Source organism: Nyctereutes procyonoides, unplaced genomic scaffold, assembly GCF_905146905.1.
Source record: "Nyctereutes procyonoides isolate TBG_1078 unplaced genomic scaffold, NYPRO_anot_genome, whole genome shotgun sequence".
Classification (NCBI taxonomy): Eukaryota; Metazoa; Chordata; class Mammalia; order Carnivora; family Canidae; genus Nyctereutes; species Nyctereutes procyonoides.
The window spans coordinates 6,380,606-6,452,694 of record NW_026575036.1 but is presented as its reverse complement, the minus strand read 5'-3'; the positions used below and the strand labels follow the sequence as shown (position 1 = coordinate 6,452,694).

Sequence of the window (72,089 nt, the reverse complement as noted above, 5' to 3'; positions counted from 1 at the left end):
TAGAGCCCTTGAAGGAAAGGACTGTCTGCATAGTTCATCCGTCTTTTTGTAGTGCATAGCATGGTGGTTGGCATAACAATCAATAAACAGTTATTGAATAAGTAAACAATGAATAAATAAGAAACACTCTTGCATCAGGGAGTGGAGAATGGGAGAATACACCAAAACCCAAAGTGACAGGGATGTCAAAATCAGGTGTTTACTGGAAGTGATAGGAACCAGGACTAGAAATCAGTTAATAACGTAGATGAATGAAAATGGACCAGCAGTTTAGCTGAAGAAGAAATCAATAGGCAACCAGGGACGAGGGAATAAGGAGATGAGATTAAAATGAATATTTTGCAAGAAGATATACGGAATAGATTTTGGTGAGAAAGAAAGGAGCAAAAGCAGATGGGGCCAAGTCCCTCCTAATTTAAGAGGGATTCGAAAGTAGCTTTGAAAAAAAAAAAAAAGAAAGAAAATAGCTTTGAAACTGAGGAACTGGGATCCTGGGCCGCTCACTCCGCAGGCCTTGGGAGCTGTCGTCCTGCCCCAGCTGCGGCCCCGCGACCGCAAGTACAGGTGCCCCGCCGCGACCCTGCGGAGCCCCGACGACCGGGAAGTGCCTGACCACGCCTACCCACTGCGCCTGCGAGAGGCGCCCCTCTATTACCCCAAGGATAAAGTCTCAAAATGGTGCTAGTTTGTATTTATTGCTCCCGCAGTGATTGCTACTCTCTTCTTCTCTCTCTCTGTCTCCTTATTTCACTTACGGGCAGCTAAGAACATAAACCCAGACTTTGTTGGCAGTGTATACGTTTTCTACAACTTACTTAAGACAATTAGTTCTGGTTTCTGATTTGCAATAGTTACATAGTTCCATCATAAATGAAATTTTAGATAAAAGCCTTAAATTTACTTAAGGAAAATATTAGTTAGATAAGAGTACAGGTGGGCAGCCCGGGTGGCTCAGCGGTTTAGCGCCAGCTTCGGCCCAGGTTGTGGTCCTGGAGACCCGGGATCAAGTCCCTCATCCGGCTCCCTGCATGGAGCCTGCTTCTCCCTCTGCCTGTGCCTCTGCCTCTCTCTCTCTCTCTCTCTGTCTATCATCAATCAATCAATCAATCAATGAATCAACCAACCTTTAAAATTCAAACAGGGATTTTGTGATTTCTCCAGAGAGGCGACTTTCACATATCCTCCGTACAATCAGTCTGGAATGTCCTTCTCATTTGCCACTCTCTTCTTTAGCTGGCTAAGAGTTAACATGTAATACAATGCTTGCCCTAATCTTTTTATAGCCACTGACTGCGGCTCCCTGGAAACTTCCACATTTTGTTTCTGATAAACAGCATATTAGATATCTGCCCAAACAAAACATAAAGTGTTTGAACTCAGCCTGTGCTGTTTTTGCATACTTTTACTTTATAGACAAGTGCTACAATAAAGACAATGTGTAAGTTTAGGGAGATAGAGCATGCAAGACCCCTAGACTTATTGGCCTGCGTACAGAACAAAATGTTTAATGCTTCAGAATATCTATCTGGAGGAAGAATCATTCCTGAAATGTTATAGTTTCAGTTGTGTGTGCTGAGTGTGAAGCAGGCCCCCACTGGCTGTAGCCATTTGGCTTTTGGAGAATCAACTGGACCTGAGAAACCACAGAACTCTTCTCTTTAACTTGGTTTTTAGTGGTAAAAACCTGAGGCTGGATTGTTCAAATCTCCTTAGATTCTCAACATACCAGAGTACCCTTATTGCAAATTCCCTCTTGGGGCTTAAGCAAGCATAAGTGGGTATCTGTTACATATATACTAAAGAATCCAACTTTAAAACAAATTTTAAAACTTTTAAGGGGCAGCCCCTGTGGAGCAGCAGTTTAGCGCCACCTGCAGCCCGGGGTGTGATCCTGGAGACCCGGGATCGAGTCCCACATCGGGCTTCCTGCATGGAGCCTGCTTCTCCTTCTGCCTGTGTCTCTGCCTCTCTCTCGCTCTCTCTGAATGAATAAATAAATAAATCTTTAAAAAAATTTAAGGATATTAAACTGGTCATCAATATATTAGGCTGCTGTATGTCTTAGTACATTTTTTTTTCACTATAAAAAACTCATCTACTTGTTTCAAGAGCCAACAGGTAGGGTTAACTGCCTCTAAAAAAATATCAGTAAAGAAAAACACTCTTATTCAGTGAATTTCTCAATGTAATGGGGCATGCACATACATAGCATTTCAGATTTCATTTTACCTTCACCAAAATTATGTTCTCATTAAAATGACCTAAATCTTTTGAATTAAAAGAACAGGAGTTTCTTATAATATTCAATATCTTGTGATATTAGTTATATATATGTGATATTAGTTATATATATGTGATATTAGTTATATATATATATATATATATATATATATATATATATACTCTAGGATTTTAAGCAGTGACATGCTTTTGCAAATGTGTATCATTTATTTGAGCCAGATTTTCAGGAATTTGTACTGGGAAGTCACAATAGCTGTTTTACTTCTTTTTGTAATGTATATCTTGAGAAATTTAGTCTCCCTATACTTCCTGAAGTTCTTCTTTAACTATTACATATATCCTTCCAACATACCACACACTTTCCTATCGCTGCATCTTTTTTGATGCTATCTCTCCCCTCAAGTAAGTTTGCAAGGAAAACTTCTATTTATCTTGCAGAACCTGATTTAAATATCACCACCTCTGGCAAGTATTCCCTACGTGCTTTCTATCTCTACCTCTTTGAGCAGAAGCAATTTTTTACTTTCCATTTATATTTCATCATATCACTTTGTAAAACCATCTAGTATTTTTATGATCTGCTCTATTAGTAATTTCAGGTCTGTCATCCAAAGTTATTGATAAGTCCCTTTATGGCAAAAAACAGGTCTTCTTCATAATTGTGTCTTTGTAGCACACTAGACAATTTCTCATTGATAACTGACGTTTAGTACATGTTTGTTGTTGTAAACAAAGAAATTTCAGCTCAGAAAAATGTGAAGAAAATTTCAGGTGATCCTAGAGTAATGGTTTTGAGAATTAGTAAAAGGTTCTTAAGTACAGTATTAGGGCTTTTTGTGGTTTAGATGTATTTTTTCTATTTATGATTCTATTAAAGTTTTAAAAGTGTTTCAAAGTAGTTTTATCAATTTCTATTCCAAGCAACAGTGTATGAGAGTTCCAGTTGTTCCATATCTTACCAACACTTAGAGTTTTCACATTATATTTATATATTTATACACACACACACATATTGCTGGGCTTGGCTTGACATCTTATTCAGTATTTTTGTTTCTAGTGTTTGTAAGTGAAGTTAGACTATATTAATTAATCTCTCCTTAATCTGATAATTTATTTCCTCCATTCCACTTTGTGTATATTCTTCCTTTTTTCTAGTTTCTTATATTGAAAGCTTAGATTCACACAGATTCAATCTCTGTATTTGAGTATTTATGTGTGTATATACATATGTATCTGTATACATATACTTATGTATACAGATACATCTTAATATATTAATGTTTATATTATATATCAATCATATATCCTATCTATTCTTATTAATATTTACTTCTTACTCTACTATGTATATTAATATATAATATGATTAATATATCAATATTGGCTCTATTAATATCAGGCAAATAGATCTTAAGATAGAATTATTTTCTGAAGTTTAAGTTCTAATAATATATATTTAATATAGGTACTATATATGTAATACATAATACATATATAAGCTAATATAAAGAGATAATATATATTAATGGCATAAGTATATCATATATCTATATCCTGTTACTTATATAGCATGCATTTAATATATGTACATTAATTATATATTAGATTATATAAGTCTATAATATATGTTTAAGATCTAAAGATATGTATCTAATATATATACAAATAAATATTAGAATTTTATGTGAAAGATATTTGACTATATATTCCACTATAATTTTACATTTATACATAATTTAATATATAATAATCATGTTATTATATGATATATACTTGATATATATTATGTGTCTATGCACTATACATGAATATATTATATAATTTATACTTTCTGCATAATCTGCCCAGATAGGTGAGATTCTTTCTCACCACATTAACTTTCTGTGCTTATGCTACTGTGTTTTGTCTAGATTATTTAAAAAAACAAAACCCAGAAGTTCTTACTTCTGAGACAGCTAAGATTGCTTATAGTTACCCTAACTTCTTTTGTTTATTTATAAATATTGTGTTGTCATTTCAATTAGCAAGAAACCAAGCTACAACCATTCATTGTTCTCAGGTATTTATGTTAAAAGTCAAGTGACTAATCTCTTTTGCTAATGATTTTGAGTTTGTCTTCTCAAAGCCAGCCACAAAATTTAGAAAAATCAAGGGTAAATGAATGAATAAATCCAAGATATCTTTTTAAACTATTTTTCTTTTTTTTCTTACCTTACAAACAGTAACAGTAGGAAATATTACTAGAAATAATCTTTTTTTGTGTGTGTATTCTATTTCATTATTAACTCAGTACTATCACAAAAGCTACAAGAGAAGAATTATGAAATCAGACGTTTCAACTTTATTGGTTGTTACATTCTGGTAAAAATGTTATTAATCTAAATATATTTCTGAAATTATATACTTTATAGAAAAGTACTCATATATCACACACATGTTACTACCCTAAAGGAAAACTGATATAATCCTTATATAACATTTGTATATCATACCCAAAAATAGAGTTTTGCTTTCCTCCATTCTGATGTTGTTGGTTACTGATTTAATTAACCATAGTAGTTCATCCTTATCCTCAACAGGTAATACTGATTTCCTTTCCTGCTTGCCCAAAAGCTCTGACAGGAGGCAGAGGCCAAACACTGTTTTTTATAAGTTAGGGCAGTTTCAGAGCCTCATGAAAATTAGAGCTACTATACCAGGAGCTCTAATAATGGCTCAAGAAATGGACTCAAAATGTAGCACAAAAGCAGGAGCTTTTTTGTTTGTTTTTTAAAGATTTTACTTATTTATTCATGAGAGACACACACAGAGAGGCAGAGACATAGGCAGAAGGAAAAGCAGGCTCCCTGCAGGGAACCCCATGTGGGGCCCAGTCTGGGACTCTGGGATCACTCCCTGAGTCAAACGCAGATGATCAACCACTGAACCACTCAGGCATCCCATGGAGCAGCAGTTTGAAACACACCAAGCAGATTGGTTTCCTGATATCACATTCAGGAGACTTCTCCAAGAACAAAAGAGCTGATGGGTGCAACTGCACTCCCCTACCCCTCAGCCTATATATCTGGACAACTGCAGGATTCAGCATGAATACTCTCCATTTAGCTTGCTAACACTTCATGCCTCACCCCAGTATTCTCCTGCGGACCTGTCCACTTCAACACACCCTCGGCAGGAGTCCATCCAAAGCTATGTCACAAGACTGGCAGTGTGCAACCAGCTCTAACAGGGACCAGGACCACTTCACAATGACTCCTGCCCTGGGGAGAGGGAAAGAAACCACCCATACCAGTTTGACTGCAACCCCAGCAGTGGGCTGGGGCCAGACAACTGTTCTGACTATAGGCTCCACCCACCAACAAAAGCTTCCCAGGGGACAACATAGGGAGTCTGCCCTGCAGTTCAGTGAGACTGAAGCTCTGGGAAACTGCTGGTCTGAGTAAACTCAAGCCCAAGGTGGGCCCCAGACTGACCTTTTAACACAGAGACCAAGCCCTAGCCACAACAGACAAAGAGAACCATTGCAGACTACTGGACTAAAGACAAACACAAGTGAGCCACAATACTAGGGTACAGACAACCCACATAGGAGACACTTGTGAAGCATCAAGTTCTGGGGAACAGGGTACATTGCATTGCAAGGCACAACAGGACCTCTTTTTCAAAAGGTCACTATCGTTAAGAGCAGGATATATAGCTGACATTCCAAACACACAGAATCAGACACAGAGAATTAGACAAAATAAGGAGATAGAGGAATATGTCCCAAATAAAAGAACAGTACAGTATCAAAACAAGAGAGCTAAATGAAATGCAGGTAATATGCCTGATAGAGAATTTAAAGAAATAGTCATAGAGATACTCACTAAATTTGAGAAAAGAGTAGAGAACCTCAATGGGACACTCAACAAAGAGATAGAGAACATAAAAAAGAATCAGTCAGAGATGAAGAACTCAATAACTGAAATTTAAAACACACTGGATAGGGATCCCTGGGTGGCGCAGCGGTTTGGCGCCTGCCTTTGGCCCAGGGCGCGATCCTGGAGACCCAGGATCGAATCCCACATCGGGCTCCCGGTGCATGGAGCCTGCTTCTCCCTCTGCCTATGTCTCTGCGCCTCTCTCTCTCTCCCTCTGTGACTATCATAAATAAATAAATAAAATTTAAAAAAAAAAAATAAAACACACTGGATAGAAGAGAGGAAGCAGAACTCAAGGAGGCAGAAGAATGAAGTCAGTGACCTGGAAGGCAGAGTAACAGAAAGCAATCAAGCTGAAAAAGAGGGAGAAAAAAATAATAATAAATGAAAATAGATTTAGAGAACTCAAAAACACCATCAAGCATAACAACATTTGCATACTAGGAATCCCAGAAGAAAGAGAAGAGGGGGTAGAAAATGTATTTGAAGATATAATAGCTGAAAGCTTCCCAAATCTGAAGAAGGAAACAGAAATCCAGATTTAAGAGGTACAGAGAGCCCCCAACAAAATCAACCCAAGGAGGTCCACACCAGACACACAGCAATTAAAAATGGCAAAAAAGTAGTGGGAAAAAGAATTTTAAAAGCAGCAAGAGAAAAGAAAATAGTCACAAACAAGGGAAACCCCATAACGCTATAAGCTGATTTTAGCAAAAATTTTGTGGGCCAGAAGGGAGTGACATGATATATATATAAAGTGCTGAAAAAAAATCTGCAACCACAAATATTCTAACCAACAAGGCTATCATTCAGAATAAAAAGAGAGAAATAGTTTCCCAAACAAAAGTTAAGGGAATTCATCACAGCTAAACCCACTTTACAATGAATGTTAAAGGGGAGGCTTTGAGTGAAAAAGAAAGACCATAAGCAGGAGTAAGAAAAGTAAGAAGCAAAAAGCAGTGAGTCTACAAAAACCAGTGAAGGGATTCATGAAATAAAAAGATGCAAAGTATGTCACCATACACATAAAATGTTTTGGAGAGAGTAAAAATTAAGTGCTTTTAGAATGGATTGCAAACTTAAGGGGACCATCAAGTTAAGATAGACTGCTTTATGCATAAGATGTTATTCGTAAACCTGATGGTAACCACAAATCAAAAACTGGCAACACATATGCAAAAAATAAAGAGAAAGGAATCCAAGTAATCCACTAAAGAAATCAGCAAACTCTGAGAAAAGACAAGTATGTTCTCTCTGTACCTACTTTGTTGAGGTTTTTTATCATGAGTGTATGTTATACTCTGTCAAACATTTGGTCTGCATCTACTGAAATTATTATTATTTTTTAAAAGATTTTTATTTATTTATTCATGAGAGACACATAGAAAAGAGAGAGGCCAAGAGACAGCCAGAGGGAGAAGCAGGTTCCATGCAGGGAGCCTGACATGGGACTTGATCCCGGGTCTTGAGGACCACGCCCTAGGCTGAAGGCCGCTGCTAAACAGCTGAGCCACCCAGGCTGCCCTATTTTTTTTTTAAGATTTTTTATTTATTTACTTATGAGAGACACAGAGAGAAGAGAAGAAGAGGCACAGGCAGAGGGAGAAGCAGGCTCCATGCAAGGAGCCTGACATGGGACTCGATCCCAGGTCTTCAGGATCATGCCCTGGGCTGAAGGCAGCGCTAAACTGCTGAGCACCTCAGGCTTCCCTCTACTGTAATTATTACATGGGTTTCATCCTTTCTTTTATTGATGTGATGTATGGTATTGATTGATATGTGAATATTAAACCACCACTGCATCCCAGGAATAATATCCTACTTGATTATGGTGAATGATTTTTTTAATGTACTGTTGGATTCTGCTTGCTAATATTTTGTTAAGGATTTTTGCATCTATATTCATCAGAAACAATGGCCTGTAGTTCTCTTTCTTTTTCTTTCTTTTTTTTTTTTTTTGTAGTGTCTTTATCTGGTTTTGGTAGTAGGGTAATACTGGCCTCATAAAATGAACTTGGAAGCTTTTCTTCCTCTCTTTTTTGGAACAGTTTGAGAAGAACACGTATTAACTCTTTAAATGTTTGATAGAATTTGCCTGTGAAGCCATCTGGCCCTGGGCTTTTATTCAAACCCAGACCTTTTTCCAAAGTCCTTGCTCTTAACCTGTAACATATACATAGACAAGAATATGCTGTGGATAGCAAGACATAAATGTTGTGAGACAGAATATTCAAGCTTCACCCTTCGCATTCATATCTTCATCCAAGTCCATTATACTTCAATGAAAAGGCCCCATTTCGATTGTGAGGATCTTCTGGGGCTTCTTTTACCTATCAGTAAAATTTTCCTACAATGTTGGTTTGTTTTGTTTTAATCAAAAGAAGAAGAGAAGTTAGAAATGGAAATGATAGAGAATAGTTTTCCCTCTCTGTCTAGACAAATGCATTTCTCTTAACAGCTCTCTTGAACCTTGGTGAAGATAGAGACTCTAGAGCGAGTAAAACTGGTACTCTTCCCAACACCTGCTCTCACTGTATGAGCACTAGGGATAATCAGAGAAGTAGATCTTAATGTGCATCACATGCTTCACTAGACTGGCATTGTTCCAGACAAATAAATTACTTGACTACAGAGGGGCAGTTATATTGGAATTTCAACTAAACAATAACAATGATAATGGCAAAAAATAACAATATTAATAACTATGGATTTGTGGGCTTTCTAAATTGTTCAGAAATGTGAGGTCCACAACTCTGATGTGTCTGCTGTCCAATGCTTGATTTGTGGTATAGATCAAAAACTTTTCTCTGGGTGGCTCAGTTGGTTAAGCATCTGCCTTTGGCTCAGGTCATGATCCCAAGACGGTGGCATGGAGTCCCCACATCAGGGTGTCTGCTCAGTGGGGAACCTGTTTCTCCCTCTCCCCCTGCTTACCACTCCTCCAATTTGTGCTCTCTCTCTGTGTCAAATAAGTAAATAAAATCTTTTTAAAAAAACCTTTCCCGGGGGATCCCTGGGTGGCTCAGTGGTTTAGCGCCTGCCTTCAGCCCAGGGAATGATCCTGGAGACCCGGGATCGAGTTCCATGTCAGGGTCCCTGCATGGAGCCTGCTTCTCCCTCTGCCTGTGTCTCTGCTTCTCTCTCTCTCTGTCTCTCATGAATAAATAAATCTTTTTTGTTAATAAATTTATTTTTTATTGGTGTTCAATTTGTCAACATACAGAATAACACCTAGTGCTCATCCCGTCAAGTGCCCCCCTCAGTGCCCGTCACCCAGTCACCCCCACCCCCCGCCGACCTCCCCTTCCACCACCCCTAGTTCGTTTCCCAGAGTTAGGAGTCTTTCATGTTCTGTCTCCCTTTCTGATATTTCCCACTTATTTCTTCTCCCTTTCCTTATATTCCCTTTCACTATTATTTATATTCCCCAAATGAATGAGAATATATAATGTTTGTCTTTCCCCGATTGACTTACTTCACTCAGCATAATACCCTCCATTGCCATCCACGTTGAAGCAAATGGTGGGTATTTGTCGTTTCTAATGGCTGAGGAATATTCCATTGCATACATAGACCACATCTTCTTTATCCATTCATCCTTCGATGGACACCGAGGCTCCTTCCACAGTTTGTCTATTGTGGACATTGCTGCTATAAATAAATAAATCTTAAAAAAAAACTTTTCCTTGAAAAATCATGTGAAATTTACATACAGTGAGATTCCCAGAACCCAATTTTTTACTGTCCATTTGGTCAGGGACTAATTGCCATATTAAAATCACCCTCTGTCAGCTATTTTTTTTCTAATGTATATTAGTTTCTTATTTAATCAGACTTACACATTTTATTTCCATTGAATATGGAATTCTAATTCGTTATTATTTAACCTTAACTCAAATCTTGCCTTCTCTTTTAATAAATTAGGACATACTAGTCTTGCAAAATATTATTTCTAATTATCAGTTAGTACATTCCTCTCTCTTGTTTCATCTGACAGGTGAGACATACAATCACTCAATCTTCATGCAAAGATATATGATGATGTAATACAGATTTTACACAATACTGTGTATGTTATTGCTATTACGTAATTCATTTTAGTGTTTCCATCCATCAAAATATAGCGCTCATCTGAAATTTCTCTAATTTTTTTGCCTCTTATGTACAGACATATATAAATGAAGTAACTGTCTTACATGTTGTAAGACTTATTTATTTGTATGTGGGGATTTATACAGTGATTTGTCTCAAAGAGCAATTGAAATAATTCTTAAAAATGGAAAACATAAAAATTTTAATGTGAAGACTACAGGGAAGGCTTTAATGAAGGAGAAGGCTGACATACTTTCCTGATAATGACAACACAGACATTGTAAAATTTCTTTGCGAGGACAATGAGAAAAAAGATAGGAGGGTGCTTTTATAAAGTCATTGTTATTATTACTCAAGTCAATGAGCTGTTAAGTACAAGCTTAATTATGACCTATGTTCGTCATCTTGATACTTAATAATGCACCAGATGCACTTTTCCTGCTTTGTCAATTGCCTGATCTGTCAGTCGACTGAGCGTTCCCTGCCAAATGTGACTGTCTCCATCTCCAGAGGAGATAGCTGGTTTACCCACATCTAGACTTCATCGTTTTCTTCCCAAAATATTTTGTTCCCGGACACAGGTTCCATCAGAAATTAGGTTGGAAATTTGTTGTTTACTCACCACATCCTAGGTCAGAAGAAACAAAGGAAACAATATCTCATCTTGATAAGTGATTGAGATATGTCAGATGACATACTAATTTTAAAAGTGTGTTAATCCCACTTAAATATAGATGACGAATTAATTGAAACGTGGGCTAGCCGGCCTGCTCTGCACTGCATCCGGGTAGTGCCTTTGCTCTCAAGTTAACCTGATTGCGCAGAGGTGCTCTCGTTTCCTGACTTCATCCCCAAACCATCACGATTATTTCAGTTTACCTTCTCCTTTTCCCAGAACATCTTGTTTGCAGTCCTGCAAAGGGAGTGTTCGGTGCAAAGACAATTAGGCATTGTTATCATTGACATACTAGTAGGGGAATGCCTCTGCTGGAGGTCACCCACCAGGACGCACAAATCCGTGGCCCACACCCGGGCAGGCTGGGCTCGGAGGCAGGTGGGTCGCCGCTCCTTCCAGACCCAAGCCCAGGGCGCTGGACGGTCGTGGTTCACCCAGGGTGGGGGCAAAGTGCCCGGGGTAGCAGCACTTCTTATTTTTGGTGGAAACTGCCCCTCGCTCCGGCTTTCGGGACCTGGGGGTGGGCGCACGCATCGCGACTGTCCCTCTCTTAAGTGGGGCACTCCGCGAGCCCCCCCCGCCCCCCGTCACCTCTGCGCGCCCCCCTGCAGCCCGCGCAGCGCCCCCAGCGGCGCGTGGCCCGGCCGCGGTGGCCACGGAGCTTCCGGCGAGCTCGCCAGTTGTCTCCGTCGCCGCCTGGGAATCTGGGGCCCCGAGCGACTGCGAGCCCCGGTCTCCGTCGGACCCGGGAGGACGCGCGGCCGCTGCGCCTGCCCCACCCGCCCCACCTGAGAGCGGGGAGGCCCGGGAGAGGCGGGGCGCGGCCAGCGGCTGGCTCGGGGCGGAGCAGCGCCGCCGACCGCCCGGGGCCTGGAGCGGCGGCGCGGAGGGGGAGGGGCTCGGGGCAGAGCTCTCCTCCTCGGGGGAGGGACCCCAGCCGGGGTGCACAGCCGCGGGAGCCAGCTGCCGAGTCGCCGCCGTGGGTCACGGAGCGGGCCAGCCCCGGCGCCGGGGGGGGGCGGGGGCAGCTGCAGCGGGATCAGGACTCCGCGGAAGCGTGGCTGGATGATCACCGGGACTTCACCTTCTCTTACTTTGTCAGGAAAGCAACCAGGTAAGGAGGGGACCCCGGAGGACGCGCACGGGCGCTGACAGTGACCTGGGGGCTCAGCCCGCCCCCTTCCTGAGCCTCCCCCTTCCTTCACCCTTAAACGCGCTGTGTTCCCAGGCCCTTTGCCTTCGGAGGAGGGCGGCGGTGCCGCTGGGGCGTAGAGACCTCGACTCCGTGGGCGGCACAGTCGAGGCACCCCAGCGTGGGGTTCCATCCAACTTGCTCACAAAGTTCAGACGCGACAACGTACCTGCCGGACCCCCTCCCTCGCCCCGCCCCCACCCCGGCTGCCCCAGCGATCCCCGAGGGCAAGATTGTTCACAGACACTCGCGCTCAGAGGCCTTCCCCCGGCCCCTCTCTAGCCTCCGGGGCCCCCTAAATCTTAGCGACCCCCAAACCGTGTTGGAGCCCCTTCCCTGCAGCTCCTCCGGGAGCACCATTTCCAGCTGGGTCGCTGCGGCTCCGCTCCGCCCCCGGCCCCCCCGCCGGCCCCCGGGGGGCGGGAAGCCGGGCGGGGCGAGAGCGCGGGGAGCCCCGAGGCTGCAGCGGGCGGGCGTCCCCCCGGAGTGAGCGCGGTCGCCCCCCCTCCCCCCCCAGCTCGCGCGCTTCCTCCCACTCTCTCCGGCTGCGCCCAGGGCTCCGCGGCGCGCATCGGAGGCGCTGGGGAGGGCGGCGGCGGCGGCGGCGGCGGCGGCCAGCGGGGGGCTGCCGGGTCCCGCGCGCGGCCGAGCCCGGAGACCGGCTCCTCCCGGTCGGAGCCCAGCGCCGGGGCGGCGGCGGCGGACGGCGGGGAGGAGGCGCCCGGGGAGCGCCGCGCGCGTGGGAAACGCTCGCCGCTGCGCCGGGGAGGGGTTGGGGCTGGGGCGGCGGCGCGCGGCGGGCGGCGGCGGGCGGAGGCGTCCCCGCAGCCCGAGCAGCGGCCGGGGGCTCCGGGGCTCACCGGCTGCAGGCGGCGGCCGTCGGGGTGCGACGCGCGCCAGGCGGGGCTGGTGGGGCGCCCGGGCTCCCCCGCGCCGCGCGGGCTCTGCTGTGCCGGGCGCTCCCCGCCAGGGGGCGGCGCAGCGGGGGCGGCGGCCGGCGGCGGGGTCGGGAGCCCGGGAGCAGGCTTCAGGGGCCACCTCACCTGGGCTCGTCGTCCCCCCGGTGCCCCGTCCCCCCGCCCAGGGCCTGCGGAGGCCGCGGGGGCTGCGCCTCCAACGTCCTGTGTTCGCCGTGTTGCCCTTTGGAGACCAAACAAGGTAGTTCGCTGAGCATCCCCCGCCCCTTCCCTTGGGGGCGCGGGGCCGGGTGCGGGGTGGGGGCGTCGGGGTCACGCCAGCGGGGGGAGGTGCTTCCCTGGAAACGGCCCGACCCGTTTCTCCGCCTTTATTCTCTTCCCGTGTAGTGGTACTTTGGGATCTTAGAAGCGGTTCTTGTTTTTTGTTTGTTTTTTCACAAAAGGCTGTTTCTCCCGAAGAGTCGGTGCGGACGTCATCACTGTCCGGGGTTTGGGGACGGAGCCGACCGCTTAGGGCAAATCTGATCTCCAGGGTTTAGTTACTCCGCGCTCCCTCAAAGCCTCCTTGCCCGCCTTGGCCGTCTTCCTTGGGAAGCCCTGAACCTGGGGCCACCAGAGGGTCAGCCCCGAAGAGAGCGTGACGTGTGCTCGAAGGACGCTGCTGTGCGCGTGGGCCGGGCCGGGGCACTCGGGCACCGCGATCCGGAATTCTTGCCTGCTGAGGCCGCCGGGTCCGGGGCTCCCCGCCACTCCGAGGCCCTCGGTCCCCGGTTCCCTTTCCCCCTGGCCCACTTCCCCCTCTCTGCCTCACTGAATGGGGAGTGGGCGGGAGAACTGGGACGATTTTTTTTTTTTTCTGTGTGTCAGGGTGTTCTTTGGAGGTGTTCTGTAGGCAGGTTATTAACAGTTGAAAGAAAAAAGTGAGGGGTCTTACATAAATCAGCATAAATGTCCTCTTCCCCCCCCCAAAGATAGGCCCTTAGGGTAGCGTAGTGGTGGTTGTTAAATAGTCGTACAGAAGAATACTTCTCTCAGAGCCTGCCAAAACTTTGCTAGTAACCTTTTATTGGGAAACAAATGGAAAGAGTTAAATTTACTTTGTTTTCTGCATTACTTTTTCTCCCAAGTACCATAGAATTAAAATCCTAATTTGTCAGAGTTGCTGCTCAGTGTAAAATTTAGGTCATCTGAAACCCTATGTAAAGACTTTTTTTTTTAAGCTATGGTTATTATATTATAGTTGTTGACAATAGACTGACCGACCACCTTCATTAAAACGTATGTGTGTATATATATATTCTTATATATCTATCTGTAAGAGTTCATGTTGAGTAAAAGTCAGAAAATGAAAGTGTAAAATATTTAAAGAGTAGTACAGGCCATTCATTTTAAGGGTTATAAAGCTCTGGAAGCTGTCAGTTCAAAGAATATAATCTAAGAGCTTGTGTGTAGTCAGGGGTTCTGGTTTGGGCTTATATTTGGTGGCATTAACTGGAGATTTAAGAGAGATTAGGCAGTGGTTGATTATAAAAATTCCAAATTTCTAAACCCAGTGTGATTCATATGGTTGTGGTAAAAGCTTACTGCAGACATTTTGACTTTAGAGCTAGGATTTTTTTTTTTTTTTTAAACTAGAAGCTCACATTACTTTGCTCTTTTCCCTTTTGTTACCCGCTGTAAGTGTAAAGTGAGTCTGTGATTCAGGGCCCCATGAAACAGATGGTTCTGTAGAAACATTTAACATGTTTTAAAATTTAAAATAAATTTGGATTCACTTAGATTGGGCATCTGTGCCTGTAAACAGGCATGTTGATGGAATATTTCTACCTTATTTGATTTAATTGTTGTCCTTGGACATTCATGCATGCTTTTTTATCCTATCCCCAGACTGAATGATCTGTACTCAGAAGTAATCCTTGAACAGGATGAAGGTTTCTGGCATTCCTAAATTCTTATTTAAATATCTGCGAAGGGGATCCCTGGGTGGCTCAGCGGTTCAGTGCCTGCCTTTGGCCCAGGGCATGATCCTGGAGACCTAGGATGGATGAAGTCCCAAGTCGGGCTCCCTGCATGGAGCCTGCTTCTTCCTCTGTCTGTGTCTCTGCCTCTCTTTCTCTCTCTCTGTCTCTCTCTCTCTATACATATGTATATCACGAATAAATAAATAAAATCTTTTTTAAAAATAAAAAATAAATAAATACCGTGAAAATTGGTTGACCTTGAAAGGATTTCTGCTGCTCTATTACATTGTTTGTTACAACTTATCTTCAAACACAGAGCTAAGCATACATAAAACACAGAGCTAAGCTACATAAGCATATAACTACAAGGACTCAGATAATCAATAATATGGTCATGAGAAATCCCTTCCCCAATGACTGCTGGTTAAAAATTGTCTGAATGAGCAAATATACTAGATCTGCTTTCCTGTATAATTTAACACTGAGTTCATCCCTCCAAGAAAATAATTAGAAACAAAACAGTTGTGAGACAACTATAGTAATAAAAACCACATAATAGAGTTTTTAAGTCCTGGCTCTATTTAAGGTATATAGTAGGCCCTGTAGGTTATATGAGGATAAATTAAGCATAGTTAGTTACTAGGCTTACATCCGAGAGGTGATAAATATTCATAGTTAAACTGCAGTGTTGATTTTATGCAACAGATAGACCAGGGTTTAGATAAAGACTGCTGTTCCTTTTGTTGTAATTCATTTAGAAGCCTTATTTATTTATTGATCCATTCACTTCACTCAAAAATTATTTGTTGTAGACACACTACGAGACAGGCATTTTCTCAGCACGGGAACAAGGCACACTGGCAGCTCTGATGAAATTACATGTGGTTGGAGGAGACACACAATAAGACAACAGATCAACTAATAAGAATTTAGGTTCTGTGAAGTGAGACCATCAGGTGTCAAAGGCCACTTAAGGTGGCACGGTCAAGGAAGACTTGTCTGGGTAGAGATGCAGAAGCTGTGATCAGCCAGGTGTAGGTGAGGGGAGAACATTCCAGACTGAGGACAGTTAGAGCTTGGTGTGCTTGAGGAGCACCAGGGAGGCCAGCCTGGGCAAGTGGAACAATGGTAGGGGATTGAAAGAGTTTGAGTTTTATTCTTTAGTAGCACTGAGACACCAAGTAGGATAATTATGATGTTAAGATATACTTTGTTTAAAGATTCCTCAGGCTGCTATGGGGATAATGGATTGAAAAGGGGCACGTATAATACAGAGAGACCAGTGAGGAGGTTGTAGCCATAGTGGACTTACTTAGACCAGGATGTAACATAAGAGATAGAAATGACCAGATTGGGATACAAGCTTTGGGGAATCACATAGATGGGGCTTGGCTTGGATGTGAGATTTGAAGGAAACAAATTTAGAAGTATTCCTAGATGTTGATTTGAGTAACTAGGGAGGTGATGGTGCTTTTATTAATATAAGAAAAACTGGCAGGGAGTGAGATTGTAGTAAGATAATGAGTATCATTAGGAATTCTGTTTTTTTTTTTTTTTTTTTTGCCATTTAAGTTGTCTGTTTAGATATCCACATGGGCTTGTCAAGTAGGTGTTTTGATTTAAAAAAAAAAGTTGATCACCATTTTCCAATAAGATAAGAATCATTTGACTAAATTTTAGATTGGTAGCTGAAATAATTCAAATGCCTATTTTTATATTGATTTAGCAATTTAAGGTACATGTACGTATCTATAAATCACATAGAATATATTAATTTAAATATAGTGCTTTTTTTTCTATCCACATCTTACAAAACAATTTTATTTAGAAACTTCCTATACATATTTTTTTTTGTTTTTTAATTTGAGAATGAGAAGCAGAGACACAGGCAGAGAGAGAAGCAGACTCCTTGCTGGGAAGCCCAATGTGGGACTTGATCCTGGATCTCCAGGATCATGCCCTGGGCGGAAGGCGGTGCTAAACTGCTGAGCCACCTGGGCTGCCCTCCTGTACATTTTTGACAGCTTCACATGCATTTTTGACATCAATGTCTTTGGCACCACTACTGCAATTTGGGGGGGGGTGGATTATGGAAGTGTTTCTTCTTAAAGAGGTCTTTGAAAGGCTTTTATATCTGTATCCAGCACTTGAAATTCTGTGGTCATCCTGATAATATCTGCGTTATCATTATTTTTTTTTACCCACTCCATTCTAGACTGGTACTATTTCAGAATAATAGATATTTACCAAATAATACATTGTTCTTCAAAATAAAATAATCAAGGGACTATCTCAAAAATGGAAAACTTAGTAGAGATTCAGAAATAAAGCAGCCTGTTCTTTTTTCACTCTGTATTCTTTTTTCACTTAATAAATTATGGAGATTTATTAAGTAAAATAAGTATTTTTCAATGTCTGCCTTGTATTCCATTGTATAAATGTGTCATTATGTATTTAACCAGCCTTCCAGTTGTGGTATAGGTAGCTTATTATCTTTGCTATAAAAAATAGTGCTACAGGAAATATGCTTGTACTTGTTTTGCCACATGTGTAAAACTTCTGGAACAAAGGATAAATGCATTTCAAAAATGGTTGGATGTTGCCTGTTTACCCTCCACCAAGGTGGTAACAATTTTTACTACAGACGAAAAGATTGAAGAATGCCTATATACAAACACTCTCCAAAATAGTGTATAGTCCAACTTTTTTTGTCCTGGCGTTTTAGTGAAAATAATCAATATGTCCTTATAGAGTGGGGATTGCATTGCTTTTATTATGGACATATTCTTTTAAACATTGTTAGTGTTAGTAAGTTTTTGTCTTTTGAAGGTAAATTTGAGTTTTGGGAAAAGTCAAATCTTATGCATAAGAGTTACTAAGTTAGCTGTCACTCTAGGGTTTTTTGCATTTACTTTTTTTTTTTGGTTTTGGTTTTATATGTTAGTTTTGAGAGAAGGGCTTAGTGAAGAAGAAGATCTAACTTTTGGAGAAAACTAATATCCTTTTTTTATCTTATGAATTTTCCTCTAAGTTAGTTTCAAAAGAAGAGCTCCAAAAATGTCTAAAGTAATGGCACTATCCATTGATATGAAACATTTTTCGAAACAGAATCCTTTGAACAGTCATTTTGATGTGTATAATCTGATGTTTGTTTAAAAAAAAATCATGCACCGTGAAGCCTTCAACTCAAATGGATCTCTTTCACATAATTTAAATAATTTAAATTTGCTTGAACTAAATTTTTAAAATTAGCTATTTCTTACTTTTTAATTTTCTTCCTTTATACCAGGAGTATACCCGGAGCAGGCCTCGCTGTCCAGCCATGGTCAACCCCACCGTGTTCTTTGACATCGCTGTGGACGGGGAGCCTTTGGGCTGCGTCTCCTTCGAGCTGTTTGCAGACCAAGTTCCAAAGACAGCAGAGAACTTTCGTGCTCTGAGTACTGGAGAGAAGGAAATCGGTTACAAAGGTACCTGCTTTCACAGGATTATCCCAGGATTTATGTGCCAGGGTGGGGACTTCACACGCCACGATGGCACTGGCTGCAAGTCCATCTACCGGGAGAAGTTTGATGACGAGAACTTCACCCTGAAGCATGTGGGGCCTGACATCTTGTCCATGGCCAATGCTGGACCCAACACCAGTTTTTCATCTGCACCGCCAAGACCGAGTGGTTGGACGGCAAGCATGTGGTCTTTGGCAAGGCCAAGGAGGGCATGAACATCGTGGAAGCCGTGGAGCGCTTGGAGTCCAGGAATGGCAAGACCAGCAAGATCACCATCGCCGACTGCGGACAGATCTGATGAATCTAACTCCTGTTTTATCTGAACTTCCAGACCCTTCCTTTAGCTCAGGAGAGCACCCCTCCACCCCCACCTGCTTGAAATAGCCCAGAGTCTCCGCACTCTCCCCACAGTTCTGCGGGCTCCGTGGTTCCTTCCCCAGGTCTAGCTGGTTTGCAGAGTTCGGTTTATGATGATGAAATAAAACCTAAACCACACACATACGCAAAAAAGAAGAGATCATTTGTACCATTATTGAACAAGCATTAATAGGATACTATTTACAGAATCTATAATCTTTCTAGATGCCAGATCAAATTGTTTATATTTTCCCTCTTCTAAATCTAATCTGTATATTAGCAATATAGATAAGATTATCTAACATTTAGCATATTAGCTAACTAAATTTCATGAATATTTCTTTTAAATTTTCAAATATTTAACTTCAAAACAAGTTGTGTGTTTTAAACAGGGAGTTAATTTTTATATTTATGGTTTTTAAGACTGGTCAAATTTAGTGTCTTTTATGCAAACTGCTTTTCAAAGAAGCAGACTTGATGCTTTATGCATTGTAAATCAGATATCTGAAAATCTATTTATAGGCATCAGACTTTATTATAATGCTAACTGAAGCAATTGTTCTTTACAGTTTTCCAAAATATAATTGTCTGAAATAAACCATCTTGTTTTTAATTTCCACAAAAAATTGAATTATTGTCTTAGCAGTTTGTTGTGAGATAATTGTTAGCAGCTTTCAGAGAGAGATAGCATCTTTCTTTCTTAAATATTTAGTATGTCTGCATTCTGTTCTGCAGAGAAATGGTCAATGCCTGGTTCGCTGCGAGAGTCCACACCATCCCTGTGTGTAAAGAAGGCATCAGAGGCCACACAGAATCTTGCTCTTGCGCCTCGCAGCAGAGTCCCTGTGCAGACAGCAGTGCGCCTGGAACACCAAGCAGGAAAATGTCTGCCTCTGAATTTGACCGGCCTCTTAGAGCCATTGTCGTCAAAGATTCTGAGGGTACTGTGAGCTTCCTCGCTGATTCAGAAAAGAAGGAACAGATGCCTCTAACCCCCCGAAGGTTTGATAATGATGAAGGGGACCAGTGCTCGAGACTCTTGGAATTAGTGAAAGATATTTCAAGTCATTTGGATGTCACAGCCTTATGTCACAAAATTCCTTGCATACTCATGGACTTATCTCCGCTGATCGCTATCCCTGTTTCTTGTCTGTGAGGACAGCTCCAATGACAAGTTTCTCATCAGCCGCCTGTTTGATGTTGCAGAAGGTTCAACACTGGAAGAAGCTTCAAATAACCGTATCCGCTTAGAATGGAACAAAGGCATTGTGGGACATGTGGCAGCACTTGGTGAGCCCTTGAACATCAAAAATGCTTATGAGGTAAATAGGGGATCACTGAGACCGGTGAGTGGGGTGAGGAGAGAAATGGGGTGGAACGTTGGACACTTGATGTGAATCGTGGGCGATGTTTCAAACTGAGATGTAATAGAATCACTGAAATGTAGTAATTTGCAAACTTAGAACTGGAATGTATGGGAAGAACTTTTCCATATTTTATTTTATTTATTCATTAAGAAATTTTATTTTATTTTACTTATTTATTTAGGAAAGAGAGAGAGAACAGGAGGAAGGAGAAGGAAGGAGCAAGAATCTCAAGCCGATTCTGTGCTGAGCACAGAGCCCCACTCAGGGCTCGATCCCATGACCTCGACATCATGACCTGAGTCCAAACCAAGAGTCTGACCCTTAACTGACTGAGCAACCGAGGCACCCTGCAACTTTCCCATCTTGTAAATGCCAGAGTTTCTTTACTGGTGGTTGAGTCAAGGATATGGGCTATAGAGAAATCTTGTCCTTTTTTATTTTTTTAAAGATTTTATTCATTTATTCATGAGAGACACAGAGAGAGGCAGAGACAAAGGCAGAGGGAGAGGCAGGCTCCTCATGGGAAGCCCGATGCGGGACTCAATCCTGAAACTCTGGAGTCACTCCCTGAGCCAAAGGTAGATACCCAACCCCTGAGCCACCCCGGTGTCCCTGTCTTGGTTTTCTCCTTATGATAATTTAACATAGTTCATCTCATAGTTGTATTCTCTTCTTTTTTTTTTTTTTACCTCTCGAATATACATATCCTTATCTATGTTATATCCACATGGAATTCTGGGGATGTTACTGAGATTCTAAAGCACTCCATCCAAAACTGTCAAAAAACCAAACCGGTAGTCTTTTTACATTCATTTGAAGTCCCATTGACACCAAGATCTGATTTTCTTTCTTTTCATCCTTTCTTTGATTTATTGTATTAGACAGATAAATATATGTCTTTAAAAAAATGGTAATTGTTGCTGTAAAATATTTCAGCAGGGATATTTGACATCCTTCCACTTTTGCTGCAATTGTATATGGGTCTTTAATTATGGACTTAAATATTATACTATCTGATTCTTCAAATTTCCCATTTAAAATGATCTTTTTTATTAATAGAATTATGGTTTTTAAGCAGAGCATCTGAATTGAATGACCCTATGTTTATCAGGTATTTTCTAGCACCTTGATAGAACAGTTGGCCTAGCTACCTTCTCTATGGTACGCTCTCAGTGCTCTGTGGTGATCCTGGCTTGCAACTCCTCTGTGTGATTTGAGGGGTCATTGCAGTCTTATTCACCCCTGTATTCCTGATGCTTAACACAAGGCCTGGCACTTAGTCAAGTCCTAATAAATATTGATTGAATGAAAATTATAGAGTAGATAAAATAGATAAGAAGCATAGAAAACAGATCATAATAGATGCCAAGAAAAATGTGGTAGGTTCAGGGATGTAGGAGATGACATTACTTGGGGAGCAGAGAAATGTTTCTTTGAGGAAGGAATGCTTGATATGGCCCCTGGAAAATAGATAGGATTTGAATAGATTGTGTGCAAGGTAAATCCAGATGTAAATAGAAGTTGAAAGAAGCCACCATGTGGTACTTGTATGGACATGTGTGGGTAATAGTGTAGATATTGAGGGGTTATGGGGACAGAGCCCGGAGATTACTGGAGTCTTGGATGCCAGGCTGAGGGATATGTCTGTGGTCCAGAGCCATGAGGAATAATTGAAGGTGGTTAGATTATGGTGGTTAGATTAAGGTCGTTATGATTCAGACTGATTTGCCAGATGAACTGTACAGTGGTCGTAAAATGAAAAGTACTAGAAATTGGGAGGATAAACAACTTAATAGTATGAGGAAGTGAGGACCTGAACCAGAGCACTGGCCTTAAGGAGCAAAAGAAGGGAATGGATTTCCAGTGAAGAAGTGGAATCTGCCAGTGGTGGCAGCTAAGATGGGAGTGAGGGGGTTGGAGGAGTCAGGGATAAGTGAGGGTTTGAAGCTGGGTGAATAAATATGGTAACTAGTGAAGAACACTGAGGGCAGGGATTTGGGGACAGATATGATAGTGCAGGTAGCGAAATCATGAGGTATTTTTCAGAATCCATTCTGTACAAGGATGTACAATCCATTTCTTCCAATTTGATACTTTGTGGAGCTATCTCCGTGTCTTCTGCAAGCCCTGTAGTAACATCACACCGTAGCAGACTACAAGATGGGTATTAAGCACACAGCTGAAGGGTTGCTGTGAAATTTGCAGAATTCCCTTCCTGTCTTAGGTGCCAGCTGGGTTTCTGCTTTTCAAGGGCACGATAGTCCCAAGTACAGTAGGACCGTAAATAGGCTTCAGCTTGGCTGAGAAAGCCTTCATTCGTCTGTGTGGTTCTAAGCTGCTGCAGCTCTGAGAACTTCCTCACATGCATTTTGGTTAATATGCTTACCACTTTCAAAGTTTTGACAGCATAATTTTTGTTTTGCAGTAATGCTCTAATTCTTGCACTGCTTTCTGAAAGAGGCCCATGTCCCTGATTTGCAGTGCATCTGGGGTGAAGCCTCTTATCCTGTGGCCTCTTCAAATTGCTGACTCCCCCTTAGCACCCTTGATCTGTGTTTATAGTGGCCTTTGCTGAAATGAATCGTGTCTCAGGAATTTCATTCCGAAGGTGTGGAGTTGATCCATGACGTGACGTGCAGTTTACATTGCTGTTGACAGTGGAAACCCCTTGGCTAATGGATAATTCATTACTCAGCCCCACCCCTAATTCCAATGATCAAGAGAGTGCCTCAGAGCCTTTTGTGAAAGTAGCCAGAACAGGAAAATGCATTCTGTTTTCTGAGTCCTGCCTCTTCAAACCGGCAAAAAGCCTGAGAATCAGAAACTTCCATGGAAGGAGGTGAGCAGAAGAAGACAGATGTTTCAGCTTAAGCAGAGAGAGTGAATTTGTCCTTCCTCTGCCTCTTCGTTCTGTTCAGGCCCTCAATGATTTGGAGGATGCCAACCTGTATTGGTAAAGATCTTTGCTCAGTTTATTGATTCAAATGCTAATCTCTTCGGGAGACATCCTTACACGTGTACCCAGAAACCCAGAAACAATGCTTTATGAGCTATTTGGGCATTCCTTAGCTTAGTCAAGTTGACACTTAAAATTGACCATCTCAGGTTGCCTTGAACACCTTAGTTTCATGTCCTACAGAAGATTCCCCAATATTTCCTGTCAAAGGATTTATATTGTCAAAACACTCCTCTTCCTCCCAGGTCAACAGAAATGCAAAACGTAGACTACTGTTCTGTTTCCATAGGACAGGCACTGCATGTCGTACCATGGTTTCTAAGGAGAAGACTTGCAGGTTTTTAGGGAGGGGTCTCATTGCTACTCATGTGACCTTTACCATGTAACTGCTAGTCTTCCCACCCTGGCGACTTTATTCCTACTTTTTATTCCTTGTCTAGATAAATAAGCTCACTTTGCACATCTCACTTTGTCAAGATGTTTTCCTAAAGAAATATGAGCTCTCTCAAATGAGAGTATGAGTTCTCCATCTGATGAATAAATGATTTCCAAAGTGAATTTTAGGAGAAAGAAGTAACAATTGTTTTAATTTTAATAAATTGTTTTAGTTTTGATAAATCTGCTAATATGTCATGATCTAATTTGCCCCAGGGAACATAGTTTGGGAATTGGTATATCTGTCTTTTAGTGTTCTAATAATCTTTTGGGATTATCTTAAAAATGCCACCTTGTGGGAGAAAACTAGCCCCTAAATCGGTAAGACTGCTGTGTTGTTTTCTGTTATTTTTATTTTTATGTAATTTCAAACTTACGGAAAAGTTGTAAGACTGGTATAAGAAACTTCATATACACTTTGCCCAGATTCTCCAGTTATTTGTTTTGCCCCATTTGCTCTATCATTTTCTTTTTCTATATACAATGCATGTAAGCAATATATGCATACTATTTTTCTTTTTTAAAATATTTTATTTATTTATTTATTTTAGAGAGAGAGAGAGCACGAGTAGGGGCAGGGTCAGAGGGAGAGGGAGAGAAAATCTCCAGCAGGCTCTACCCTGAGTGTGGAGCCCAATGTTGGGCTCAATCTCATGACCCTGAGGTCATGACCTGAGCCAAAGTCAAGAGTCTGTCACTCAACCAACTGAGCCACCCAGGCACTCCATGCATATTATCTTTCTGAACCACTTAATAAGTTGGAAACATTTTTACTAGATATTTCAGTGAATATTTTCTAGAAATATTCTTTTATACAATTATAATAATTTTTCAAAATCAGGAAATTTTATGATATAATGCTATTTCCTAATAGGCCGTAGTCAAACTTTGTCTATTGTCCTATTAATGTTCTTTATAGTTATATTTTTCCTCTCATCAAGGATCTAATCCCAAATTATATAATGCATATGCCTGTCATGTCTCTTTAGTCTCCTTTAAATCTGGAATCGTTTTTCGTGTTTATCTTTCTTGATGTATATTTTGAGAGTTCAGGCTAGTTATTTTGTAGAATGTCTTTTTGAGGAGATTCAAGTAAGGTATTTTGGGCAGAAATACCACCGATGTCAATGTTGAGACCTTGTTTGGCTTTCCAAACAAGTCAGTTCTTCACTTCTTCACCACCTGGCTGTCCTACAATCCAATTCAATTCTGATTCTAACTACTAGTAGTTAGCACCAACGACCACTAGTAACTAACTTCTGACACTCTACTGCTACCAGGTAGTACAGACTTCACAGTCCCACTAGATTGTCCCCAGTTCCCAGTTTAGATACCAGTCACCAACAGAGTCCCTAGGCTACTCACATTTATGTCTATCTACAAATCAGGTGATTTCCTCACTCAGGTTCAATAATTTGCTAGAATGACTTACAGAACTCAAGAAAGCACTACATATGCAGTTACAGTTTTATTATAATGAATACAATTCAGGAACACCTAAATGGAAGAGATGCACTGGGGCAAGGAATGGGAGGTGGGTGACACAAAAATTCCATGCCCTTTCCAGGGTGTGCACCACCATCCCAGCACATAGATATCTTCATCAACCCAGACACTCCTGCAGACGTCATTGTTCTGTTTTTTTTTTTTTAATCAAGGTTTCATTATGTAGACATGATTGATTAAATCCATTGATGTCTGCATTCAATTTCCAGCCCCTTCTCTGTTGTCTAGAGGTCAGGGTGGGGCTCAAAGTTCTAACCCTCTAAGAAGTCATTTGGTTTTTCTGGTCCCCATCTGGAAGCTATCCGGGATCCACTCCCTATGACTCATCTTATTAGAATGAAGTTAGGTATGGTTAAACAGGGCTTGCTGTGACTATCAAAAGACTTTCCTATTTCTCAGAGAATTACAAAGGTTTTAGGAGCTCTGTGCCAGGAACCTGGGACAAAGACTAAATATATATTAAATACTCATAGTCTTCTCAGCATATGTTTTCAGGAAACACGTGATATTAGTTTACCCTAGTGTTGATGATATTAATTTTAAAAACTTGGTTAGTGGTGTTCACTAGGTTTCTCCACTATAAAGTTACAGGTTTTTGTATTATAATTAATAAATATCCTATGGTAAGATGCTTTGATATTGTGTATATATTCTTTTCTTTTTTTTAAGATTTTATTTATTTATTCATGAGAGACACAAGGAGAGAGAGAGGCAGAGACACAGGCCAAGGGAGAAACAGGCTCCATGCAGGGAACCTGATATGGGACTCGATCCCGGGTCTCCAGGATCATGCCCTGGGCCGAAGGCAGCACTAAACCGCTGAGCTACCCGGGCTGCCCTAAATATTCTTTTCTTTATGAACCTACATTTACCAGTTTAGCATCCACATTTTCTAACTCCATTATACATTCTATATTTTTTAGTTGGCATTCTCATTTAAAGAAGAGTTTACCTTTTTTATTCATTCATTCATTTATTCATATCACTGTGGACTCATGGATTTTTATTTTGTGCAATAAGTTTATCAGATTCTCAAATTATATCAGATTTGCCAGGTTCCTGTATCTTTTTGATAGGTTGTCATCGCTCTGGGCTTTCTCATTTTCTTGTGGGCTGAAAGTTCTAATTGGCTTAACAATATGTTCCATGCCTGTTTTATACTTTCCTCCTCCTAGCCCTATTATCATTCTTTTTCCCAAGCAACTGTGGTTCCTTTCACTGGAGGGAATGGTAATCAAGATAGAAACTAAAATCTGAGTATGGGTTGTGTTCATTGCTTCTGGTATGTGTTTGTTGCTACCGGTATGTCAGTAGACAGAGCTAGGAATGAAGGATATAAATAGACACACATACCCATATTTTATTTGCTTTTATATCTATCTGCTTCCTATATTAAAAACAATGAATTCTTACCGATACCTCCAATTTCAATCTGACACCTCAAGGTGCATTTTGTTTTACTTTTTCTTTGTCTGTCAGGTTGTTCCTTCTCCAAAAATGAAAACCCAAGCTTCCTAGTTCTTTATGTATTTGTGCACATGTTCAAGCCAAGTTCCAAGCTCTTTACTCCTTCATGTAGATTCTGGTAGCTTTCCCTTCAGGCTGAACAATTTTCATTAGCACTTCTTGTGATACAGGCCTGGTGGTGACAAATTCAGTTTTAGTTTATCAGAAAATGCCTTTATTTTGCTTATGTTGTTGAAAGATATTTTACTGGATAGAAAATTCTCAGTTAATAGTAGTTTTCTTTCAACATTTTAAGAGCTTTTCTACTCTTTTGGTCTTCATTTTTCTCATGAGAAGTCAGCTCTGCTCCATATTTTGATCTTATATGTTTCTTGCTATCTATAATTTTCATACTCTGTGTAGGTTTAAGGTTTTCACTAACTTTGGGGAAATTTTGCCCTATGTCTTTAAGTATTTTTCCACTCTATTCTCTTCTCTTTGGGACTTCAATTATATATATGTGTATGTTGATATTGTCCCAGAAAACACCAAGGCTCTGCTAACTTTTTAAGATCTGTCTTTTCTTCATTGTTTTTAATGTACTGTCAAATCTGTCAATGAACTTTTCATTTTAGACACAGTACTTTTCAGCTCCAGAGTTCCCATTTGGTTTCTTTAAAATAAGTTTTTAAATTCTATTATTTTTTCATAGTTTCCCATCTGTTCATTACCACATTTGTCTTTAAGTCCTTAAGTACATTTATGATAGCTGCCTTAAAGTCCTGCTGTGTTAATTTCAGTATCTGAATGACCTTTCAATTTCCTGTTTTCTTCACCCATGATGTGATTTTTTATTGTATGTTGGACATTGTACGTGTTTCCTTGCAGGGCTGGATCCTACCATCTTTCTTTAAAATAGGGTGGTGCAATTACTGAAAGATCTTTTTGGTCCTGTCAGGCTTGTTATTATTGGGTGGATATATTTTAGTTTTGAATATGGTCTTAGGGAATGCCCCCCAAACCTAGGGTATGGTCCTTACCCCTAAGGAGTGGCTTTTTTGTGTCAACTGAATGCTTGAGATGGAATGGCTGAGCTGGAACTCCAGTGTCTCCAAACATTTCTTCCCTAATTGTATCCCATTCTGCTTTCAACCTTCAACATAATTTTTAGCTGGTTCTCTTATGAGTCTTGCCCTATACATGTGTGAAGTGAGTAGCCATTCAGTCTTCCTTTTATCTCTCCCCCTAGACCCCCCAGCATAGCTCTCTTATTAGGTACTTTGCTGTGCAAATTTTAGCCACTTTAGAAGCCCTGAAGTCTTTCAGTTCCATTTGGAACCCTTGCTACACTTGGATACTGCCTGCCTTCTTGCCAGCAGGAAAATGCCACCAGGAAGAAAGCCAGAGTGGTTGTTCTGTGTTCCCTTTTTCATGACTTGTGATTTAGTTGTCTCATACATTTGGTCCAGTCTTACAGTTTTCACTAAGAGGGCAAGTCTGGTACCAATTGCTTTATTTTAGCAAGTGGATATCTAAGGCTTTATTTTGTTTTGTTTTACACTACTGCTTTTTTCTTGGGTGTTTCCTGGACCTAAAGGGGTTAAAGATCTATCTGCATATTGCCTTTGCGCTGAGCGCACTGATCAGAAAATCCTTGAGATGCCAGATTTCACCTAAAGTGAATTTGAAGCACACACATTACTCCCACCTCCTTCAATGAAATGGAATCCAGGGCTGCTGTTGATTTTAAATTCCTGGTATGCCTCCAAAGCTGTGAAAGCCCTGTTAATTCCAGTTTGTCAAACTCTATTGCTTTGATTGGATTGTTGTTTAGTCCTCTTCCTCATAAAGTGGTCTTATAATTCAAATATTTATTGACAAAATAATTGTTGAGGATGCATTTATACTCATATTTTGATAATTAGCTTGTAGAACAACCCCACTATATATGTTAATAATTTTGTCACTTCTTTAATTCATCAATATCAGTGTCCTGTCCACCTTTTTAGATACATTCCAATATAGTATATTAAGAACAATTTAAAAAAAATATTCAGCCAATATTTTCTCTGTGTCTCAATGTAACTTTGAACATGTTTGCAAAAAAAAAAAAAGAAGCAAAAATGCAGTAGTGTTTTTTTATAATGTAAAATATTTATACTGGTTTTCTACCATTTTATAACTTTTTTTTTTTTTTTTTGAAATTGCCTTTAATGCCAAGTTTGCCTCTCCTGGGAAAATTGGCCTCATTTCTGACCCCAGATGATGGAATCTACTGTAATAATTTATTTAATTCACAGCTTTGATGTTGCATGACTTTAGACTCATTAAAAATAAATACATAAATGACCTTCAAAGATGAGGATTTTCCAGTGTGGCTATTCCATATTCTCTGAAGGGAATTCCAAAAGCAGAGTTTTTAGAGCAGTGTTGCTATTATTAGGTTGAACATGTAATTTCCCAAGGCTTTTGCTTTGAGGGGAACAACACTCCTTTACATATTTATGTTCTGGTATGTTTGTTTCAATTCTAATCTTATCTCCTATAGTAGTATCTGTCCACTTCCTCTAGTATGTTTTCCTTCTTACCTACAATGTTTATTTTAAACTATAATAAGACAAAAATGACCACAACTGATAATTATGATATCATTTGTAAATGAATTCCTTCATTTATTTTAACAAACGGTTTTGAGTTCTTGTGCAAGTTTTGGAAGTCTAGTGAGGGAACAAAAAAAAAAAAAAGTCCCGCCTAAAGTTTATAGCCTAACTTTAATCTTCCCAATCTAAAGTTCAAGGGAAAATAGCTTGTACCTTTCTTTCTTTAATCACATTTAGAACCTTTACCACTCTGAGAAGTCCTTTGTGATTATTGAATGTGTATGATGTACTTGTGAAAGGAAAAAGAAATACAAAGATTAAGGAATCATTTACAGTCTGACTGAGGCGATGCAACTTTTTTTTATGCACACATATACATGATATATTTAAAATTCTTATGAACACCTGAAATAGAAGAGGTAATATATAAGCAACCATTACAAGGGAATTAAAGTCAATATTAGGCAGGTTGTTTTGGAGTTGGTAGATTTTATAGTTTCAGAGCAGAGATGTGTTCCTTTGGATAGCACAGGAGTATTAGATAGCAAGATGGGAATAGGCAAATAGTTGCCACTTTTTCATGGGTTTAAGGCATGCTGTCTAAATTGGTTAATATTTTGAGTTTTCTTTATTTCTGAACATTGGAGTCTGTATTTTACTTTGTTTCTCATGAGCACTAGCTACTAAAAAACATAAATTTATCTTTGTCAAAAATGATAGTTACTTACATGATTTGATGTCTTTCCAATGATAAAATTGTCATTCAGAGCAATAAGGTAAGTTGAAGGTTAGATTTTTCTAATCTTATAAATCAGAAAAATCAAATCAGTCTTTGAACAGGTCAGTCATTAAATTGAATTTCTTTTTCCTTACTAGGATCCTCCGTTCAATGCAGAAGTTGACCAAATTACAGGTTACAAGACACAAGAGTATTCTTTGTATGCCAATTAAGAATCATAGGAAAGAGGTAAGCCAATTTTCCATTTTATAAAAGGTCATTTGGAAACATTTTCTTTTTTTAAAAAAATAAAGCTACACTTTGCATACTTATGAAATAATACTATTGTGACAGGTTAACTACAAAGTACTTAAATATTATGCTAAATAATAATAAAAATTATTACTTAGACTTTAGAGAGGGCTGAATCTTTACTTTGACTTAGAAATAGATTTCAGACGTTTTATTTCCTTACCTCACCCCCCATCACCACCCTAGGACCTTATTCTATCCTAAGATACATAATTTTGGTTGTGGCTGGAATCCATTTATTTCAATTCTATTGGAAGTGTCTGAATAATGCTTATTTCATAAAGGGGTTATCCAGTTGTAATGATTATCAACCGATTTTTGGGAGAGACTCAAAATGAGGTTTTGAAAACATGAAAATTGTAGCTAATTCCAAGTAAGTTTCATTATGAAATTATAACAAGCAAATGGAATGTTTGGGTTTATATTTCACCTAACTAGAAGGTTTGGTTTCTGTTAACCCTGAATTCCCTCTTCATTCATACTTACTTGGGAAAAAATTAATAAATTATCAACCAAATTGTATGTTTCAGTTACATGTTTTCAACTCTGGCTGCACATTACAATCAACTGAGGAACTTCTAAAATATTACCAGTTAAATCTGAATCTCTATGAGCAGAGTGTAGACACTGATACCTTTTTAAAGCTCTCCAAATAATTCTGCAGTGTAGCCAGGGTTGAAAACCGCTACTCTAAGTGAAACAAATGGATTGAAAGTGTGTCTGCTAGGGGATCTTAATCTTGGATGCACATTAAAATCACCCGGGAAGTATTTAGAAATTTTTAATGCCCAGGCTTCACTTTAAATCAGTGTCTCTGGAGTTGGGACCAAGGCATCAGTATTTTAAGACTCCCAGGTGATTACAACATGCAGCTAGGTTCAAGAACCACAGAACTACTGCCGAAGGTGCTAGGAACACTTAATGCTTCTACTTGACTTACATTCACATTCTGACATCTTTCTCTCCTCCATCTAGTCCTTTACCAAATCCCATTGATTTTTTTCCATTGGAGTGTTTTTCACTTCAGCTCCTTTCCATTCAAAACTATTGCCATAATTCAGATATTGAAGTAATGCTTGAACTTTTTAAAATGGTTTCGTAAGAGGCTTCTATACTTGCCATCAGTTTCCTTCCATTTCACCTGCTATGTTCCTGGGAATTGTCCTAAAACACAGCTTTCTGAACCAGTGCTCCTAAAACATTAGTGTGCAGATTTATCATACGGGGATTTTGTTAAAATGCAATTTCTGAATTCTGTAGGTCTAGGTGGGCATGAGATTCTTTTGTAACAAGGACCAAGTTGATGATGACCCCCTGAGTCTGTGGGGCACAATTTGACTAACAGGATCCTAAAGGACAGGATGCTAAAGGAATCACTTTTCATTAGTCTGAAATAAGTTCTCAGTGCTTTATGGCTGCTGTGTGGTTTCTTAAGGGGAAACTTAGAGTCAAAGTCACTAAATATCCTTGCAGTGAAAACATGATGATGAGATTAATTATTCAGTTAATTATTAATTGGATAATTTAATTGGTTAGTTAATTATGTGGATGAATATAGAAAAGACCATGCATGGATTAATGATGAGGTTGCCAGATACAGCAAACAAAAAACATGTACCTTGCAAAATTTGGGACACAGTTATGCTAAAAATGATTTGTTGCTCATCTGAAATTAAATTTGATTAGCCTTCCTGTATTTTATCTGATAGCCCTAGTTAATAAACCAAAGGCTGTGATTCTGTGCACTTGAGAAGATGGTGTTCAGCTTCTACTTACTTAAGTAAAATTGTGGCCCCCAATCTAACTTTGTACTGGCCAAGAGACCCAGGTTAAATCATACTGTCCTCTTTCTAAATAGTGCAAACAGTCCACCAACATTGGAAACTGGGGGAACTCATGAGAGTGTGCAACAAAATCAGGGTGAATTGAGTGGGATTGCCCTTCTGTGTATATGTGTTTCTCTTTTTATGATGACCTGTGCGGATTATTTAAATTAAACAAACAGGGATCCCTAGGTGGCGCAGCAGTTTAGCGCCTGCCTTTGGCCCAGGGCGCGATCCTGGAGACCCGGGATCCTGGAGACCCGGGATCGTATCCCACGTCGGGCTCCCGGTGCATGGAGCCTGCTTCTCCCTCTGCCTATGTCTCTGCCTCTCTCTCTCTCTCTCTCTCTCTCTCTCTCTCTGTGTGTGTGTGACTATAATAAATAAATAAAATTAAAAAAAATAAATTAAACAAACAACAATAATCCCAGCTGTCTTGAGGTATAATTTTTTTATTATTTATTTATGATAGTCATACAGAGAGAGAGAGAGAGAGAGAGAGAGAGAGAGGCAGAGACACAGGCAGAGGGAGAAGCAGGCTCCATGCACCGGGAGCCCGATGTGGGATTCGATCCCGGGTCTCCAGGATCGCGCCCTGGGCCAAAGGCAGGCACCAAACCGCTGCGCCACCCAGGGATCCCCTTGAAGTATAATTTAACACGATAAAATTCACACATTTTAATTGTACAGTTTGAGGAGTTTTGACAAATGTGCACACAGTCATGTAACCACTGCTGTAATCAAGATATAAAACATTTCTGTCACCTCAGATATGTCTCTGTCCCCCTAGCAGCCAACCTCCTTGCCCTTCCCCAACCCCTGACCCCTAATAATCACCAGTCTGTCTTTGTCTCTATTGTTTTTTTGCCTCTTCTCAAATGTCCTATAAATGGAGTCCTACCTATCCTATACGTTGTCTTGTGTGTCTGGCTTCTTTCACTGAGTACCATGTTTGTGAGATTCATTCATGTTGTTGCCTGTGTCAGTAATTTTTTCCTTCTTCAGTAATTTCTTCCTTCTTCTTGGCAAGTAATTTATTCTGTGGTGTGAATATATCAGTTTGACCATTCATTCATTGTTTGATAGACACTTGTTTGCAGTTTTATGAAAAAAGCCACTATTATGAAAGCAGCCACTGTCATGTTTGCATACAAGTCTTTGTGTGGACGTAATGCTTTCATTTTTCTCAGGTAAATATATAGGAGGGGAATTGCTAGGTCATATGGTAAGTGTTTAATTTTATAAGCAACTTCAAACTCTTTCCCAAAGTGGCTGCACCATGTGCGTTCTTACCAGCAATGTATCAGAGTTCCAGTTGCTTCACATCCTTGGCAACACGTGGTACTATCAGTTTTTCAAACTTTTAGCTGTTTCAGTGGGGATGATTTAAATTTGCTTCCATGAATATATAACCTCACTCTTAGCCAAGGACTCTCTGCTCACTTCCAGATCTGACTGACGTGGGTCCAGGTGCAGGCCCCAGACCGTGATTGTCGAGAGCTCTCCCTAAGATTCCGGCTGGCTTCCTGAGCATCCTTGATCGGCCTGCCTCCGTGTTCTTGCATCCTTTCCTGCTGTCTCTGCTCTACCCTGTAATGACTGGATAGGAAGGTGGGGCTCTTTACTGGTCTCCACAAAAGCTCACCCACACCAAGCATTTTCCAGAACAAACCCAGCTTTAGTAACACTCACTGGAGACCTAATCCCATCACTAAAGGGAGAGTTTCCAACCACCCCTTTTTAAAGGCCTTGCTGGCTCTCTCCATTCTCTACCTTCTTCAGTGGGCTCTGGCTCCCTGAACAGGGGAGCCTGATGCGGGAGTAGATCCCAGGACCCCAGGAACCAAGCCCTGAGTCAAAGGCAGACGCTCAACCACTGAGCCACCCAGGTGCCCTCAGAATTATTTTTAAATTTACAGCTAATGTTGACAAACCCAGGGCAATGTTTACTTTTGTGTACATACAGAAGTATTTTTCTCACAAAATTTTTGAAATTAAGATGGAGAGCCATAAGTAAGGCTTTTGGGAGCAGTTGTTAAGAGTGCTTGCTCTGGACTTGGATGCCATCTTTACCACTTCCTTGATATGTAGCCCAGGATGGAATTGGTTAATCCCTTTGGTTTTCGGTTTCCACAGGTACAAACTGGGTGTTATGAAAGGACCTGTCTCCTGGGCTTGTTGTGAAGGACAGATGCATTCATGGATGCTAGTAGCTCCTGGCACTTTAAAAGTGATCAATCAATGTTATTTTTTAAAAGGAGACATAGAACTAACAGAGCTTTTATGAGACATAAGGGATGATAAAATTATATGAAGAGGTCATCAGCACTTAGGCTAATCAGCCAGCTATACTCCCATGATAACCAGTGCAGTCCTTGACTTAACTGATCTGTTACCTTCTAAGCTTAAAAAGAAAAAGCCTTTCACTGTTTTTGCTCATCAATGAGGCAGAATTAATTTGGTACCTTCCCTTTTGTGTGGTGTGTTATTCCAACTGTATTGAGTAAGCCAACACCAATTTCTTTTTTTTAAGATTTTTAAAAATTTATTTATGATAGACAGAGAGAGAGAGAGAGAGGCAGAGACACAGGCAGAGGGAGAAGCAGGCTGCATGCAGGGAGCCCGACGTGGGAATCGATCCCGGGATTCCAGGATCATGCCCTGGGCCAAAGGCAGGCGCTAAATTGCTGAGCCACCCAGGGATCCCCAGCCAACACCAATTTCAACTACTTCCTACGGAACCTAAGTGTGATTTTATGAACAATCGGTGAGCAGTTTACTTTATTGATTGCTTACAAAATGGGCTGGTACTTTTTAGCGACCCTTTAAGACATAGGCACTGACTCCGGAAAGCTGCTTGAATGGAGAAACTGAATATTGAATACTAAAGTTTGAACTATAACATAGTCCAGGGAGTTAAGGAAGATTTTTAAGATTCAGTGAAATATATAATCTCATTTGCCTCTTCTTCCTATGCAATCTTTCAACTAAATAAAAATTTTCAGGAGTTCTTTTTGTTGATTTTGTAATCTACTAAGTGTAATAGATATATAGCAGTGCCTTTTTAGAAATGAGAGTCATGGATAGTCCTAAACTTATGTGATAGAAATTTTTGAAAAGAATCAACACAGGTAAGTTTTACAGTCTTTCCCTGTCCTTCTCCTTTCTAAGAGAATAGGGTTAATTGGAAAAGTAGTGGAAGAAAAGCTGGAGAAGCTTGAGGAGGCTAAAATAATTTATTTTGGAAAGGTCAAAGAACTGTTGGCTAGAGAAAATTAATGAAGACAAGAAGAGGAGGGGTTAAGGGAGAGAAGAGAGCCAGCCCAGGGTATCTATTTAGAGTGGTTTATGAGGATGGTGGGGTAGGGCCTTGGAAATTATTGCTATCCTGTGGAAACTCTTCTAAGGACCTGGCACATTTAATTCACTTAATCTTCCTAGCAGCCATAGGAGGTAGTCATTATTTGTTCCTACTTAACAGATGAGGAAACAGACCTGGAACACTTAAGAACTCACTGAAAGGGTTGTACTACAAAGCTGTGGTCATCAAGACAGTGTGGTATTGGCACAAAAACAGACACATAGATCAATGGAACAGAATAGAGAACCCAGAAGTGGACCCTCAACTTTATGGTCAACTAATATTTGATAAAGAAGGAAAGACTATCCATTGGAAGAAAGACAGTCTCTTCAAAAAATGGTGCTGGGAAAATTGGACATCCACATGCAGAAGAATGAAACTAGACCACTCTCTTGCACCATACACAAAGATAAACTCAAAATGGATGAAAGACCTCAATGTGAGACAAGATTCCATCAAAATCCCAGAGGAGAACACAGGCAACACCTTTTTTGAACTCAGCCACAGTAAATTCTTGCAAGATACATCCACGAAGGCAAAAGAAACAAAAGCAAAAATGAACTATTGGGACTTCATCAAGATAAGAAGCTTTGGCACAGCAAAGGATACAGTCCACAAAACTAAAAGACAACCTACAGAGTGGGAGAAGAGATTTGCAAATGACGTATCAGATAAAGGGCTAGTTTCCAAGATCTATAAAGAACTTATTCAACTCAACACCAAAGAAACAAACAATCCAATCATGAAATGGGCAAAAGACATGAACAGAAATCTCACAGAGGAAGACATAGACATGGCCAACATGCACATGAGAAAATGCTCCGCATCACTTGCCATCAGGGAAATCCAAATCAAAACCACAATGAGATCCCACCTCACACCAGTGAGAATGGGGAAAATTAACAAGGCAGGAGACCACAAATGTTGGAGAGGATGCGGAGAAAAGGGAACACTCTTACACTGTTGGTGGGAATGTGAACTGGTGCAGCCACTCTGGAAAACTGTGTGGAGGTTCCTCAAAGAGTTAAAAATAGACCTGCCCTATGACCCAGCAATTGCACTGTTGGGGATTTACCCCAAAGATTCAGATGCAATGAAACTCCGGGACACCTGCACCCCGATGTTTCTAGCAGCAATGTCCACAGTAGCCAAACTGTGGAAGGAGCCTCGGTGTCCATCGAAAGATGAATGGATAAAGGAAGCTGTGGTCTATGTATACAATGGAATATTCCTCAGCCATTAGAAATGACAAATACCCACCATTTGCTTCAACGTGGATGGAACTGAAGGGTATTATGCTGAGTGAAGTAAGTCAATCGGAGAAAGACAAACAGTGTATGTTCTCATTCATTTGGGGAATATGATTAATAGTGAAAGGGAATATAAGGGAAGGGAGAACAAATAAGTGGGAAGTATCAGAAAGGGAGACAGAACATAAAGACTCCAAACTCTGGGAAACGAACTAGGGGTGGTGGAAGGGGAGGAGGGCGGGGGTTGGGGGTGAATGGGTGATGGGCACTGAGGGGGGCACTTGACAGGATGAGCACTAGGTGTTATTCTGTATGTTGGTAAATTGAACACCAATAAAAAATAAATTTATTTTAAAAAAAACTCACTGAAAGCTGGGTAACCAAAACTGACAAAGCTGAGATTCAAATCTAGGCACTGTGTAAGTGTAAGAAATCAGACAGAAAAAGACAAATGCCATCTGATTTCACTTCTATATGGAATCTAAAAAAACAGAGTAAACAAACAAAAAGTCAGAAATAAACTCAAAAAATCAGAGAACATGCTGGTAGTTGCCAGAGGGGAGGAAGGTGGAAGCAGGTGAAACAGATGAAGGGGATTAGAAGGTACAAACTTCTGGTTATAAAATAAATAAGACAGGGATGAAAAGTACAGCATAGGGAATATAATGAAAAATATTCTAATAGCTACGTATGGTGGCGGATTGTCATTACATTTACTGTGGTGAGCATTTCATAATGTATAGAATTGTCAAATCACTACATTTGTGCACCTGAAACTAATATCGCCAGCCAACTACGTTGTTGACTATGTTCCACAGTAACAACACAAACTAGGCAGTCTGGCTATAAGGTAACAATATGGGAAGGAGAGTTTCTTGAAATTCTGCTGTGGGTGATGACTGCATCCACTTTCTTCCCCACACTTAAATTATTTGGAGGCTGAGGGAGGTGGGAGGAAGGGCAGTGATGTATTTAGTGTGGCTCCAGGCAGAGGCAGGACTTGAAGGCAAAAACCAGGAGACCTGGCTGTATTCTGATGACTTTTAATGATAAGTGTTTAAACCACTCTGCAGACTCTTTTACTTTAAAAAAAAAATTAAGAAAACAGGAAAGCTAGAGAAAGTGGGATCCGAGTCACATTCTCTATACTACCTCAAGAGGAATCTGTCCAGTAAATAGGGGGAAAAGTTTTCACCAGGGGTAAGAGTGACAGGGAGCATGTTTCAATTTAATCTGGGCCAGTATGCTCTAGAGGAAAACCATGATGTGCTCATGAAACATAATGAGAAAAATTACAGCAAATGTATGAATTTTTAGGGCTGCTATCAAATTTCCTTTCAGACTTGGATTTGGGGGACCTGGACATTTGGACCAGTTTTTGTCACTTGGCATTGGTTATATATATAATGAGACCATTCTTTTATGTTTAGTGAAGAAGTATAGGAAAGTTCAACTCTTTCTAACTCAGATGACCTATTTCAGAACTGCTGTCCTCCTCTGAAGTATTGCCCATTATGACAAGGTAGAGAGGAGTGTTTATTTTATTTATTTATAGGCATTGCACCAGTGAAAGAGAAGGCATTATAGTGAGATAATGCAAGTTCTTTGAAAATTTCTTATTGATCTGAACTAGAGATTATATCCAATTATGCCTTTCAGGCTGGGCTGAAACACTTCTTTTCTCTTGGTTGCATGTCAATTCTAGTTACTGAGTAGAAATCTAATTTAGAATAACATTTTTTTCCTCCTCTATTTTTATTTTAGCACCTTGATTTTATTTTATCATACTTGATGATGTACTTAGAATTCTTTGATGCGGATATAAGTTTATAATAGAGGATACACAGTAATTTTTTTAGTGTGGTAAAGGAGCATTTTAGCTATCTAAATTTATATCTTCCTTTTAAAAAAAACTGGAAAATTCTGGGGCACCTGGGTGGATAAGTTGTTTAAGCATCTAACTCTTGATATCAGTGTGGATCATGATCTTGGGGCCGTGAGATCAAGCCCTGTGTCAGGCTCCACACTCAGCTCAGAGTCTGCTTGAGATGCTCTCTCTCTCACTCTCCCTCTGCCCCTCCCCCAGCGTGTGCAGATGCACACCCATGTGCACGCACTCTCTGTCTCAAATAAGTAAATAAATTTGTTTAAAAATTATGAAAACCCAAAAAAAACACTAATTTTTATGAGTTTTTAATGAGATAAATACTTTTGGTGACTCAAAATTTAATGCCTGCTAAAAATCACAAAATAAAGCATTAATGGAATCAGATGTGTAATTCCAGCTGCAATTTGCAAACATAAATTTTTCTAGAATTTAAGTTAACCATATCTGCTTATTTTTAAATAATCTGATTTTTCCCCCTCTGAATTATCTTATTTGGACAAGTAACTATTAAATCACTGTACTGTATAGAGCGGTGGTGTAGGCAGTGAAGATATTTAAAAAAATGAAGCAAGGGAGATACTTGTTGAATTTTTTTTTCAATTTCTAGGTGTAGATCTTGTACTCCAGACATTAACTATCAGTAGTACATGGTAACAAGACAAATGTTAAATGAGTTAATTATTCAACTCACTGATGCAAAGAAAAGACTGGATTTTGAGAGGTAGAGAAATTACAGAGGAAAGATGCAAGCTGTGGTCTCATATGGCATATTCTTGCTTTTTATCCCACAGCCTTAAGAGAGGCACATACATGCTTTACATGAGGGGGTGGAGGCAGAGTGCATGCTTGCCAAGGATCTCGTGCTCACAGCCCTGACTGCGTCTTAAATTTGACAAGTAAGCTTGAAACAGATAAACATTATGGCTTTATGCATAATCCTTCAATTTTACGTCCGGCTAAATGAAAATACAGCTACAAAAAGAAGCAGAGTTTAATTGCAGACTGTCACTTGGTTTAGATTTATTTTAGTCTTAAAGAATTGGCTAGTTATGTGTATTTTATTTTATTTTATTTTATTTTATTTTTTGGTGCAAAACGGTGGTTTTATTAAAAACTCTTTTGTTTTAAACTTATAAAGTGTTCAATGCACTTATTCCCCTGTGATATTCTTTCTTGTATCTTTGTCGTTAGAAACGAAAGTACTCTGCAAAGTTTCCATTTGTTCTGGGCTTGAGGTCATGATGGTGATGGTCTCTTCTCTTTGCTTTTTTCCACATTACCCTTTAAATAATACAGGAATGTAATTTACAAAGACGATGGTACCCACTTTCCTAGGAAAAAACATTTGTTAAGAGAAGCAGATGAAAAACACAGTGCTAATAGGTTAAGTCCCAGAGGCTGTGCTGCTGATCCAGGAGTAAAAGGGTGAATGACAGTTTGAGGTTGACGATTACATTTGTGATAAGGCTCTATTTCCCCAAATCTTACTCTTAATGCTCAAAAAATTTGGTTTAGACTGAAGGCTATGTTTTATTCAATATGAAGTTTATCTTCATTGGTACTTTCAGGATATATTCCAGCATTTGTTGGAATGCATTACATTTTTTAATGTAATCCTTTATAGATTTAATTTTGAGAAGTTTTACATTGGCCTTGAATAATGAATACTAGAGATCTGGAACAAGTTGCTGATAAGCATAAACAATTTCTTTGTAGGATGTCTAACCCAGAACTGCATAATTAGACCTTTGGATGGATTTTTTAAATTATTAAATAATGTCCATTTTTCATGCGTTTTTAAAGAATTAAGGTGGTTGTCAATGATATTTCTTTTCTCAGGAGATATATGTGCAAACATCTATTTCACTTATTAACAGCTAAGATTACATAGGTACAGTGCTTTATGTAAACTGCTAGGGTACTCTCTATTCTGTCTTCTATCCTCATCTAAAAATGTCTATTTCTCTTCTACCAGTGAGATGGAAATGAATACTCCAGGCTTAAGGAAAAGATTTCTTTAATAAAAAAGGGTTTAAAAAAATGTATTTAAGAAGATTTAAAACACAAAGAGTGCCTGGATGGCTTAGTCAGTTAATCACCTGCCTTGGGGTCAGGTCATGATCCCAGGTCATGATCCAGGGACCCTGGGATCAAGCCCTGTCTGGATTGTTGCTCAGTGGGGAGATTACTCCTCTCTCTGCGCCTTCCATCCGCCTTCCCCCTCTCCACCCTGCACTCATGCACTCTCTCTCTCTCTCTCTCTCAAATATAAAATCTTTAAAAAAAGAGCAAGAGATGATGATTTTATAAAATTTTTGAACCCTATTTTTCTTTTTTGCATCACGTCATAGCAGTGAAATAAGGTGAAAGTAACCTGGATTTAGAATTCCAGATCTATTTTATTATTACACATTATTTGATGATCATTAGTACTGTGTTCGTGGTCTTTTTCAACCTAACAAATTGCCTCAAACGTAGTGATTTTGAACAACAGACACATAGTCTCCCACAGTTTGTGTGGTTCAGGAATTCCAGAGTGGCTTACCCAACTGCATGGTGTGGCCCAGGTTCCCTGCAAGGGCCGGATCTCAGCACTCAGGATCCAGGCAGGGAGGGTTGACTCATGCTTGAGAACCCACTTCCCAGGGGGCTCACTCACATGGTTGTTGGCAGGAGGCTTCAGTTCCTCGCCAAGTGGGCCTCTCCACAAGGCACTCAGTTTCCTCATCGTGTGGCAGAGAGTAGCAAGGAGGAGGCACCAGTGCCTTGTCTGACCGAACCTCCAGAGTTGTTCACCTTCCCTTCTTGGGATTCTGTTCTTTAGAAGCCAGGCATCAAGGCCAGGCCAGACCCAAGGGGTGAGGGATTAGGCTCCACCTCTTGAAGAGAGGAATATCAAAGAATTTGAGAAGATATTTTCAAGCCACCAGAAGTACTAGCTGTACTTTGAGGCTTTATTCTCTTTCCTTAAAACAGGTCAGCATAAACTTCTTACTGCCACATAAAGTTCTCAGGTGTGGAGAGATCACTTAATAACAAGCAAATGGCAGAGAAAGAAAATGAGCAGATCTAAATTACCTATTATTCAAATGTGAATTAGCAAGTAAGTACATCACCCTAAAAATATATTTGATCGCTTTCTCACTTATCCTGTTATTGACAGCAAATATCTATCAAGCGTTGAGTGCATTCGGGACAAAGCATAGTGCGACAATAAGGCATAGATATAAATCATGTCTTTGGAACACAACTAGTTGGAGAGCCAGGGTCAGAGTAGAGAATATGAGGTTAAAAATGAAAATACCTCGATTGTGAAATGGATGGCATACCCAACTACCACATAGAATTTCAGAAGGGTTTGAAGGGAAGCTTTTTGTGAACTCAGTCTCAGTAGAGAAAGGAGAAGGTAATATTTCAAGGAATGATGTGAACAAGGTCATTGTAGCGTTCTAATTCAAAGACCCATTTAAGTGATCTTAGTTCAAGCTGAGGATATGTATTCGGTCATCAATTTTAATCCTGTAGACAGATGGAATATTAAAAGGTTTTGAGTAAAGAGGTCATTTGTATGTGTAAAGCAGTATCCCAAGAAGATAAATTTGGCATTAGTGTCAGAGGTCAACTGAAGGCGGAAAAACAATTAGCAATGAGATGTCAGGACCTTCAAAGAAAGTGAGGATTTCGATGGTGAAACTTAAGATACAGTATGGGGTGAGGAAAAGGAAAGGAAGAATGATTCTAACAGAATGTACTAGTTTCCTGTTGCCCTGTAAAAAAAAAAAAAAAAAAGCAAAAGAAAAAGAAGAAAGAAAGAAAGAAAGAAAGAAAGAAAAGAAAGAAAGAAATCTACCAGAAGCTTAGTGGCTTAAAAGAACACAAATGTTATCTTATCTCAGTTTTGGATGCCATAGGCTAAAATAGTTCTCCCTAGGCTAAAATCAAGGTGTCAGCAGGGATACCTTGTGGTGTCCCTATGTTCCTATGTGGAGTCTCTAGGCAAGGATCTGTTTTCTTGTGTTTCTCAGCTCCTACAGGCTACCCATATCTGTTGGCCTGTGGCCCCTTCCTCTGTATTCAAAACCTGCAGCAAAGCATCTTCAAATCTCTGACTCTGACTGTTCTTCCTCCTCCTGCTTTCTCTCATAAGGACTCTTATGATTACAGTTGGACCTACCCAGATGATTCAGGATAATCTCCCTTTCTTCAGATCCTTAAGTTAATTGCATCTGGCAAGTTCCCTTTTGCCATGTAAGGTAACATAGTCACAGGTCCCAAGGGTTAGGACGAAGACCTCTTTGGGGGACATTATTTTGCCTACCACACAGACTATGGCCATCCTTTGATAATTGCCTAGGATTTGGAAGAGAGGAGAGAAAGCCCAGATTGGTCATACCAACCCTGTCACTTTCAGTTTGCTCACTTGTAAAATGGGAGGAGAAGGTGGTATAGGATTCTCTTCCAAGCCTAACACCCTGACTAAAATGTCACCTCCAATGGGACATGGCTTTCTACCTGCCTTGTTCACTGCTCAGTATTCATTGCCTAGAACAATGACTGATACACAAGGGACTCAGTGATTATTCACTATAAAAATAAAATATTCTTTTGTTGAATGACTGATAGTCGAGGAAAAGTTTGGACAAAGCCCTGGGGAGACTTCTCCACTGGCTCCTGTATAGATTGAATTCTCATTTCCTTGGTGAAGTAAGATTTTGGCTCAGGTTATAGATAGTCTGTCCTGTCGTTATGGTAGAGACATTCCACGAATGGGAGAGAAGGTTAGCTAAGATTTGTAGAGTCTGTTCTTTCCTCTCTTGCTTTTACCTTCCATGCTGAGTATCCCCTGAAAATGGGAGTGAGGAAGTGTATTGAGATTGATGTATGGCCTCAGTAAGTGTCTGGGGCAGCTGCTAATTGAAGAAGAGATTGCTCATTGTAGCAATGATCAGTTGCCCCTGAAATGACCAGCTGTCACATTCCACACTGTTCAGTCAGCGAGAATCAAGTCTTGCCCTTTGCATTCCTAAAAGAACACTTGACCCTGTGAGGTTATAATATCCATTTACGCTGTTGGAAAGTGCCAGTAAAACAGAAAACAGAACCTTCTTTGTGCTTAAAAGATAGCATAGAGTACTGGCACTTGAGGGTCCAGGTGGCCAGCAGGTAGGCAGAGTGATGGGGCTTTCTGATGCAGAAGCTAATACTTTTAGGGGCTCTGCCTCTTAGATATGAGGTCTGACATACCCTTGCTATAAAAGCTGTCTTTCAAAACTGACATTTAAAAAAAACCTGTGGTTAGCAGTTACTTGGCTTGAAGAAAAAGTTAATTTGTTCAAAGGAGCAATAGTTGACAGAAGAAGGAAATTAACACAAAGAGGGCAGAGGGTGCTAGTTTTGCTTAGGATCTTTGAAATTCAGAGAATTAAACTCTTTTTGGTCCTTTACTGAATTATGTGACCCTGGACAAATACTATACCTTCTCTCCTATTTTTTTACCTTTTGATTTTATCAGTTCTGTTTGTAAAACGTCAACACATCTGGGTATAGAGGCACATATATGTATTAGATATATTTTCTTGGTCTAATAACTCTTCCAGAAGAACTTGCTGTTTTTAAAATACTAATAATATTTCATTGACCATCTCTTAAGTTAACCTCTAATATCTGAAACCTGTAAATTTATTATTTTTTAATAATAAATTTATTTTTTATTGGTGTTCAATTTGCCAACATACAGAATAACACCCAGGGCTCATCCCGTCAAGTGCCCCCCTCAGTCCCCACCACCTAGTCACCCCCACGCCCCACCCTCCTCCCCTTCCACCACCCCTACTTCGTTTCCCAGAGTTAGGACTCTCCCATGCTCTGTCTCCCTCTCTGATATTTCCTACTTATTTTTTTCTCCTTTCCCCTTTATTCCCTTTCACTATTATTTATATTCCCCAAATGAATGAGAACATACACTGTTTGTCCTTCTCCGATTGACTTATTTCGCTCAGCATAATACCCTCCAGTTCCATCCACGTTGAAGCAAATGGTGGGTATTTGTCATTTCTAATGGCTGAGGAATATTCCATTGTATACATAGACCACAGCTTCTTTATCCATTCGTCTTTCGATGGACACCGAGGCTCCTTCCACAGTTTGGCCATTGTGGACATGGCTGCTAGAAACATCGGGGTGCAGGTGTCCCGGCGTTTCATTGCATCTGCACCTTTGGGGTAAATTGCTGGGTTGTAGGGCAGGTCTATTATTAACTCTTTGAGGAACCTCCACACAGTTTTCCAGAGTGGCTGCACCAGTTCACATTCCCACCAGCAGTGCAAGAGGGTTCCCTTTTCTCCGCATCCTCTCCAACATTTGTGGTTTCCTGCCTTGTTAATTTTCCCCATTCTCACTGGTGTGAGGTGGTATCTCATTGTGGTTTTTTTGTTTTTGTTTTTGTTTTCTTATTGCGGGGATTTGTTTTCCAATCTGTTTTATTTTTTTATTTTTTATTTTTTAATAAATTAATTTTTATTGGTGTTCAATTTACCAACATACAGAATAACACCCAGTGCTCATCCCGTCAAGTGTCCCCCTCAGTGCCCATCACCCAGTCACCCCCACCCCCCGCCCTCCTCCCCTTCCACCACCCCTAGTTCGTTTCCCAGAGTTAGGAGTCTTTATGTTCTCTCTCCCTTTCTGAACTCGGAAATTCCTGGGTTCTCGCTGGAGCCCCGACTCCCCAGGCTGGGCGCCCTCCCCCCTCCCCTCTCAGCGCCCAGGGCCCAGGGCGGGCTGTGCGGGGAGCGCCCTTCTCTGCCGCCCTCTGGTGGCCGCGGAGCGCGTCGCAGGCCGCTGCGGAGAAGGTGCCCCTGACATCCTCACCCCCTTTGGATTGCCTGAGGTTCTGCTTTTGGGGATGTTGGGTGGAGACAAAGGATTGAGATCAAGATATTGAGCCTATAGGAGCAATTTATCTTCCTCTTTGGGTTTCATCTACAACCTCAGCTTCCCCAGGTCCTCGGGAGTTTTCAAGGAAAATACTGCCTCTGTGCCTCAGTCGCATGTCTCCCCCACAGTCTCTTCCTTCCCCTGCTTCCATCCTTTCCTCTGAACTTTATCTTTCCTCCACATGCCCCTCCAGCCCTGGCACCACAGACTGTGCAACCTGGTTCCTCCCTGTCACCGCTCTTCTGTTCTGTCCACACCCTCCCAGGCTCTGCCCTCTGGGCCGCCACCTCTCAAGCTCCTCCCTGACATCCCTGTGATTCTGCCCTGCTCCTTTCTAGCACTGTCCCTTCCCTGCTGGGGTGCAGGTGTGCTTCCTGGGCATTGCCCCCACCCCTTCCAAGGGGGCTCTCCTGCCTCCCCCCCCCCCAGAGCTCCAGTGTGGCCTGTGTCCCCCTGCCCTCTCTGTCCTGAAGCTGCAGGCATGGCCTCTGGCTTCCAGATCTGCCAGGACTTCCCTGGTGGGGGGTGGAGGTGAGGAAACTGGAGGCCTGGGGCTGAGTTTGATCCCCACCCTGTTCCTCCTGGTGTAGCCTCCTCACCTGGACTCACTCACCTGGAACAGGTGGGGAATACCTGTCGGGGCTGCAGGAAATCCTTCGTGAGGCTGTAGTGAGCATCAGCGCTGTGGTAGGAATGCCACAGGCTAGCACACAGTGTGCACTCAGTAAACGTGAGCTCTTAGTCTGCCCTTCCTCACTCGGCTCCTCTGGCCCTTAGCCTGGTGTCAAAAAAATGTTTAGAAGAGAGAAGACTGAGAGTAATAGACTATGTAAGTCAAAATTGACTGTCAGGAAATTCATGTGGTTTAGCCTAACACATGCTCTAAGTTCTTACCCAGGAAATGCCCCTGAATGTGGACAAGAAGACAGGATAGGGATTGGATTGAATCACAGGAAACCATGTGAATGAACCAATTCACACGCAGGGAGGAAGGAGGCATGCCCACGGTCACCTGCATCCATCCTATGATCACCACACTGGCCCGCTCTGTCCCTGCGCTCATGAGCCTGTATGTGCTGGGAGCTGCCTTGGGTCTGGGGTCCAGCTCCCCCAGTCCTCTCATGTCCACACCGGACCTGGACTCTTGGAGCCTCAGACCCATATCCTCCCTCCTAGCAGGGGCACACACACACACACACACACACACACACACACACAGGTGCCTTGGGATTTCTTTTTTTTTAATAAATTAATTTTTTATTGGTGTTCAATTTACCAACATACAGAATAACACCCAGTGCTCATCCCGTCAAGTGTCCCCCTCAGTGCCCGTCACCCAGTCACCCCCACCCCCCGCCCTCCTCCCCTTCCACCACCCCTAGTTGGTTTCCCAGAGTTAGGAGTCTTCATGTTCTGTCTCCCTTTCTGGTATTTCCCACACATTTCTTCTCCCTTCCCTTATATTCCCTTTCACTATTATTTATATTCCCCAAATGAATGAGAACATACACTGTCCTTCTCTGATTGACTTACTTCACTCTTGCCTTGGGATTTCTAAAGGAAAGAACTACCCCCTGGAGATGGATTCCCTCAAGCTGCTGCCCGACACTGAACCTCACATGGCAGGGGAGAATCAGAATGCTGCCCCTGCTTGGCTTTCTCTCACTTCCCTCCTTGCTCCTGGGGAGCAAAAGCAGTGAGTCCCACACCTACCATATCTGTGTGTGCTGGGCACCCAGGGGAGACCCAGACGGAGAATCAGGGGCCCTGCCCTGGGGGAGCTCCCTGCCAGCTGGGAAGAGGAGGCTGACAGCCCGGGCAGAGAGACACAGGGCTCTGGGTGCTCCCTCAGCAAGTGTGTGTGAGAAGAGTGGGTCAAGGGCAAGTAGACCAGGACCCATGACTCAGATGATGGGAGCCTGGCAATAAGCAAAGGAGGGAAGGTGGAGGAGGACACAGAAGTCTAGAAGGATTCCTAGGAGACAATAAGAATGTTGCTTCCTTAGTAGGAAGGAGCAGGAGCATGGAGAGGAGAGAGAGAAGTCAGAGCTCTCAGGAAGTGCATGACCTTAGGGGGAGGGAGTGTGTGTGTGTGTGTCTGTGTGTGTCTGTGTGTGTTGGGGAATATGTGTGAGGGAAGCAGAGGGATGGAGGAGGAGGGTCTGCTGGATGAGAGGCCACCATGTAACATGTGCCAGGGTTGTAGTTGCACAGTGACCCTGGGCTGGGCGGGAGGACACTTGGAGTGATGCTGACTTCCTAGCCTTGATGTGCAACCTGGACTGTGAGGATGATGAACCTGGACCCGACAGGCTGGGGGGCCATGACTTGAGGATGCAATGGCTATTGCCTGGAAGGGTAGAGAAGGGTCCTCTAGGGATTAGGATACAGAAAGAGTGAGAGGGTGACTGTGGTGGGGTGAGGAGAGTCATGGGAAGCCTGAAGGCTCTGAGACCTTTCTTCAGGCTCTCCCCTTCGCTCATGCCTCCCATGGATGACATTCTGTGTTTGAAGCTCAAAGACCCTCCATAAATGATGAGTTTCAGCCTCTCCTGTGCAGAGGGTAAGGTATTCCTGCCCCACTTCCCAGCTGAGGCCTCAACCTGCAAAGCTCTCCTGAGTAGGACATCCTGAGAAAGGCCCCATGAGGTGGATCTTTGGCCCTCTGGGGGAGTCCCTTGTCCCTTCCACACCTGGGCCCAAGCCTGGCTGCCTCCCAGGGCAGAGCCTGCAGTGGGGCCCCACAATGTAGTCATATGAAAGTAGTCCTGTGATTTGGGGCTCTTACCTACCGGCTGTGTCATCATTCCTCAGAACTCCTGGAGCTAAGGTTTAGAGAAGAATTAACTTCCTAAGGTTCAAAGAGACTATGTTTTGTTGCCTGACGTGGGACATGTCATCTGGATCAATCTCACAGGAAAAAAATAGGGTTAAGAGAGGCTTTTCTTTTCATGTTTGGGTTGTGTGTATGCATGTATGAATGTGTTTCACTGGTTATAGCATGTGCCAATCCTAGCTCTAATGAAATCCTTTCTAAAGTATTCTAAATTTATTTTGTAGAAATTAAATCCATCTCATTACTGGAGGCTCTTTATAAAGAGGAGATTCTTTTTTTAATTTATTTTTTATTGGTGTTCAGTTTGCCAACATATAGCATAACACCCAGTGCCCATCCCATCAAGTGCCCCCCTCAGTGCCCGTCACCCAGTCACCTCCACCCCCTGCCCACCTCCCCTTCCATCACCCCTTGTTCGTTTCCCAGAGTTAGGAGTCTCTCATGTTCTGTCTCCCTTTCTGATATTTCCCACTCATTTTTTTCTCTATAAAGAGGAGATTCTGGTTCAGTGCTTTTCATGAAAGATGTATGTACATGGGTAGGAGGAGGGTAAAGAGTAGAATGGGAGTAGAAAAGAATTTTGAGAAGAGAATCCAGCTCCTGGCTTTAATTACTTGGAAGCCAAAGCCATTCTGAACTTTATTAAACTTCTAAGTGTCCATGGAATTAGAACAAACAAGGCGGGTTTTGCACCCTGTTCTCCTCTGCAGGACTTCTCTGGGACCAGATGGACTTCTCTGGGTCCTTCTGCACCCTCCCTCCTGCTGCTAAAGGGACTCCCTGGGTTCCAGCTGTAACCACACATCTGGCTCTGGGACCTTCATATGTGGCTGACAGAGCAGAGGGCGGGGAGAACAATTCTCTCTTAGGTTGCTTGGGTTAATGTTCTTGGGTCCCTGAGAGGACCTGGGGGAGCTGGTCTCTGCAGAGCCCTGAGAAAGCCCCGAGGTAGAAAGCTGGGGCCAGCCTGCCATGCTGTCTTAGGTCTTCCCACTTGTGGCTGGGTGCTTCATCCCTGGTCCCTTATAACCTAGATTCAAGCATGTACACTGGCCTCCAGGTCTCTATTCTCTGCCTCAGTTTCTACTCTTGTGGGTTTCATATGTGTATTTGTGGGAGCCCTACAGTGAGGAGCTTCTTGAAGGCATGGATCTGACTGCTCGGTAGGTGTCTACACTGCTGACCCCAAAATAATGGACAGTCACTAGTACATTATTTTGCTCCCACTGTGCATGTTGCATCTTCTTCTCTCAATGCAGACACAGTCTCAGGCCTTCCCTCTCTTCCTTCTCCACCATGGGATCCCTAACCAGGCTGTCCCAGCACCTTCCCCAGAGCTGGTCAGTCTCCCCTGTTTGCCTGCTTCAGTTTCTCTTTCTCTTTGGCTCCCACACCCCAGCAATGGGTGTGCCAGGCTGCATGCACTCAGACATTGGGGCTGAGCTCAGGCCTCCTTTGATGGCAGCATCGTCGTGGGGAGGGCAGGGGAAGCCATGTCCATATCCATGTAGTGCCCCTGGGACGCCCAGGTGGGCACAGGAGGGAGCCTGGGGCAGCCCTGGCAGCAGCATGGCCCTGTCAGCTCTCTGGGCCCATCCAGCAACAGCAGGTCCTGAGAGGGGCCCGGGCTCAGCAGCAGCCAGGAGGGAGGGCAGAGGCTCCTGGAGCCACTCTGCAGCCCCCTCCCTGGCCTGGCTCCCCCTCCTGCTGCACACCTGCCTCCTTCTCTCTCCCTGTCTGCTCCCTCCCCTCCTCACTGCAGACCTGGCTTCTTCCTTCCATCGTGGCCTCCTTCACCTTCACCTCTGTCAGCAGATATGTCTGTCTCAGGGCCTGTCTGTCTGACTCCAGATGTTCTGTGGCCTGAGGTTTCCCAGGACTGGGTCTGCCCTCAGCTCCTCTTTCTGGCTGTCCCCCTGCCTGTGTCCCTCCCTGAGGGTCTGAGGGTCTCTCTTCCCCTCACATCTGTGTGAGTCTCACCCTGGGAGCCTGTCAGTGTCTCCCCCTGCATGTCCTGCTGTCTGTCTCCTGTGCTGCCCCCTCCCTGCCCTCCCTTCTAGGGCTCTCCCTGCTTCTCTCATTTCTATGTCTCTCAGCCTTTCCCCCTGTCTCTGGCTCATACCCTTGCCTTGGCTCCTCTTCCCTCTTCCTCCCCTCAAGGTTCAGACAATTCCTGTGATATCACCTGGGTGGGCTCCACCTGCCAGGTCCCCCATGTTTCCCTCTCCTCCAGGAGTGATTTATGGATCCAGCAGCTCTGCAGCCTCTACTTTCCTCCAGACCTGGACTCATCCATTTCACTACCTGATGATTATCTGGGGGCCCTGATCTGTCACCCAGTCTCCCATCCTCTCCTCAGCAGGCAGTGAGGAGCACAAGGAAAAAGGGGAAGGGGTTGCCATAGGGATCAGATGCAGGATAGATAGACCCTCCCCTCTACCTGCTCTTCTTTTCCTCAAGCAGAGGCACATTTGGGACAATCCCAGCTTGAGGCAGGGAAGACAGCGTAGGACCCTGGGTACAGACACAGATCACACACCCAGTTGCCCCTCCCCTACTGTCCTGTCATCACAGCCCTCCTGTCAATCTTGTCAGTCTCCGTTGTGTCTAGAAATCCTGGCTCTGTGGTCTGGGCTGGTTCGCTCACCCCCTCCCCAGCACAGCGCCTGGAACACAGAAGGTGCTCAGTCAGTGCCTCTGGTCCCTGCCTCCTGGAGATGTGTTAGGGTGGGGGCAGTGGGATCTGTAGATTTTCCTCCAGTGAGGGTTCTTCCTGAGATCTGGGATCTTCCTGAGCACTTCTTTCTGCTGCAAGTTCAATGCTCTGCCTTAGTATAGTTAGTATAGACTCTGTCCCTTTAGGGACCGCATCTCCTCTCTCCCCTTCCTCCATCTCCACCCCAGTCTTAGAGCATATAAAATAGGTTTTAGGGTACCTTAGAAGTATAGAGTAGAGGCATGGTGTCCCTTTTCCAGAGACTGCTGGCCCCTTGGGTCCATCACGTGTACATTCAGCCCTGGGTGTCTAAGTAGGCCCCACCTTCTCCATGTCTGACAAGTTTGCCTTTGTTCAAAGATAAGAATTCTGAGAAGGAGGAGGCATTTTTTTTTCATCAGTCATTCAGGGTTTGGAAGCTCTAAGTTTTGAATGTCTAGAGCAGGAAGCTCTGTAGGCAGGGACTATATCTTTACTTCCACCAGCACAATGCCTAGGGCTTATGCAGTTAGAATGTGCTGTGATTGCTGAGTGATTGTCCCAGGAAATCCCTCCTGGTGAAGCTTAAGGCTGATCACTTTTAGTTTTATCCCTGGAATATTGGCAAATGTAGGTGATGGAGTAGGAATGGGTTGTTGTGGTACAGAAACATAGTAGGAAATTCTGAGAGAGGCAACTGAGGAGGGTCGCTTCTCCTCTTGTTTATAGGGCTGCTGAGTGGGCTCCTCAGCTGGATCTGGGACTGGCCTCCATACTCTACCAGCTGGGCTCCACCAGGCTCTGCACATTCTCCTCCTGCCAGCCAGGACCTCCTCCATACCCAGGACCCTGGAGAGCTTGTTTACTTCTAAATTCACATCTTGGTGCCAAAAAAGGCTCCAGCAGTTTCATTTAAGCCCTCAGTCCACCTCCTCACCCATGCAGGGCCCCACTGGTCTTCCATTGCCCACCTCTAGCTTTCTTCCTGGATTCCAGCTCACTTACCTCATTCACCCTTTCTCACCCTTCCCATGTACCTGTCTCCCATTGGCCCCAACTCTCTGAGATGCAGTCTTGTTAGGGCCCCGCCTCCCATGGCCCAGCCTTCAGAAGGGCTCTGCCCCTGGGGAACCTTAACTCTCTGTAGGTCCCACCAAGCTTCACTCCAAGAGCTAACTGCTTGGCCAAACTCCTTTCCTCTCTTTGGTTTCAGCTTGCATTTTCTTCTCAGGTCTTCCTGTTTGAGGAAGAGAAAGACCCTGGGTAAGTGATTTCTCCCATTTATATATTTGGCAGGAAAACTGAGACAGAGCCAGAGAAGAAAGATGGGCTTGGAGTGCCACTGGCTATAGAATCCCTGTGGATTTGAGCAGAGAGTATTTCATGGAATCAGAACTAGGCTTTGGATTGGGGGTTGTAGATCAGAGGCCTTGTAAGTTTGGGAAGGGCAGGTAGGTTGCTGGGGTCAGAGGGATTTGGAGGCCTACACCTTTTCTCCAGACTAGAAAGGTTTTCCACTCTGCTGAGGAGCATCTGAGTTAGGGGAGGTTATTCCTTGTCGCTTCACCTCCAGGGTCCTCCCACCTGTTTGCCTGCCCTCCTTCCTGGCTTTTCCTTTCTGACCTGGTGCACAGCTTGCTTTCCTCGTCTTTGTCTCTCCTGCAGGGCCTACCAGAGACAATGTTTAGACATGTTCTTGGAATGAGTGAAGATTCTTCCACCTGGCTGTGCTGCTTCCTTCATGTTTTGCCTTACTTTCCCGCTGGAGATCCTGGAAGTCTCTGTATGGCATATTCTTAGGGAGGACATTGGTGTGGACTCCGCAGAATAGCAGGCCCAGTTTGATAAGATGGTCCCCCATCACCAGGGAGGATTTGAGGGGCTTTTTCCTTCTGGCTCAAGGAGCTAGATATCTACTTTTACAGCTGCTGGAGGTATCTCCCTGCCTTTCTTATCTAATATGAAAAAGTTGTGGTGGGGATTGATTATAGGCCAGTTCAGGCTATAGGAGGAAAGATTACGAAGCTCCCTTGGGGTGTGGCTGCTTATTGGTCTTGGAAACACTGGGTCTGTAATAGGCAGTTTGCTGTTATCACAAAACATATTTGCAACTTTTTACTTTTTTTTGTGAATTTATTTTTTATTGGTGTTCAATTTGCCAACATATAGAATAACACCCAGTGCTTTAATTTCAAGGTCCCTGGAGTCTTATATTGTTCTTTCCTCTCTCCCTTCCACACCACCATGTACAGTGTGGACAATATCTCAACACACCAGACAACACTTCTCCATGCATGTTTTATTGACTATTTGTGGCAAATGTTAATTTCTGGGTTGTCTCTCTCTTGCTCTCTAGCAGTTCTTGGACAATTTCTCTCCATTATCAGTAGATAAATTTTATGTGCTTCCAGAAGACAGATGTATTTTAACCTTAATTTAAGCAAAATCATGTGGAAAGGCCAATTTATCACACTAAATATATTCCAGATTGATAAATATGGTTTTCATATTATATTCTTTTGATTTATTCTTGTCCTTTTCTTCCCTATTATCATCACAGATACCAAAAATGCAGAATGTGGATCAGAAGATATAGGGAGGCAGGATGAAGGATGTCTCTTAAAATGTGGCGGCAGTAGATCTTGGTTTTAGATTATGTTGCCTGAGCAGGATTCAGGCAATGGGTCTTGGTGGAGAAGACATATTGATTTATATTTTAATAATAACTCAGGTCTTTGAGGCATAATACAATATTCATATGACTCAGATGATCTAGTGTTTTTCTTACAACAAAACAAAATAAAACAAAACAATTAACTTTCCAAAGGAGAGGGTGGTGGTGTGGAGCATCTACCTAGAGCTATGAAAGGAAGCAAGCACAGTCTGGTTAGAGAGGACAGGGAGACAGAGACAACCAAGTCCTCACCCAAGAGGACAGAAGAACACATTTAAAGATATGAAGGAAGTTAACCAGAGAGATAATGAGCCTTTCTTAAGCCATGGTGTATGAAGTATATTACTGAGTGTATATAGTAGAAGGAGGTCCATGGAAGAAGGAGCTCTGGACTGTGACCACTCATAACTGTTAGTCTAAATATGGAGACAGAATATAGTGTTGGATGGGACCTCTGGATGGATTTCTAAATTCTGTGCTTACAAGGAATGGAAAGATTTTGTGGAAAAAACAAAGGTGTTTATTTAGTAAGTCTTCTTGGAAAAAATGATGTGGCTAGATCCTCATTGTAGACTATGTCCAGCCTATATTACATTTGTTATTGGGAAAATAAGGTGGACAGTCAGATGGATTTTCTTCTACTGCTTTCTTCTAAGGACTTTTATTAGATGTTCTGTGTTGACAGGATTCAGGGTTAAGAAAAGGAGTAGGGAATCATAGGGGGAAGTAAAGAAATATATTTCTCCTGTTAACATCAGTGTATCCCATCACCTTCTAATCCCCCAGTTGCACATCCTTTCTGACTTTTCCCATCTCTCTTTATGATACTTGTTTGAAAAATCGAATTCTGTTATTCCTGGCAGCCCGTCTAGTCTCCGAATTCCTCTACAAGTAGAAGCACATGTTATTTTGATTTGTCAAGTTGATTATAATTATCTTGCTTTGGTGTGATGAAAATGTTAAGAATTTCCAAAACTTGTTTCTTACTGAAACTAAACCAGTAGATGTGCCAAATTATGAATGAGGAAAATCACACTTAAGTCTATTTTTTTTTGCAGTTATCCCAGGGGGACTAAGAAAAGGTATTATGTTCACAACCCAGAGTAATCCCAGAGTAATCCTAGATAATATGGAGTGTATACAGCCTCTAGAGAACTCTATCTTCTTGTTTACCCCAGGTAATAGTGCAATGATACTAGTGTAGTGTGTGCATGTAGCAGGGACTCCATAGATTTTGTAGGACAGAAGAAAAAAAATATTTGGTTTACATCTGCATAGATTTTAGGCTATATTTGGGTGGATGGATTTGGTCTACATACAGTTGGCCTGGAGTTTGTTAGTCTGCGTTGGGATGAGTTTTTCCTGACTTGGAATTTAGCCTCTGCCAGATTCAGATGGGTTTGAGATTTGTAGTGCTTGGGCTGAAGGTAAGTAGGTGAGTTAGAAGGTGGCTGTGTTTTCTCTTAGTTTAATGAGCATAGCATGAAGCAGGTTCTTCTTTCAGGAAGGGAGGCAAAGGCTTCTTCCAAATAAAATGTAAACAGAATATAGTAGAAAGTAAGATCATGGTTGGGGAAGATGCTTGGTTTGTGATCTGTTTTCTAAGGTTGTTCTCAGAAGACTCCTGGAAGATAAGTTGGGATATTTATTTTCTTTAGCATGAGCTGAATTTGGTTACTTCAGCTTTCTTTCCAATCTTTCCAACCTTCCCTTCTATTTCCCAGGGGAGAGGTTACACTTTTCTTTTCTTTTCTTTTCTTTCTTTCTTTTTTTTTTTTTTACTGCTGTAGTGGTGTCTGTCTCTCTCTTCTCCTTTTTTGCAGATACCAAGACTGAGATGCAGATGCAGATGCAGATGATGATGGTGATATAATATCTTGATCTATATTATTATCCACAGCAAATATTTAGCTAAATCTGTCTAATTGGGAAAACTGAACTTATTGTTCGAAGCTGGGAGGGAGTTTGTTTTGTGTTCTTGGCGGGAGGCATGGAAGGAAGTCCTAAAAGAGGCTCTATTTATTAGATCAGACACGGCCCACACTGAAGACGTAGCTTCAACTGATGTTTCCTGGGAAACATCATACACAATGTCAAGATGGGGTCATTCCCTCCTCTTCTATGCAGTCTTCTCTGGCTGACCCACAGTGCACAGAAGATACTACTAGTCTTGCAGGCAATGGAAAATGAGGACCTTACTGCTCTTACCTTCCTTCAACTAGGAAGTTATTTGGGATCTTGACATACCCTATTCTACACACCATTCAACCAACTGAACTACTGTCCCACTCCTCCATTCTGCAGGCTAGCCTTACATGTAGTTATTGCAGTTTGAGTCTCCTGTCATGTTGCTTGATGTTACAATATTAAGGGACTTATTTTCCAAATACAGTAAAGCAGTGGAAGCAATAAAACTCTGTGTTGTCTGTTCAATTGTCGTACATCAAGAGGACACTGGAGCAAATCATAAGTGTCACAGATAATGCACTTTGTCTCAGCCAACATGAGTTATGTCTTTTGTATTTTCACTTTGTTGTGGTGAAAGAGACTTGGACCTCAGTTCTGTGTCAGATCTCTGACATCACCAAACTGCCCTGTAGAGCCTGGGATTCTTCCTTTACTATGAAAAATTAATTCTTTGTACCTCAAGTTTCAGTTTGGGAAGGAAGGGCAAGCTAAACACATCAATAGGCAGAATTCTGATCTTATGCTCCACCCACTGCTCCTATCCTTTTCCCTAACTGGATGCCGTCCCAGTACAAAGTTCTAGGACAGTGACTTATACCACTGGACTTTGAAGAGAGGAGAGCAGCGGAAGGAAAGCATACTGGGAGATCAGATGTCTTAGCCATATCTATGTCTGGAGAAGCTTCTGGAAGAAGGGTCATGCTGAACAGATCTGGAAAGAGCTTGTTCCAAGCAGAGCAGGACAACCTATTTGAGGCCTGATGTTAATGCCAGCAAGATGTGCATGTGTGGGGAAAGATTTTGCCTGTTTAAGCAGACAGCTATAAAAGGTTAATAATAGGAGTAAGTGGTAGAAAAAACAATGAGAAGAAAGACTTAGAAGTACAATCATAGAAGTTTGGACTTAATAGAGAAAGGGAAACAGCAGGTCTGGTTGGTAGTGTGTTTCTGTGCGTGCGTGTGTGTGTATATGTGTGTGTGTGTCTTTTCAAGACTTGAGGAAAGTGTCATTTTCCAGAAGGATGATAGAGAGCACTCGTATGTCAGTTATCTGATGCAATGAAGTAGTAAGGAAGAATGTGATTTAGGCCTTATTCTACTACAATGGCAGTAACTCTGATGACTACTGAGTGAATCTTAGTGAGAGCTGAGAAAATCTCCTTCTTTAGAATAACCAATTCCATGGACCAGGATGGTGGACCAGGGAGTGTGTTAGGAGGCTGGCCCTGGATTTGCAGTTTTGCAAACCATGGAAACCTACTAGATAGAAGTCTAGAGTTGACGGGATGCTAAGTGTCTAAGTGACTTCACGTCAGCTGAATTGAATTAAGGACTAGGCTGGTGATTCCCAATTATCTGAAACCAATGATTTAAGTTGGAATTTCTTAGATTTGTTTCAAATTTTTATGTGATTTCCCTGAATAAAATAAGGATCTTTAGAGGCTGCTTTGTTGATCCTGTTGTTTCTAGATATATTTGGGGTTTCTTCCCTCTGAAACTAAAATAGAAAGTCAATCCTTTCTCTTCTCTCTTGATCTCCCTGTACCAATAGCATGTTAAGAATACCCATTTTTCCTTATCTTTAGTCCATATTCATTAATAACTTTAAAAAATACTGAGGATATCCAAAATAGGTTAAGAGTTCTGTGCTTATGCCTGAGGCCCATTGACCTTTGTGTTTATTTCCATGGTTGATCAATAAATACTAATCGTGAGTTTAGAGCTGGTCACAAACATGGGTCACAATGGGTAACACTAATGCTCATTTTATATTCTACTTTGTCAGATCTATGGCTGTCAGCAAAAAGTAAGTCAGAATGATCAATCTGAGATAGCTGAAGTCCTTTTACCAGCATCAACCTGCTGTTTTATCTCTGGAATGGGGTTAATCATTTTTTGCAGTGACTGGGAAACTGACACTTTTCTGGTACTGGTTCTTTGGGTTAAAGGTAAAGAAGAGATTTCCATTCTCTGGTAAACATTCCCTGCCTGCTCCTGATTGGCAGCCAAGTTTATGGAGTAAACAGCCAAGTGAATTAGGAAATTCAAAAAGATGATTTGTTAACCCATCCTGGCACCATTTTACTCTCTTTTGTCACTTTTGGAAAGTTATGAAAGAAATTTCCAAAAGGTGTGTGCTGGCATCATCTGGAAGCCTTGGGTGATGGCTGAGGTTTGGTAAAGCCAAACCTGGAGGTATTTAGGTTGTCAGGGAGATTACAACCATCTTTCTGCCATTGGGCTCCCATTTTAGTTAGTGTCTGCTCTCTATCTCCGTCTTTCTTTACACAATGAGAATCAAGTTTCATTTTCTTCTCTAGCACTCCATAACTTCCCTGAAGATGGTTCTTTTTCTTCTTAAGAATGAGGTAGCAACTAGAAAAGAGTTGGAGTAGAATATTGAAAGAACAAGAGTGAACGAAGTCTTATATTCAGCATCTAGAACTCTGTTATTCTATATCTTTAGAAAGCTCAAGCCAAAGAAGGGAATGCCATTCCTGATATTGACAGTTTTGAAAGCTCTGATCAATTGTTTTATAGTAAGTCAACTTTGTGTAGAAAGTTTTTTTTTTTATAGATTGACTGCTTTAATCATTAAATTCAGGTTACACATTTAGGGCAGGAATATGATATAAAAACATTGTAAAGACAATGAGTACCATGTAATCAGGGAATAGGCTTCTCTTCCCCATTGTGTTTGTAGCATCAAGCACTAGCATTCATAAGGTACTTAATATTTATTGAATGAATGAGGGAATGAATGACCTAAGACTTTCACTGGTCTATTATTTTTCTACTTGAGGCAAGGAGGAGCTGTGTTCTCCTATATCTTAGTACCCATTTTAGTATCTGTGTCTGAAACTCAAATGTAGTCAGGGCTCCTGTAAAGAGCCTATGAGAAGGGAAATGCAATGAGGACTATGTGAGGCAAGCTCTGGAATCTCTATATCCTGGAGGTGTTTGGTCATCATACTATGTTGAGAGTGGAGGATGAATAAGGTGATCCTCAGCTGGAAAGAAATGTAGCACACACACCTCAGAGTACATGGCCTACTGCCTTGCTGAGAGATATTAGTTATTTAGGTTTTAAAATTTTCCCATACTTCCTTCCCCTAACTGGCATTTGAATCCTAAGAATGCCATGGTGAAAATTGATTTCTGCCTCTACTCTTTTCCCAGTGGGGACAGCCCCATACTTCTCTCCTTCTATACCATTCATTTCTCCCCCATCTGTACACACAACTGTGTATTTTCAATCATTTATAAATGGTGTTTGGGTGGCCGTTCTCTCCAGACTATTTGTTGCTTAGAAAGTCTATAATTTCTTAGACTTTTCATTTGGATGTAGAAGCTTTGATCCCGGTTGCTTAGGGGAAGTGAGGTTATAAGAGCTATTCTTTGCTTCTCGTGGATGTATTTTCAGGTTTCTCTCTGGGGGCCCTTTTCCCCTCCAGCTCTGAGCATCTATGACATTTCTGACAGTCCTTCCTGAGGCATCTGGGGCTGTGACTGGATTTATCTATTTAATTCTAGAAGGCTTGTGAGTGCCTGAGGCATCTGGTTCCTGCCCCTTTTCTGAGAGTCCACCTAACCCTGTCATCACAGACCTTAATTTCACCAGGTTCCAGCGAAAGTGCCCTTTGTCATACTGGTGGGAATAACCTAAAATAGTGAATGATGCTAAAATGACTTTTGTTTGATTTTTAAATAATGGAGTCCTGCCTGGAGATAATCCAGAAAACGAACAGCTTCAATGAGACCAATCATCATGTTTCTGTCCCATGGGTGGCTGTATGGCATCTCTTCTTTGACATCTAGAGAGGGAGGCAGATGGAAGCACACAGCTTGTTCAGCTCCCAGTGTGTTGTCAGGAGCACGAGACATCTACTGAGAGCTCTGCAGAACCTGTCTCTATGCCTTATTTTCAGACTCTGGAGGAGGACTTTACCAAGTTTCAGAACCCAATAATTAGTTCACAGAACAAAAAATTAGTAGGCAACTTGTGAAACTATCAGTTTTTCTAGGGTTTTCATCACACCCAGAGTAACAGCCAAAGTTCTGACAGTCTTTCAGACCCTACCTGAAGGATCTGGTTTCCTGATTTCCCTCTGAGCTTATCCCCTACTGCTGCCGCCTCACTCACTATGTCCTGGCCCCATGGGATTCCTTGTTATTCTTCAAGTGTCACTTCACACCCATTGGAATGGCTGCTATAGATAAAACAAAGGATAACAAGTATGAGTGAGGATGTTAATAAAGTGAGATGCTTGTGCATTGCTGGATGGGAATGTAAAATGGGGCAGCTGCTGTGGAAAACAGAAGGGTGATTTCTTAAAAAATTACATATACAATTACCATATGATCGTAATCCCATCTCTAGGTATATATCCCAAGGAATTGAAAGTAGGGACTGAAAAAGATGTTTCTATACTCATATTCAAGACGGCATTATTCACAACAGCTGAAAGGTAGCATGATCTACATGCCCAGCAGTGGATGGAAAGATAAACAAGATGTGGGACACATGCACAATGGAATATTATTCAGCCTTAAAATGGAAGGATATTCTGACACATGCTGCAACATGGATGACCCTTGAATACATTATGTTAAGTGAAATAAGCCTATCACAAAAGGACAATATTGTATGATTATATTTATATGAAGTACCTCGTATAAATTCAGGGACTAGAAGTAGAATGGTGGTTGCCAGGAGCTGTAGGAAGGAAAGAATGGGGAGTCACTCTTTAATGGGTACAGAATTTCAGTTTAGGAAGGTGAACGAGTTCTGGAGATGGATGCTGGTGATGGTTGTACTATAGTGTGAAGGTGAAGCCATCTTGGACCACCCATTTTTTTTTTGTTTTTTTAAATTTTTATTTATTTATGATAGTCACAGAGAGAGAGAGAGAGAGGCAGAGACACAGGCAGAGGGAGAAACAGGCTCCATGCACCGGGAGCCCGACGTGGGATTCGATCCTGGGTCTCCAGGATCGCGCCGTGGGCCAAAGGCAGGCGCCAAACCGCTGCGCCACCCAGGGATCCCTGGACCACCCATTTTAAAATCACAACAACCACTCTGAGAATGTCCTAACCTTTTCTTGCTTTCCTTTCCTCTGCAGCACTATTAAAATTGAACACAATGCATATTCTTATTATATGTTTACTGTTTGCTTTCTACTGCAGGAATGTAAGCAACTTGAGGGGAGAGATGTTTGTGTTTTTCTTTGCTTTATTCACAGTACGAAGTAAATGGGGAGCAGTCTATTTGTTGAATGAATAAATGGAGGACGATGATTGGACACAGACCTCTATCTAGAGAAGGCACAAAGAGAAAGAGAAAATGGGAAGATTCCATTTTTCATTTGGTTTTGTCAATAAATTTCTTCTACCCCTGGGTATGAGACTCAATCCTAGTGTTGATGGTGGCTTTTATTTTGTTTGCCTTTGTATGTATTCTCACCTGTTTCCACGATGGAAGTGTTAGTGAAAACATGCACCACATTTAATATTATTTCAAGCTCTTGCTATGAACTCAAAGCCTCTACTCTTGTAGTCTTTACTGTCTCCTACCAGAGTTGCAAGGCTGCTGAATTAGAAGTTTGGAAACTGTGGGGAAGCTCAGCTATCCAGAAAGTCCTAGACTTCTTTGTTTGGGAGTCACTGGTTTGAGTGTCTCTGAGGTTTTCATTGTCTGAAAATGTTAAGGAGGATTAGAGAATTTATATATTTTGGGATCAGGAAGGAGCTGTGCTTGGACACAATGGAATTGCTCTAATCTCTAGAGATGTTGCATCTACAGTCCACTTCTCTGAAACTTTGAGAACTTGACAAGAGTCATTTAGTGCCCTCATTAACCTTCCTCTCAAGCCCTTATCAGACTTCCAGGAAAGCAACTGATATCCAACCTATCTTTGAAGGCCAACCTCCAGACTGGTAAGAGTGTTAACACTCAACTATGGGAACCAGTGGAACTTACTGCTTTGGAAAATTTTTCCTGTTTTGATAAGGAAGGTCCAGAGTGAGGGAAGTACCCTTTTCAGACAGATAAGTGAACACAATGAACTTTAGGACAAAGGAGAATGTGCAGGGATGGCTGGGAAAGCAAGACAGCCTGTAATTCAATGGATGAATTCTTGGATTTGACAGTTCTTCTGGGACACCTGGGATGGAACTTTGTTTTGGAGTTTGGAAGGAGCTCAGAGAATGAGAGAATCACAGAGAGGAGGGAGAGAAGGGTGGAGTCTGAGGACCTTATGGGATTCATTCAAGCTGTCTTCATGTTCTCTGGTCGCCCTCTGCATTTCTTTAACCACGTCAGTGCCATGCACCTCCTTTGAGAGAGATTCTTCCTTAATTAAAGGGAGATTCACAGACCCAGGGCCCTCATTAGGAAAGATCCTCAGAACATGCTCTTGAAATTGATGATTGAGCATGTTCTAGTCTCTTGTTTCTTCCTTGGACTTTTCTCTCTTTCAAAAAAAAAATCCTACTTCGAGGAATCTAGATAATCAATACATCTATATATTCATTTTTCTTTACTAAAAAAATTCTTTTGATTTCTTGCTACAGTCATGAGCAGATTTGGCTTGAATAGTGAGGGTTGGGGATGGGAGTGTGGAATTCAGGAAGAGGAGGTACATGGATTCTGGCTCTGCCTTCTGGATGCTTTTAGAATGTAAAGGAATTTAAGTGATACACCCAGGACACAAGCTGACAGAAAAGGAAATTAGTTTCAAGAGAGCATTAGGAAAAGTTGTAAGTGCTAGTAAGAAGGGGAGGAAAGGGGATCCCTGGGTGGCTCAGCGGTTTGGCGCCTGCCTTTGGCCCAGGGCGCGATCCTGGAAACCCGGGATCGAATCCCACGTCGGGCTCCCGGTGCATGGAGCCTGCTTCTCCCTCTGCCTGTGTCTCTGCCTCTCTCTCTCTCATTCTATGTGACTATCATAAATAAATAAAAATTTAAAAACAATTAAAAAAAAAGAAGGGGAGGAAACTCAGAGACGGAGATCAGTCAGGATGGTTTAGGAACGGATCCTTTGACATGGCAGGGAAAGGTTATAGATAAGAGTGAGAAGAACTAGATGTTTAAGACTGGGCAAGAGCAAGAAGGGCATCCCTGGAAGTGTAGATACTTATCCAGACCAAAGACTCATCCCAGGTAGGGTAAGTCAGGATATGAGAAGCTGAGTTAGGAAGGAGGTGATGTATCAGAGGTAGGGGCAGATTTAAGGTGGGGCTCTGACAGCTGGGTCAGAGGGTCTGGACTGAATAGAAACCATCAAAATAATCACAGATAATTACAGGGAAAAAGGTTATTTTGGAACATGACATTTGAGGGTGATATTGCTCTGTATTGTTATAAATTGGATTTATAGTAGGTTCTCTCAGGATTCCCCATCATGGATTTGCTTTCTCTTCTTAAGTTTGGTTGTTCATTTGTTAATTTTGCCTGCTTCTGTTGGAATCATAAAATATGATCATTTAGTTCCCAGAGTTTTGTTCTTTGGGTTGCTTCTCTGGTATCTTCATACTTTGTAGGCCCACTGTTGCTCATCTTCACTAAAAGTGGGAAGAGTGCAAAGACCACACCGCATAACACAGTTCAGAGAAACAGAAATTATCGGGTATTACCCCTCTCTGACTCTGCCATTCAGATGGTCTTCCTCTGGGGTTCCTGGTCAGGGTCCATGGATGGACTTCTGAAGAGTATATTACATTTTTGAGGGTGACTAACTTCAGAGGGATCTGTGATTCAACAAATGTGAAGAACCACTGTTGTGTCTTTGTTGGGAGATAGGAGAATGAGGATGGTTCCCCAGAGAGAGAAGCATGGTACAAGCATCCTTAATGCCAACCACAGGAGCTTCTAAGGATAGTTGAAGGAGCTGAAGGAAAAAGAGGAATTCGGAAAAGGGACATGGGTTCAGAGGGATCTAGTAGGAGGGGTGCTCCCTCTTCCTTTGTTCTTCCTCCTCTTTCTAGCAGGTATTCCTTCTTTGTATTCTCCATTCCCTGATGATCACAAGATTCTGGTTCCCCTTCAATTTAAATCTATTGATTGCCTGCCATTTATCAGGCTCGATAACAGGTTCTCTCACAACATTAGCTCTTACCATTCCTGTGTGGAACCTGTAGTGCACAGGGTGGGGTCAGTCCTTTTCTCAGTCATGGCATGTTTGTGCCATCTCTTCCTGTCAGGCCCCTTTCAATGCATTTATTTTCCCCCTTTCATCCTTATCTCTATTCTCATTTCTGCTCCTCAGTGAGGGCACTTGCTTTAGTGTATTTAACAAATAAATGATCTTCCATGCTCTGTATATGTATTTAGTTACATTCAGCCACCAACAAACACAGTGCTGATTGTGTCAGGCACAGGTATAGGTGCAGGAAAAAGAGCCAGGAGTAAAAGATTAAAAAAGAAGGGAATAAAGGGAAAGGAGAGAAAATGAGTGAAAATATCAGTGAGGGTGACAAAACATGAGGACACCTAACTCTGGGAAATGAACAAGGGGTAATGGAAGGGCAAGTGGTTGGGGGGTGGGGTGACTGGGTGATGGGCAATGAGGGGGGCACTTGACGGGATGAGCACTGGGTGTTATGCTATATGTTGACAAATTGAACTCCAATAAAAAAATTAAAAAAAAGAAAAAAGAAAAAAATATGTTTTGACGGTGCTTACATCCCTCTGGAATGAGACAAATTATGAACAAATAAGACATATAGCTCCTTAAATAGTAATTAGTTCTATGGGGAAAAAAGGACTGGGGTAAGTATGGTGTGTGGTTAGGAGGGGACTGCAGCTGTATGTGTAGTGAATCAGTAAGGCTGGGCAACAAACATGCTATTTCACCCAATGCAGTGAAGGGATCCACCATGTGGATATCTGGGCTAGAAGTGGTGCAGTTATAGGGGACAGCCAGTATACAGGAGGCCAGAATGGTTAGGAGGCCAGTAGCTAGAGAGAAATGAGTGGAAAGAGAGTAGCAGACAGTGAGAGCTAGTTTGGTCAGTGGCAAATACTATAGGACTTTGTAAGTCATTGTAAATGCAGACTTTGACTTTACTCTGAATAAAAAGAGAAACCAATGTAAGATTTTGAGCAGAAGAACAACATGACATTTTTTAAAACAGATATATGTGTATCCTTGACAAATACACCACATTTTTTACTGTTTTATAAATGTACATAATGGCCTTGCTCTATACACCTCATCCTGCCTTTACTTTTCCTACTTAACATTATTTTTGAGATCTACCCATGTTGCTATCTGTGTATCTACTGTATTATCTCTGACTGCCGTGCCATATTTCATTGTGCACACATGGCATATATTCCTCTAGGAACAGATGCTGGCACAGCTCCCGCTTCCTGCCACCACAAACAGTCCTGTGATGAACACACTCACATGGGCTCTTATGAACTCAAGAGACAGTTTTCTGGGTGTGCACCTGGGAGATGCATTGTGGGATGGGAGGGTGTGTGTGTGTGTGTGTGTGTGTGTGTGTGTGTTCTTAATTCCACTGGGATTGTGCTTCCCGATGGTGACCCAGTGATGCTCCCATCAGTGGTGCATGATGTATCTTCTCACTGAATTCTCATGCTGATACAGTGAGGAGGGTCAGGCGAGGTCCCTTGTGGATGAGTGAACTGAAGCCTAGAGAGAGTGAACAAATTCCCTGAGTTCATGTGGTCTCACGGAAGAGCCCAGGGCTCACTCACATCCAGCATTTCTGCCATAATGGTCATTGCTCTTACCTCTATAGTACTCAATACTGTCTCCTCCAGAAATAAGATGAGGCATCTGTAGGTAATGATATTACTATTATTATTATTATTATTCCTCTTCTTGTACTTGAGTCTTGCATTTTTCTTTTTCTTAAACTTCTTTTATCATTTTTTGGTATTTTTTTTATTGTAGTTCATTCGGCAACATATAGTATAACACCCAGTGCTCATCCTGTCAAATGTTCCCCTCAGTGCCCATCACCCAGTCACCCCAACCCCCTGCACAACTCCCTTTCCATTACCCCTTGTTCATTTCCCAGAGTTAGGAGTCTCATGTTCTGTCACCCTCATTGATATAGCCGAATAATTTTCTCTCCCTTCCCCTGTAATCCCTTTCACTATTTTTTATATTCCCAGAATGAATGAAACCATACAATGTTTGTCCTTCTCCGATTGACTTACTTCACTCAGCATAATACCCTCCAGTTCCATCTACGTTGAAGCAAATGGTGGGTATTCGTCATTTGTAATGGGTGAGTAATATCCCATCGTATACATAGACCACATCTTCTTTATCCATTCATCTTTCGATGGACACCGAGGCTCCTTCCACAGTTTGGCTATTGTGCACATTGCTGCTATAAGCATTGGGGTGCAGTGGTCTCGGTTTTTCACTGCATCTGTATCTTTGAGGTAAATCCCCAGCAGTACAATTGCTGGGTCATAGGGCAGATCTATTTTTAACTCTTTGAGGAACCTCCACACAGGTTTTCCAGAGTGGCTGTACCAGTTCACATTCCCACCAACAGTGCAAGAGGGTTCCCCTTTCTCCCCAGCCTCTCCTTTGTTATTTCCTGTCTTGGTCATTTTCCCCATTCTCACTGGTGTGAGGTGGTATCTCATTGTGGTTTTGATTTGTATTCCCTGGTGGCAAGTGATGGAGAGCATTTTCTCATGTCCTTGTTGGCCATGTCTACATCTTCCTTGGTAAAATTTCTGTTCATATCTTTTGCTCATTTCATGATTGGACTGTTTGTTTCTTTGCTGTTGAGTTTAATAAGTTCTTTCCAGATCATGGATACTACCTCTTTATCTGATATGTCATTTGCAAATATCTTCTCCCATTCTGTAGGTTGAGTTTGTTCACTGTTTCTTTCGCTGTGCAGAAGTTTTTTTATCCTGATGAAGTCCCAATAGGTCATTTTTGCTTCTATTTCCCTTGCATTCATAGATGCATCTTGCAAGAAGTTGCTGTGGCCAAGTTCATAAAGGGTGTTGCCTGAGTTCTCCTCTAGGGTTTTGATGGAATCTTGTCTCACTTTTAGATCTTCCATCCATTTTTAGTTTATCTTTGTGTATGGTGTAAAAGAATGGTCTAGTTTCGTTCTTCTGCATGTGGTTGTCCAATTTTGCCAGCACCATTTATTAAAGAGACTGTCCTTTTTCCAGTGGATAGTCTTTCCTGCTTTGTTGAATATTAGTTGACCATAGAGTTGAGGGCCCATTTCTGGGTTCTCTGTTCTGTTCCATTGGTCTATGTGTCTGTTTTTGTGCCAGGACCACACTGTCTTGATGACCACAGCTTTGTAGTACCTGAAATCTGGCATTGTGATGCCCCCAGCTATGGTTTTCTTTTTCAATATTCCCCTAGCTATTCGGGGTCTTTTATGATTCCACATAAATCTTAAGATTATTTGTTCCAATTCTTTGAAGAAAGTCCATGGTATTTTGATAGGGATTGCATTGGATGTGTAAATTGCCTTGGGAAGTATTGACATTTTCACAATATTAACTCTTCCAATCCACGAGCATGGAATATTTTTCCATCTTTGTGTCTTCCTCCATTTCTTTTAGAAGTGTTCTGTAGTTTTTATTATATAGATCCTTTACATCTTTGGTTAGGTTTATTCCTAGGTATCTTATGCTTTTTGGTGCAATTGTAAATGGGATTGACTCCTTAATTTCTCTTTCTTCAGTTTCATTGTTAGTGTATAGAAATGCCACTGATTTCTGGGAATTTATTTTGTACCCTGCCATACTGCCAAATTGCTGTATGAGTTCTAGCATTCTTGGGATGGAGTCTTTTGGGTTTTCTACATACAGTATTATGTCATCTGCAAAGAGGGAGAGTTTGACTTCTTCTTTGCCAATTAGAATGCCTTTTATTTCTTTTTGTTGTCTGGTTGCTGAGGCTAGGACTTCTAGTACTATGTTGAGTAGCAGTGGTGAGAGTGAACATCCCTGTCTTGTTCCTTTTTTTTTTAAATCTTTTTTTTAATTTTTATTTATTTATGATAGTCACACACACACACACACACACAGAGAGAGAGAGAGAGAGAGAGAGAGAGAGAGAGGCAGAGACATAGGCAGAGGGAGAAGCAGGCTCCATGCACTGGGAGCCTGACGTGGGATTCGATCCCGGGTCTCCAGGATCGCGCCCTGGGCCAAAGGCAGGCGCCAAACCGCTGCGCCACCCAGGGATCCCTCCCTGTCCTGTTCCTGATCCTAGGGGAAAGGCTCCCAGTGTTTCCCCATTGAGAATGATATTTGATGTGGGCTTTTCTTAGATGGCTTTTAAGATTTGAGGAATGTTATTCTGTATGTTGGCAAATTGAACACCAATAAAAAATAAATTTATTATTAAAAATAAAAAGATGTGAGGAATGTTCCCTCTATCCCTACACTCTGAAGAGTTTTGATCAAGAATGTATGCTGTATTATGTCAAGTGCTTTCTCTACATCTATTCAGAGGATCATAGGGTTCTTGTTTTTTCTCTTGTTTATATGATATATCACATTGATTGTTTTAGGAATGTTGAACCAGCCTTGCATCCTGGGGATAAATCCCACTTGGTCATGGTGAATAATCTTCTTAATGTATTGTTGGATCCTACTGGACAGTATCTTGTTGAGAATTTTTTCATCTGTGTTCATAGCGGATATTGATCTATAATTCTGCTTTGTGGTGGGGCCTTTGTCTTGTTTTGGAATTAAAGTGATGCTGGCCTCATAAAATGAATTTGGAATGTTCTTCTCATTTAGGACCCTGGATATATCCTGCCAGCCCTTTCTGGCCTGCCAGGTCTCTGTGGAGATATCTGCTGATAATCTAGTATTTCTCCCCATATAAGTTAGGGATCTTGTCTCTTGCTACTTTAAGGATTTTTTCTTTGTCCTTGAAATTTACAAGTTTCATCATTAAATGTCGAGGTGTTGAACAGTTTTGATTGATTTGGGGGGGAGAACTTCTCTATCTCCTGGATCTGAATGCCTGTTTTCTTCCCCAAATTAGGGAAGTTCTCAGGTATGATTTGTTCAAATATGCTTTCTGGCCCTCTGTCTCTCTTGGGGCTCTCTGGAATCCAAATTATGCATAGATTTTTTCTCTCTGAGACTATCGTCTATTTCCCTTAACCTTTCCTCATGGCCTTTTAATTGTTTTTCTCTTTTTTACTCAGCTTTCTTCCTTGCCATCAACTTGTCTTCTATGTCACTCACTCTTCTACCTCATTAACCCTTGTTGTTAGGACCTCCAGTTTGGATTGCATCTCATCTGATTGATTTTTAATTTTGGCCTGGTTAGAGATAAATTCTGTAGTCATGAATTCTCTTGAATCCTTTATGCTTTTTTTCCCTAGAGCCACCAGTAGCTTTATCATTGTGCTTCTGAACCTAGATGATTCTGCCGAAGTCAGAGACCAGAAATTGAAAACAAAGATCAGAACAAAATAATACAAAAGGACCACTAAAGTGAAAAACAAATTTTAAAACAAGTAGTAAAAAATAAAAGGCCAAGAATCCCAAAGAAGAAGAGAGAAAAAAAGGAAAAAAAAGGGGAAGAAAATAAAGGGGGGACTGGGAGATGGTGGTGGTGATGAAGTTGTAGTGGAGGGAGAATGTAGTCTACCTGAGGTGTCCTAGAGGGTGACCCTCTTGGTTCTGAGTATATTAAGTTCTGTATATTAGAAGATGCTCAGTCCAAAATTTATATAAACCAGAAATACTTGTGGAAGGCCCAAAATTGACCACCAAAACATAAATGAGTTAAGAGAGGGGGCGGGGAATGGGAATGAGGAATCTCACAGAATGAACCAGCATGGTATACCACTTGGTTCTGGGTGCATACTGGTCATGTTTTAAAAGGTATTAACTTCTGCCATTGTAGAACAAAATGAAGTCGAGAAAACACAAAACAAAAAACAAAACAAAACAAAACAAAACATATCTTATATATCTCCCCAAATTAAGTTGAGTATGATGAAGGGAATCTAGAAGTGGAAAATATATCTAGGACCTGTAATTGTAGAAATATGAAAGTAAAAAAGGTACAATCTTAAAAATGAAGAGGTGGTAAAATATTGTAGTTAAGGTGGGAAAAGAGAAAAATAATTGGAAATTTTATTCTGATATAAAAACGAGTTGTATTGGAAAAAGGGGGGGAAGGAGGGGTACCCTCTAGTTCTATATACTGTAAATCCCTCGACTTCCCCTAGAGCTTTCCAGCACTGCTTGGTCAAGAGCTTGCTCTTGGGATCCCTGGGTGGCACAGCGGTTTGGCGCCTGCCTTTGGCCCAGGGCGCGATCTTGGAGACCCGGGATCGAATCCCACGTCGGGCTCCCGGTGCTTGGAGCCTGCTTCTCCCTCTCTGCCTGTGTCTCTGCCTCTCTGTCTCTCTCTGTGTGACTATCATGAATAAGTAAATAAAATCTTAAAAAAAAAAAAGAGCTTGCTCTTCCCCTGTCCTTCCAGCTGGTCTTCTGGGGGAGGGTTTGCTGTGCTGATTCTCAAGTGTGTGCACCTGGGGGAGCTGCCCCACCCCCTGCTGGGTGCCAGGCTCAGGGGGAGCTGTTTACCCCATGAGGCCCCCATTCCCTGGTGGCCTTGCCTCTGCGAGGCACAGGGTGACACAAAGAGGAACAGCCACAGTGGTGGCGGCCAGGTCTCCAGCTCTGGAGTCAACTCCCCATAGTAACTACCGCAGTCTCCCAGTCTGCACTGGCCTAGGTGCTCCCAGGCCAGCGGGGGTGCTGACCTGCACAGCTTGGGGGCACCTGGCAGCAGGAGAGTCTTCACCGTCCTGTGCCCTCCCTGCCTCTGCCTCCGCCTGTCCTGGGAAGAGCGCAGGAGCATGGGCTGTGTCCCCCGGCGCCCTGGGATCTGGGACCTGCGCTGCTGGAATCACGCTCTGGGGCGCAGCTCCCGAAGTCAGCAGGGAGCCCTCGCTTGACCCACCAGCTTCTCCCAGAGGCCCGGCTGGCTGCACGCACCCGCCCTTCACCGAGCTCTCCCCTGGGGAGCACCTCCTCTGTTAGCACCCCGGGGAACTGGAGGCTCCACTGCCCCTCCTGTCATTCTGCCTGATTCCCTGCCGAGCTCCGTTGGGTCCAGAAAGAATCCGGTGTGGAATTTTTAAAGTTCCTGCTTCTCAGGGGCTGGGCTTTCCTGTCCTGGAGGCTCTCGCCTCTGGGATGTAGCCGGGCTCCTCGTGGATCCCTCCCCCACTTGCTTTTTTTTCTTCTTCTGCCTTTCTACCTTGTTAGCAGCGAAAACCCTTCTCTCTGTAGTGTTTCAGCTCTTCTCTCTTTAAATATCAGGTCAAATTCATAGGGTTTCAGGATGGTTTGCAAGTTTCCTAGATAAATTGGTGGGGCCAGGTGAGTTGAGGACCCTACTCCTCCGCCATCTTCCTGAGTCTTGCATTTTTCTTTTTTCTTTGTTTTCTTTTTTCTTTTCTTTTTCTTTCTTTCTTTCTTTTCTTTCTTTCTTTCTTTTTTCTTTTTTTCTTTTTTCTTTTGAGAGAGAGGCAGGAAGCACAGAGGGAGAGGAAGAGAGAATTCTCAAGTGGACTCCCTGCTGAGTTCAGAGCCCATTGTGGTGCTTGATTCCGGGACCTTGGTCATGACCTGAGCCTAAATCAGGAGTCAGTTGCTTGACTGACTGAGCCAGCCAGGCACCGCAAGCTTTGTATTTTTTAAAAGAATTTATTTATTTATTCAGAGAGACACACAGAGAGAGGCAGAGACATAGACAGAGAGAGAAGTAGGTTCCCTGCTGGAAGCCTGATATGGGACTTGTTCCTAGGACCCCAGAATCATTACCTGAGCCAAAGGCAGACCCTCAACTGCTTCACTACCCACGTGTCCCAAGCCTTGTATTTTTTGATACCTGGTCTAGCTCAGGAGCTAGAGTCCTAAACACTTGGAGCTTAGGACTCCAAGTGTTTAGCACCAACATGGATGAGCATAGCTAATAGAATCCTTAGGGTTTGGAGGCAAATTCTAAAGAATAAAACTGATTTCATTGTCTCATGAAGGCTAGTTAACAGGCTTGAGTTTTAGTAGGTAATGTTAAGACTAGACATTTATAAGGACTAATTGATTATCAACATTTGGGGACTTTGGATCAGATTTCAGTATGAAATATTAGGTAGACGATATTAAGTCCATATTGTTTGCTAGACACTTAGCTACATACTTTGTAGGCACATTTCACTTACTTGTCACAAC

The 72,089-nt window shown here is 42.0% G+C and overlaps 1 long non-coding RNA gene and 1 pseudogene across 4 annotated transcripts; both read left to right on the top strand.

Moving 5' to 3' along the window:
- Positions 1–18,288: 18,288 nt before the first annotated feature.
- Positions 18,289–18,948, top strand: LOC129505552 (peptidyl-prolyl cis-trans isomerase A-like; annotated as a pseudogene).
- Positions 18,949–19,164: 216 nt separating this feature from the next.
- On the top strand, positions 19,165–36,835 carry LOC129505553 (uncharacterized). Of its 4 annotated transcripts, none has more exons than XR_008663550.1 (5): positions 19,165–20,184; positions 30,049–30,139; positions 33,475–33,636; positions 34,584–34,792; positions 35,507–36,835. It is a non-coding gene; the product is annotated as an uncharacterized LOC129505553 (long non-coding RNA). The 4 variants fall into 4 exon arrangements; XR_008663552.1 differs by lacking the exon at positions 35,507–36,835 and adding an exon at positions 20,411–20,807 and having other exon boundaries at positions 34,584–35,494; XR_008663551.1 differs by lacking the exon at positions 34,584–34,792.
- Positions 36,836–72,089: the final 35,254 nt, after the last annotated feature.